Below are 61,715 nucleotides of genomic sequence, written 5' to 3' on the forward strand. Positions count from 1 at the left end.
TCACCATAGGAGCTGAGAGAGCTTTACTAATCGAAGAGAGTCGTAGATTGCACATAGATTTGTCTAGAGGTGATTTTAAGCTTAATGCGTATGCCAGGCTGCTATATGAGTATGTCGATGCAATGGATGCGAAAGACTGCTATGTGTGTATGCAGTTACCAGCTTCAGTAGACAAGGGTATTAGGTATCACCACCTTCCACTGACGTATGGGATTTCATGTAGTCTGTTGCTTAGTATATTTTATGAAAGAGGTCAGTTTGAGTACTTCTTTTCCAATTACGATGCAGTGCTTCCTGAGGTTCCAGCTTACAAGCATTTGAACAAGTACGATTACTACAAACCAGAGGATAGGCTTAGGAAGTATTTCATACCGTCTTTGGAACTGGATACAGCATATGCTCACAGGCACAACTTAACATGCTCATTGTCAGATGTAGAGAAAAGTTTGTGGATCAAGTAGAAGATAGATATAGAAACCTAACACAGACACGAGATACAGGAGACAGTCCAGTAGATTGGACCGAAGAGGAAAGATCTCACAGAGCGAAAGGGAGTTATGGTCCTATAGCATTGGACAAGGAGCAGAGGGGAAAGTTGTGTGTGAGATGGTATCAGACCTATTATGAAATGGTCCCAGTGGGACATAGTACGTGCGATCACGTTTTCATGATGCAAGAGTCTGCTAAGAAATTTTTGCAAGGCTCTGTGCAAGTGATACCAACTGTTTATTATGTGTGTGGTGAGAATGCCTATGTCAGGTTGCCTGCGAATTGGTATGGTACGTGTTATTTGGGGATTATTTTCCTAAAGATCTACCATGCGGAGGATCTGGAGCTTTTAGAAGGTGGACAGCATTAGAGAGTGAAAAGAGCTGAAAGTGCAGGAGCTGTGATTGGAGATGTTTTTGGAGTGATAATTCCAAGTTTGGGAGTAATTCTGAATGATGTGAAAATCAGACGATTGGCGACTGTGGTTGATGAGTTGTCAATGAATACACAAAGTCATTGTTACTTGTGTACGGTGAGATGTTGTCGTTAAGGACTATGGTTTTGCAGAACCGTCTTGCTTTAGATGTTTTATTGGCAAAAGAGGGCGGGGTCTGTAAATTATTGAAAGTTCAGGAGTGCTGTACTTATATTCCAGATAACAGCAAAGATCTGGAGAAATATATAAGTAACATCACTACAATCCATCATGAGAGAGGATTTGACTGAAGAGGCTGTTTGGGAAAAGGTTGGTAAAGGATATAGTCAGGTGGGAAGTTGGTTTGCAAATCTGGGGAAAGGTTTCCTTGGCTACATGTTGAGACCTCATCATCGTTGTGATTTGTGTGGTTTACCTGTGGGGGTTTGTCAGAGCCTATAAGTGGTATAAAAGAAACAGGGTTGAGAGAGCTCTTAGGGAGCACGATATGAGAATGGCCAGACTGCAGGACAGTCACTATCAGAATCTTAAGAATATGGAGAGACTTCGACGGGGGAGAATGGCAACAAGTTCTGTTTAGGTCGGTCCTTTCTCCAAAGAAGTTGTGAAATGGTGTGATGACACTAGTCATCAAAGGGGGGAACTGATAGAGGGCCATGTTATTCTGAATTTGTAGGGGTGCATCATAATCACCGGTAGTCCGCACCCATATATTTAGAGTGCAAAACATTAACATGTGGGTATAGAAATGTAGTACTAAATTAGCATAGAATAGTGCGAATAGAAATGTAATCATGTCATTTATGAAGCTCAATGTAGTGTTTAATCGAAAATGTATTTTAGATAATGCATAATGAATTAGTTCACGTATAATGTGATGCATTAGGTTTAAACGTGCACCATATTAAAGTTTGCATGTGTAGTTTTGCTTATTCATGTATGAAGTGCAATGAAATTATTTCTTATAATGTGATTCTAGAAATGTGTGTTTAAATGTGAAGGCCTGATCGCATATACGTTTAAGAGAGAGGCCTATTTGTTTCTTATGTTAGCTGAATATTGTAGGCCGAAAATTGTTTCCCTTGGAAAGGCTCTGGGTTTCAGGAAAGTTAGTACATCTCACAGAGTGGAAAGTTTCTCGTTCCCATGTTTCTGTTGCAGGTGCAAGGACACCTAGCTCGTTAGAAAGACTAACCCTTTGTTTTAGGAGTTAGGATGGTAGGAGAAGCCAACATGGGAGTATACTGGAATGCAGATATTATTTTTTCAGCGGAGAAGGTGCCTGGGACCCAAGGTCAGCCCGAACCGTCTTGGATTAAGTAAAAGTTTTGATGGAAAAGTACAGGAGGAAGACCTGGCTGAAGTGGTGTGACGGGGGCGTGTTCTATGATTTTGTGATTTTAAATTAGGGACAGTGCCCCGGGAGTTGAGCAGTCGAGGATTAGGTGAGGAGCTAGAAGGAGCATCTTAGAACGAGCTCTGTAGCTTTGGCTACTGACTTAAGCAAAGTGAGTGTACTTCTAAGGAAGTCTTCACTACCGACACCTTTATTCTCTTGTCTGGGAAAATGCTAAGTAGGGATGTCATCCTAGAGTTAGTGTAGGGCTAGATTTATTGTCTTCCATTTTAGGTTAATGACTTCTAACAGAGATTGGAGTAGTTATTGGTTGCCTAATGCTTCTGGAGCTAACTATTGTTCTTCTGAGTCGGATGAGACTCCCGCGTAGGATATTTTTTGTATTAGTGCCCATTTATTTTCTTAACCTTGTGATGAGGTGCTTGTATGTGCAGTTATTTTTGGCTTTGTAATAAACCCCTAACATTTTGAATTCGGAGTCAGTGGCCTTTTCAGATTTCTAGATGAGGATCATTTGATTAATTTTGAATAAATTGAATTTCCTACCCTTCACACTATTCAGCAGGTAAAAACATCCAGTTGGCCTGAGGATTCTTGGAGATGGTAAGATAAGATAAGAATCCAGCTTTATCAGGCTCAAGTCCACTGACAAGAACACCATAAACCACAATGGTTTGCTTGAAATAAACAAAATTTCTATTTAGAGCCTAGAGAAGATCTGAAAAGATCAATCGACTTGCTTGGGCTAGTACAATTGTGGTCTACATCACCCAGCTTCGAAATTTTCAGAAGAATTGTCAATAAAACATCAAAATGAACCTCAACCCAGCAAGATATGTCATCTCTCGAGAAATGTGCTCACATATGGATGGTGTTAAACAGTTACACCTCTCTAAAGCCGCAGCAATAAATGGGTGAGGGCAGAAGGAGGAGCTCCATGTAGGCTGGGTGATCAGTCAAAGGAGGATGTACTTCACACCATCTGCCTCTGCAGGCCCACTTCAAGCCTGCAGTGTTGCTGGCTACGGCCCTTGTGGAACCAGGCAAAAGTGCTTTCCTGCAGACAACTCATAATAGCCTGCCTTGGCTCCGGAGACCCTTTTGAAATCTTTCGAACAGTGAAGTATCTCCAGTGAGTAGACTGGGCCCTAAAGAATGCAACCAATCAGCCAGAGCAGATCCGCCAGCCTCGAACACTAGCTCCCGGTAGGGATGGGGGCCATGCACCCACCCAGTTACACCAACTATAGTACTGGACAAAGGCAACTACGGACGACTGCTGCGCTAAAATAGTTATTTGCACAAGTCCTTCTTGCACAAGCACTTTCCCAACTTGGGCCCGATCATGTAACAAAGTATTCGTATGTTTGCACTGACAAGGACCACAGCAAGGCAACTATTTTAACTGCTATCCCAAACAACCCTTGCACAAGTCCTTCTCTTGCACAAGCACTTTTTCCCCAGCCTAACTCACGGCCTCAGGTAGGACAGTGACAGTCCAACTTCCTATGCCTGCTAAGTAGCGTATGTGCACATTGCAAAAAGAAGGACTACAACATCCCAGCCGATAGACCAGGACACTGAACACCTACTCTTTCTCTATCCGGCAAGGAAGTTTTACTCTTGTCTATTTTAAAAACGTCTCTCATTGATACCACTTTGTGTTTGTGTATTTATTTCGCTTGATTCATATTTTAATTAATCGAGCAATAAAGTGTACTTACTTCAAAAAAATAAAAAAACAGCGGACACCATAGTTTGCCCCGACTGCACTCGTAGTGATTCCCCACGCGCCCCGCCTTCTCCCACCCTCTGATATCCCACTGCTCAAGGCCTCGGCCTTCATTTACCTGCTAAAATTGGGTGGCTGCTCAACACTCTCAATCAGTTTTTTCTCCCTCCGTTCAGTCACAACTCCAACTTCTGAGGTGGTATTTTGTTCTCTAACGTTTGGATATGTTGCCGTCCGGATTGTTCTTATGTTATGTTCTCCCTTATCTCACTCCCCTACCTGCAGCGAATTGACTAGGGCGGTCCTGTTCCTTACATTTGCAATGTGCTGCACGTTGGTGGGGCTATCTCGCTCGTCAGTAGACCCCAGCCAAAGTCCCCCTGGGAGACGATTCCCTCTTTCCTGCTATTGCTCCCCGGGCTCATTTCCGGCTCCAGAGACCCTAAATGTCAAGGGGATGCACTCGACAAGGAAACGCTATGCTGTTTATTCCCATGCCAAGCGTCAGAACGCCTAGATCATCTTCCTCCAGGAGACCCACATCACAGTGCTTGAATTACTGCAACAGATTAGGAGCTGGAGCGGTCTTATTGTAGCTACCACTTCTAACAGGTGTCCCCTTCCTTGCCTGGCTGGCCTGCCAGGACTTCCGTTCTGGGCCCATCCTCGAGGTTGCCTCACCCACTCCATCCTCCAATTTTCAATTACATTTAGCATTGCAGCGTGCACAGTGGAATTTGTTTTCTTTATTTATTTATGTACTTACCTCGGTTTGGCCGTATGCCAGAGTTTACTACCCCCACCCTGCCCCGCCCACACCCCTCGGCCCCTCAGCACTTCCTCCAGGAGCCGCTACTGCTGCGAACCTGCAGTTCGTGGGAACAGAAATTGCCTCCTTTCTTTCTGGGTGTTATCTCCCAAAACTCACTCTACTCTGTTGCGAGGAACTCAATGAGCCCTTAACCATCCAGGAGGTCAGACAGGCCGTTCGTACACTAGGCAGGAATAATACCCCCGGCCTCAACGGCCTTCCAGTCGAATATTATAGTCCCTTCTGCTCCCTCTTCACACCTCGCCTGGTTGAGGCCCTATGTAAGAGGAAACTGCCCTGTACCTGTGTAATCTGTCCTGACGTCACTTCCGAAGCCTGATCATGACCCAACCCTTCTCACGGCCCATCACCCAATTGCTCTTTGCGGCATAGATCATAAAATTCTGAGAAAGATACTCGCTGACTGTAATGCCCAATTTCTGCCCAATCTCGTCCACCCTGGTCAAAACGGCATCATCCCCCGATGGAGCACCTCTCTTAACAAATGGGGCTTATTCCACTTGTTGGACCAGGCCCCTGTCAATTCCCTTATGCTGTTTGTCTTATTCTTGATTTGGAGAAGGCATTCAACACACAGGAATGGGATTTCCTCTTCCACCTCCTGTCCACACTAGATGTGGGTGAGTGCCTTCAGTCCTTTACCAGATTACTTTACACTGCTCCCTGCTCTAGAATTTGCCTGGGCCGATTAGTTTCTCCAGAATTTTCTGCGGAGAGGGGCACCAGCAGACAGGGCTGTCCCCTCTCCCCACTTCTGTTCACAGTGGAACCTCTGGCTTCCAGACTCTGCTCGGTGGGAGGGACATGGGTCATTCCCTTCGGTGGTGTGACCCATGCAGTGTCTCTGTATGCGGACATTCTACTACTTTACGTTCAAGATGTCCGCATGGACCTCTCCTCTAGTTACACAGTGCTGTGCTCATTTGTGCGTTTCTGGATTGCAGGTAACTGGGTGAAATCATGTGGGTTACCTTGGGTGATTCACTGCCCCCTGTCAAAGTTCAGATGAGAGGGCACCGGCTGGAGTGGAAAGGTGATGTGGTTCGCTATTTAGTGGTCCACTTGTACCACTCTGCCATGGATCTTTTTGAAGGCAACCTTTGCAGGGCCTATACAGCCCTCAAATCTCAGGCCCAACCCTGGATATCGCTCCTGCTGGCCCCCATGGGCAAGATCGCCTTAACCAAAATGATCATGTTCCCCCGCCTTCTTTACCTCTTTACTAATCTTCCAGTATTTTCCCCCGCGGCTTCTTTCATGATTCACATACTTTACTGTGAGAGCTTATCTGGATTATTAGGTGTCACCGGATAGCCTTGCGGAAGTTGCAGCTTCCTGTGGTCTGGGTGCACCTTCATTTGAGGCGTACTATCTAGCTGTCCAGCTTCAATGGGCCTCCCAGTGGCTGGCACAGTGGAACCTGCCGGAACTCCTGTCAGACACAGGCTCCCTCACCCTTCCTGGAATCCAGAGGTTTTTGTTACCGAAAACTGCCCTCCTTGGTTGGCGTTTGCCGCACCTAGTGAACATTGCGCAGAAATGTGTTAGAAGGATGCTGGTCCTTACCCGACTCATAGTCCCCTGCGCTCTCGCCTCCCCCCTGCGTGGCCTTCCACTCTTTTCTGGCTCTTACTCGACCTGAGGTATTTTGCCCTGGTAGGATAGTTTTCTCACAACAGTGTGATGGCCAGCTTTTCCCCATTGACCTCCTAGTCGACAACTTCACCTTCGCCAGAGGTCAATTTTTACAGTATCATCGAATATGGCATGTCTTCTGTAGGCAGCGGTCAATATTGGACACCGAGTCTCCCAGACATACTGCGTTTCAGACACTGTTCACTATGGGGGCGGGATGCCTCCTTGCGTAGCTCTGCATAGCTATACAGGATCATACAGTAATCTTGCTTACTTCCCTCGGAGACAAATGGGATATGGATATTGGTTGGGCGCTTCATGACTCAGAATGAGCTACAGCTCTCAAATTCCCACAGTTTCCCGTAACGCCCGGTTTCAAAGCATACAGTTCGCTATATTCCACATGGCATACCGTACACCACTTCAACTGAAGTATTTTTCCCCCAGGCTCACCTGAGCTGCTTGTGCTGTCAGGAGTTCTAGGCTGATCTCCAACACATGCTCTGGTCCTGCTGCCGCACTTTCTCACAGTACTGGCAAGCTATTCACACTAAACTTCACGATGTAACTGAACCCCCAGACATCACAACTTGGGAAACTCGTGCCATAGGTATCTTTTAACATGGGAATGCGTAGTGGTCAGGGCACGTTTTGCGAGCCTTGCCTTGCTCCTGGCTAAGCATGGGTTTGTATGGCAGAGATGCCGAGGGTGAGACGCTATGGCTTGAGGAGGTTTGATGCATTCGTAGACACCCTATCTCCCCAGTGTGGGATACCCTTCTGGAACTTTTTCTCATCCTCACTAAGGACAATACACTGCCTCCATGAGTCATGCGCTGTGGCCTGCTCCCACGCTTGGCCTCCCTCCTCCTTGGCTTGGCTCCGGCGGTGCTCCTCCCTCCGTCGTGTCCATGGAATCCCCATCCCCATGCAAACGCTCCAGCCCCTTCGGCCCCCCTATATACCATAACAGTCGTTATCATCAACACCGCGCTGATCTCTGACCCTCCCTCATTCCCTATGTGCCTCCCTTTTCAGGTTATACGCAAGTCATGCATTGTGGACATTCTTTACCTTTTCACTGTACACCATGCTTAACCAAAATGTCCATTGCCATCTGTTAAACTCCAAAAAATACTTGTGAACATACTGGCAATGAAATTCAGTGCCCTGGTGATAGTCTGAGCCAATCACTTAATTTGAAGGGTATATATTTTGTTGACTATGCATATCTGGTAAAAACAAAATTTAAAACTAAGACAGCAATACCTTCAGGCCTAAACATTCACCTGAGTATGAAACACATTTTCTAATATCCCTCATTATCTCTCTTAAATGAAGAACAAGACTGTAGGTGTAGAACAGACGAGGAACCATCAAAGAAACCGCATGCACTAGAGCCTGGCATCATTCACCAGGACCCCATCACGATACATATGAGGAATTACTCACAAATAAAAGTCGTGAGATGCTTGACAGCTGCTGTCAGTTCCTCGATCCCAATCATTGAACATAACTAAGTTGAGTTTCAGTGTTGACCAATTTGTAGAATCCAATCTCCATCTGATGTCTTATTTTTAGTTTTCAAAATTGTTGATACTTGCTCTTTCGTTCTTTATAGCTGTGAGTGATGATCCAGCAAGAACCCAGTGGAATTGTTTAACATATGAAATGGGATCAAAGCTGGGTTTTTGGATTCTTTCTTATGTATTTTGATGTTTGTACAGCACCGGTTGTCTTGTTCTTAAGAGCCTTTTTAGGTGAAGCTATGCAAACTGATCTTTTCAAGCACATCGTTCCAGAACTAAAGACGCAAATGTTTTCAACTCCTATCACTCGGAAAACTTCTTTGCCTAACAATTGCTGCTATTAGCAGAGTGTTCTTAACGGCAATCAGTAGCTTCTATTATCACTTTTAGCTGAGGGCGGCATCCATTTTGCTTTTGGGTGATTAGTTGCAGGCACATTTTTAGTTTTTTCAATTGATCGAATTTCCCTGTTCTCTCGCTCAGCATCCTTATCTTTTCGAAGAGCCATGCTTTATTCTTTTTATGGCATGGGCTAGGCATAGACCTGGCCATCGTGGACCAACACCCGTGTTGTAGAGCAGCTGCTGACAGCAGGCTATTGCTAAAAAACCTGCACTACTTCCTGGAAACCTTCCTGAATCATGCTCGCACCTGCTGTGAAATTGAGTTTCACTTTCTCAGGAAGTATATGAAAATGCTTGTTCCAAAACTAAAGATTGCAAAGACAGAGTCCAAAACATCTACTGCCAAACTATCTTCCATCTTATTTATTTTCCCCAAAAGTTTAGACATAGAACTGGCGGGGCAGGGATTCTTTAATGCCGGTCTTCTGGTGTAATCATTAAATAACCCCCACCATTGGTAATATGGACCTTTATTCGTCAGCAAGAAGAATTGAGAAGGAACAATCATTTACCTCAAACAGCATGAACAGTGAAGTCCATTTGACATCTCACAAGATTTACTAAAGAGAGATAGTGTGAGTTGAAGGGTTTTATTAACAAATTAATACGTTTTACATTGTTTTATTCAATAAATATTCATCCTTTAATCATTATTACAAAGTGAAATAATCCATTAGTCGGATTTTCAAATACAATACCAAGTTAGTGAGTATTATAAACAAAATAGAGATAATACAACAAGAGTGTTCCATAAAGGAGTCCCCCAGTCTAAAATAAGCAAGAGAATGTCAGTTTCTTCAGTGATCAAGAAATGGTGTCAGTTGAGAAACCCAAATGAAGAGCTCTGGTGAGAGAATGGGAATATTGTTGCATGAAGCCTTAGCATTAAAAGCAATAGAGAAACTTGCAAGCTGGAATGTATTCTCAGTTATAAATCAACAGCCATCTCTGGAAAAGAGACGGCCAGAAAGGGGATCTCTCCTGAAGAGTGGTAATCCTAAGAATCCTAGCTGCTCTAGGAACACATGTCAATATCAATCTGCCAAAATAGAGGTTGCAACAATTGATGCATTCTCCATACTTGACATCCGATTGGATTTCAGCAAACCATGGGAGCAGATAAACTCCCTAGTTTTTCACGTCTTCACAATAGGCCACAGAACCATGTCCTTAAAAAGATACCTCAATCACATCTTGCGGTTCAGTCAGTTCTTTACACGAGTCACATTTCCTGCCATCTCCTCTCCTCCCAGTGAGAACCCAACTGTCAGTTGTCTCATACATAATACATGCCTATTCACTAACTAACAGAAGGCTTGTGGAATGGTACATCATCCGCAGTGGAAAAGAAAAGCATCTTGTGCAAAACAAACATTCAATGTGAAAACAGGCTTTTCAATCCTGATATATAAATTAATGTTACTATGGCATCAGTAGTTAGGCTAACTTATATAAACAAATGTAACTTTGCTACTCAGGAGGTAGGATACGCACATTAACTAGTAAAACTCTGTACGTCATTCCCTTGTATGTTCGAATGTCTTAATATGATTACTTCCTACAATTTGGCATTAATTATGCGTGAGGTAATTAGCATAAACGTTTGCACTTTCCATTTAAATGTGTTTTAGGTTCTGAAATGAGAACATTCGCTCCATCACACCTAAACACACTGACTCCCCCCCCCTAAATATGCTGCTACAGTTTTAGAATAGTAGGCAAACAAAGTCCCACTGTATGTGGTTAGTTAGTACGGCTGAATTTCGGCATTTAAAAGCAGGGTTGGACTGGGAGCCCAAAGCAGCCCTGGCAATATTCTCCTGGTCCCGGGAGGCTGGAAACGCTTGCTTGTTGCTTCTGTTACCGGGGCCCAAAATTGCAGCACAGCTTCAAAACCAGCCCCCAGTAACAAAACCAGCCCTTACCGCTGCAAATCTGGCCCCCACCCTTTCCAGCCTCCTGGAAAAAAACCTGATGCACAGTCCGGCCAGTCCAGCCCTGTTTAAAAGGGTAGATCAATTTGTATGCATATATTTATGTAGGGCAGGTGTTTTGGCATACGTCATTGAGTCTATTTTTGAAGACTGGTCTTTCAGGTTCTTTTTTCACATAATACTGTTTATTGTACCTGCATTCCTCCAAAATTCAAATTTGATTCATCCACTGCACTGCCATATGCCTTTATCACACATGTTGATATAATTTTGACACTTCCAATAAAGTTTCCAGTTATGAATGTTAGGGGAAGTGTTTCTATTTCACCATCAGCCCTGTCTCTTTATCCAGTCGCAAGGGCAGTTCTACAGACAGTTCCCAGCGTTGTGTGCACAAATCCATATTCAAAATTTCTTATCTTTACCTCTCTGTTGGTTTAGTAAAGTATTCCCTGTTTGTTCTTAAAGTGAATTACTCATTAGGCCACCATTCTTACTTTTCAGCAGCCCAAACTTTCTGGTCTGTAGAGCTGCTTTATAGAATCCCCTTCCCCCAAACTCAGAGAGGTATTTCAATCAATCAGGGGTTTATAGAGCACAAGCTACCACCCAGAAAGGTGGTCAAGGCGCTGATGGAAGGAGGGGTTGGGGGAGGGGGTGCCGCAGCTCCTAGACGTTCACTGAGTTCCATCGAAAAGCCAGGTCTTGAGGTCCTTTAGGAACTTAGGGAGCGATGCAATCTGTCGGAGGTGGAGAGGGAGCCTTATTCTGTTCTAGAAGTAGTTTAAAATCTGGCTTCTTAATCATTGAAAAGAACATTTATTTCGCTCTCAGACTAGAAAAGCTAATTTCACTTTGAAAAAATATTTATCAGAAGCTCTTGTCCAAACTTGTCTTGAAATTCACTGTATTGTGCCAACACTTCTCAACAAAAACATCCACATAAGAATAATTAGCTTCTAACTTCCCCAAAGACTCTCTCCAGACTGTCAAAGTGTGTATTACAGTTGGAGGGTTACCTTCAGCCAGAGATTCCAACTACAGAATGCAAGTAATTTAACGCAATATCACCAATAGCATTGTTTTCATTTGCTAGAAGTTGGGGATTATACTATATTGTTTCTAAACTAGTAGTGTGTGTCTCTAAATATTAACACCCTCAGATCAGAAAACCGAACCCACAGGACAGCATATGTTAACACAGAATAGATCTAGGTATCTTCAACCTCTTCCTCACTTCACAAATGTATAATATTTTATCTTATATATTTTTGTAACTCTTAATTCCATTACAGAACGAGGTAGTGTTTGAAGTATGTACACAATCCTAGGAATGCACGTTGTTATATATTTACTCTTTCTTCAAATACCAACATGTAGGGTTATATTGTGTTTTGCAGTTGGGATACTCCGTCACAAACATGTCCATGTTCTCTCTGCCATGGTGCAAGTTCCTTATAAAAGAACGGCAAAAGTATTCACTCTTATGTAAAAGAAACCTCACTCACCAGCCTAGTAGGTGACATGCTTCATCATTGGGTTCCAACCAGAGAGGCCGAGTGCCTCCCGGTGTGCTACGATGCCTGATTACAACATAGCAGGTTTTGTCTGATATAGTTGTGAATCAGTGAAAAAGTGATTTTAAAAAAGTACTTAGTTCAACCATAAACAACTTTATTCGCGATGAACCAGGCACTACTTAAAAACAGTTAATGGATGTTGCATTAACTGGCTAAATTGACCAGATACATCCACAGAGCAAAGAAGAAAAGGGTGTGGTCAACATGTTTCTGCCTTCAATCGCTGTTCGCGAGGCTTTCTTCAGGACCAAGACACTACAGCGGTATGCGCACGCTAAGGCGCACCCTAACCTGTGGTGTAAAAAAAAACGGTATAAGTTACGGTTTTGGTAGAGCCTTCAGCATTTCTGAAAGCCAAGTGTATCTGTAATGAAAATGATAATGTAATGAGGCGGGTCTTCCTCAGGGACTGTATCCTGACTGTACCTCACCCTAGGTTGCCTCCCCACCCCCCGTCCTGAGGAAGACCCGCCTGCAGAGGATATAAATTACCCTCATTGCACTTGGGTCAAAACGTCGATACTCTTCCCCCAGTGAGCATGTACCTGATATCATCCCAGCCCTGCCTTTTAACAGATGAATGTTCTCTGTGCATCATCATAAAATCATTAAATGAATATTTGTAAATCCATAAGGGACAGGCTTATCTGTAAAACTGGTGCCACTATGAACCACGACCAGTTTTACTAAGGATACCAGAATGTGTAATTGATTGGCTATTGAATTTGCCTTTTGGATTCCCCTCCTTTATATCTGTCCTACCTCACAAGCACTTTCCTTTTTCACACTCCCCTTGGAGCAACCTCTTTCTCTATTTGGAACATTGAATATGATGATCTGTTATAAAAGTAACTAAATAATAAACAGTCACTATTGGAGCAATATTTTGTGCCTTTGTGTCTTTTGAGGATATACTTGTTTGCATTGTAAAGAAAATGGTGGTACATTAATGATACAAATCGAATTCTACATGCACCGGATGCCCTTTGACTTATGAATGTTTTTCATAACTGAATTGTAGCTTTAAAGAAGTCTAGGACCATTGTTTCCTATACCAATGGTGAGCATCCATGACATATGACTGTAATACCTGGGAATTCAAAGTAGTCTGTCCATATAAGGCATTTGTACATGGGAGTACATGATGATAATGACAAGCTGATGTTTTGAGACTATGCATTTCTCAAAAACTGAAAACTGATATTTTAAAGGCAGATTTAGTTTTCAAAAATGGGGTTTCTTCTGAAAAATTGAGCTTGTTTGCCCACAGTGGAAAGTAGTATTAGATAGAAAAATGTGCATTTTCAGAAACTGGTGAATGATAATTCAAGCTGAGCTGGGGAGACATACTGCTGTGGTTTTGTCCTTTGTGCCACTGGGCATGTCAAGATGTGAATGTTACTTCATAAGTCAAGAGGAGGCATTTAATATTGAAGACATTTTTCCCAGCATTTCTGCTGTTAACCGCACTTGGTATACTTGGGTGGTAACTACTGAAAATCTTGCTTTGGGTGGTCATAGTGTAGTCATTATTTTACAGGTATAAAATTTGCTAGTTGCTCTGGAAGACTTGCCTTGAGCAGAAGTAGCTCACACTACAGAAAAGGTTGGAGACCCCTGTTTTAGCGTGTTTTATATAATCATGCGATACTCTCTTTTAGACATGTTTAGTATGTTTAGGATTTAGTAATGTCGTTCATACGAAACTGGAGTGGATGTTGTGTGTAGATTTAGATTCCGTATATAGGTTTCCCGATGTATGCCCTTATATAGGTACAATTCATATTGCCCTTATTTAGGCATAGAAAATCCAGTCCTTATTTAGGCATTGTCCATGCTAACCAAATACAGGTCATGGTCTCCTACATCCGTCCATCCACGTCACAACGAGTTCTTGGAAAACCAGACTCTTAAGCCTTTAGGAATTTCCCTTGCCTGGATATTGATTTCTCCAAGAACTCATTTAGTATGCATGAACATCTATTCCTTAGGTGTTCATTCATGGCGTTCCGATGCCTGACTTTTACGTCAATACAAGCATTCCTAAACACCGTCAAGGTATAAATATACCTGCACTTGCCCTGGCAAACCACGGTTCCGGTACGGTCCAGCTCGACTGACTACTTGCGGTTTGCCACGGCAAGTTCGGAAGGAGATCGAGTTCCAGCCTGATGCACTGACCAGACGCTGTCATCCTCCTCGCAGAGAATCCAGCTCCAGTGTTTCTGACTCCCCTTGCGGGGTGCTAGATATCGAGTCCCCGAAAGAGATTTCAACCTTGCACATTCTAAGGTATGGAGCAAGACTCGAACTTAGAGAAACTTTTGGCAACTCTTGGTAAAACTATAGCTATAGCTAGCTATACTTTAGACAACAGCACCTACTTCTTACCTCGTACTACACTTAGGTTAGGTACACTGGGGTAGAACAATTTAGAAGCATCAGATAAGTATCACATTTTAGCTTGTGTTATTTATGTATGTATTTTAATTAATATATGTCATAGCTACAAACCATGCTATTGCAGTAATATTTTATCTTACTGCTAACTCTGTACATATTGTACTTCGCAGCCTGTCTTACGAATGTGGCAGTTGATATCTCTTGCATGAGAAATAAGACTGTTCAATAAACCCTTTTTATTGAAACGCCCGTCTCTCTATTTCTATGCAACTCTTTAGAAACTAAGCATGCACGATTGATTGAGTGAAACTGTTATCTATTGTTTCCACGGTTCTGAGATTTTTCCGACTCTAAGGGAAACAAAGTTGTCATGTTTATGCGGTTTTCAGAAACTAATCCCTTCTTGTTTATTCGAGAAGTTTCTAGTGACCTCTGAGTTAACTGGCACACACAAGCAATTAAGTTTAATGTACTCAATAGAGATATACTGACCTCAGTCCTATGTCAAATCTTTAGTGTATATTATTCTAATGCGCAGAGCCTATCAGGGATATAGGAACTACACTACAGCTGTAGTTTTTTAACCCTAGCTCTGCCGGGACCTAGGGAAACCTAGCAAACCTATACATTTTTTAAAACTAGACACCCAGGAGAATCCAGGATGGGGTGACTTGACTGCCTCCCACCAGGTTCTGTTACCCAGAATCCCTTGCAAACCTAAAAAATTGTCAAAAAAAACAAATTTTCCCCACATTTCTTAGTTGGAAAGTTCTGGAATCTGTGTGGATCCACAAATTTCCACGCACCCCGCGTACCCCAAAGTATTGTGAGAAAAATGGTACCTCACTTGTGTGGGTCGGCCTAGTGCCCGCGACAGGAAACGGCGCAAACCGCAATGTGGCCACACCTCAATTTCGCAGTGAAAAATGACCCTTTTTTGGCAAAGTGCCTAGCTGTAGTTTTTGAACCATAGCTCTGCCGGCACCTAGGGAAACCAAGCAAACCTATACATTTTTTTAAACTAGACACGCAGGGGAATCCAGGATGGGGTGACTTGACTGCCTCCCATTAGGTTCTGTTACCCAGAATCCCTTGAAAACCTAAAAAATTGTCCAACAAAACAAATTTTTCCCACATTTCTGTGGTGGAAAGTTCTGGAATCTGCGTGGATCCACAAATTTCCACCCACCCCGTGTTCCCCAAAGTCTTCCAAGAAAAATGGTACCTCACTTGTGTGGGTCAACTTAGTGCCCGTGGCAGGAAACTGCGCAAATCGCAACATGGACACACCTCAATTTCGTAGTGAAAAAAGACCCTTTTTTGGCAAAGTGCCTAGCTGTAGTTTTTGAACCGCAGCTCTACCGGCACCTATGGAAAGCTAGCAAGCCTATACATTTTTGAAAACTAGACACCCTGGGGAATCCAGGATGGGGTGACTTGACTGCCTCCCACCAGGTTCTGTTACCCAGAATCCCTTACAAACCTAAAACAAAAATTGTCAAAAAAACTAATTTTCCCCACATTTCTGTGGTGGAAAGTTCTGGAATCTGCGTGGAGCCACAAATTTCCACCCACCCTGTGTTCCCCAAAGTCTTCTGAGAAAAATGGTACCTCACTTGCGTGGGGGGGTCAAGGACTCGCGACAGGCAAGGGCCAAAAAGCTATTGAGGCAACATCAAAATTACCTATCACAAACCAGCCTGGTTTTGCATGGGGGTCCCATGAGTTTTTGGCCCGGGGCTCAGCAGCCATCTAGGGAAACCTACCTAACCCACACAATTCTGGAAACTAGACACCCGGGGGAGTCCAGCGAGGTATGGCTTGCGTGGGTCCCCCATCATCCTCCTACCCAGAATCCCCTGCAAACCTCAAATTTCACCCAAAAAGTTACTTTTTCCTCACATTTCTGTGGTGGAAAGATCTGGAATCTGCATGGATCCACAAATTTCCTCCCACCCAGCGTTCCCCCAGGTCTCCCGATAAATTGGTACCTCACTTGCATGGGTGGGTCAAGGACTCGCGACAGGCAAGGGCCCAAAACCTATTGAAGCGACATCAAAATTACCTATCACAAACCAACCTGGTTTTGCATGTGGGGTTCCATGAGTTTTTGGCCCGGGGCTTGGCAGCCATCTAGGGAAACCTACCTAACCCACACATTTCTGGAAACTAGACACCCGGGGGAGTCCAGCGAGGTATGGCTTGCGTGGGTCCCCCATCATTCTCCTACCCAGAATCCCCTGCAAACCTCAAATTTTGCCCAAAAAGTTACTTTTTCCTCACATTTCTGTGGTGGAAAGTTCTGGAATTTGCATGGATCCACAAATTTCCTCCCACCCAGCGTTCCCCCAGGTCTCCCGATAAAATGGTACTTCACCTGCGTGGGTGGGTCAAGGACTCGCGACAGGCAAGGGCCCAAAACCTATTGAAGCGACATCAAAATTACCTATCACAAACCAACCTGGTTTTGCATGTGGGGTTCCATGAGTTTTTGGCCCGGGGCTTGGCAGCCATCTAGGGAAACCTACCTAACCCACACATTTCTGGAAACTAGACATCCGGGGGAGTCCAGCGAGGTGTGGCTTGCGTGGGTCCCCCGTCATTCTCCTACCCAGAATCCCCTGCAAACCTCAAATTTCGCCCAAAAATTCACTTTTTTCTCAAATTTCTGTGTGGGAATGTTCTGGAATCTACGTGGATCCACAAATTTCCTCCCACCCAGTATTCCCCCAGGTCTCCCGATAAAAATGGTACCTCACTTGTGTGGGTAGGCATTGTGGCTGCAACAGGAAATGGCCCAAATCGTACTGTGGAGACTTCAAAATTACCTATAGCAAAACTACCTGGTTTTGGGGGGGCACCTGAGATTTTGGCCTCGGGCTCGGCGGCCATCTTGGGAAAGTACCAAGTCCAAACATTTCTGAAAACTAGACAATGAGGTATGGCTTGCGTGGATCCCCCAACGTTTTCCTACCCAGAACGCCATGCAAACCTCAAATTTAGCTGAAAAAAACACATTTTCCACATTTCTGCCCCCCCGGGTCCAGAAATGGCCAAAAAACGTCCAATCTGTCCCCAGGGGAGGGGTGCAGAAAAGTCTTAATTTTATATGGCCCCCATAGGAAGCGACCCTTGCCCAAGGGGTTTCTTCCTTTTGCAAAAAAAGAACATCCCTGGTGTCTAGTGGGGCATTCCTGCTCCACGATCGCGACGCCGTGCGCGATCGTGAAGCAGGAATGCCCTGCATTGAGACATCAGGGGAGAGGAAATACTCTTTCCTCTCCCCCGATGCCTCAAGGCATCCTGATTTGGACCCCCCGCCCCACCGGAGACAAAAAACCTACCTCCTCCTCTGGACACGCTGGAAAGAAATGATTTCCAGCGTGTCCAGCGCTTCCTGATGACGTTGGTGCGGGCTGTGCATGCTGACGTCATGGGGAAGCGTGGGGGGTCAGGGGTGGCAGCGGAAACTCCTCCGCTGCCGTCCCCCTCTGTGGGGGCAAGATCGATGCCCCAGGAGGGGACCACCAGCGCTTCCCCCAGGGGCTGTGCTCATGACGGAACGGTTCCGTCATAAGCACAGCCCAACCGATGCTCATGACGGAACCGGTCCGTCATGAGCATCGAAGGGGTTAAAATAGGTAACAACGAACACAGCGACCATATGCCACAAGAAGTGAGACTCAAAGCAAGTTCAACTCTTTCGTCTGTAAAACCATCGTCTTTGAAGAAATTGTAAACCTCAAACAAATAAGATGCAATTCCAGAAACATGGAGGTATATCAACAACTGCTAAAGACCGTTTCAATCAAGGGAAGGACAATCTAGCCCAGCCATTGAAAACTTGGGTCAATTTCATCACGTCCCTCTGCAAAAAATTTGCAACTAAGACCGGACCAAAATTGAGGAAAACAGCAGTCGCCCCAATAAGGACCAACGAGTCCAAAGCAAAGAGTCCAGCCTAAAAAAAATTAAAGCATACCATAAATCAAACCCTGAGGCAACTCCGTAAATCAACGAAAGACACTAATAAAGCGTAGGAAATGGGAAAACAAAAGAACTAAGGACAACGAACTATGGGCGAAGCTCCTCTACGATGCAAACCAGAACAATAGTGCCAAGTTTTGGCATACAGTTAATATACTGCAGCGGCCTAACCATCCCGGTATAAATTCTAACATAACCAAAGCTGCCTGGGTTGATTATCTTTCCAACCACTTCAACGACACAGAGCAAAAAAAAGATGCCGCCTCTAAATATCTGGGGAACGAAAGCACCGGCAGCTCCGTAAGGGAAGCAACAACCTACAACCTTGTAACTATAGAGCAAAGTGGTTACCCCGGGTTAATACAACAGCAACAGAAGATGGAACCATTACTAGGCACAAACCGCCCATTAATTATAACAGAGGCGCGCAAAGGTCCATCAGCACTATAGATAAGGAAACAAATAGCTAGGGGCAGACCCACAGGTGCTCCTGGCCCCAATGGCATACCCTCAATGCAGTATAAACACAATGCGGAATTTTGGAGCAAGGTACTAGTACCAGTTTTTAGACATGTGCTTAGAACGTCCATGATCCCAGAGTCCTGGAAAGGTTCAATTATTAGCCCAATCCAGAAACAAGCTAAAAGGAGTGCTCCGAACAACTATCGATTGATCGCTCTATTGCCACCAAGGCTAAATACTACTTGGGGACTATTCTACACGAACTAGCCTCCTGGGCCTCTGAAAATCATATAAACCCAACAACACAAACAGGGTTCTGTCAAGGGCTAGGCACCATAACCAACATTATGGCTTTAACCTTGCTTATGGACGCTGCGAAGGAGGGAAAACACCCCCTATTCCTTTGTTTTGTAGACTATACAGCAGCTTTAGACCATGTAGATTGAATAAAGCTCTGGCAAAAACTGGATGGATGGGGGATACCCAAACCCCTCTTAGACCAACTTAGGCACGTGCACACTGACACTTGGATTAGGATAAAGCTAGGTGCTGGGACACACCTATCAAAAAGAATTCCTACTTCAAAGGGGTTAAAACAAGGGTGTGCCCCATTGCTCTATAACCTTTTCCTATAGGATCTTCCGGGGGAATTTGACAGATGCACATCCCATGCCCCGAAGCTAGGAAACACGATGCTGTCAAACCTGCTTTATGTAGATGATTTAGTCCTGATAAGCCGCACCCCAATTGGACTCCAACACCTCCTGGATGCAACTCATAGTTTTTTCACAACGGAATGCCTTAAAAAAAAAAAAAAAAAAATTATGGCTGTAAATTACCACAAGAACACAAGAAGAAGAACATTCATTGGTACTTGGAAGGGCAGCGTTTAGACCAGGCAATAAGTCACAAGTATCTTGGAATACTTTAAGATCATGATAAATCCTTTAAACCACAGATGGAATCCTTGCGGAGAAAGAGAGTTATGACTTATTTAGCTATAAAGCCTTTGAAGAAGAAGTTGCCGGACTTAACACTCGACCATCTCCTAAAGGTCCTACGAGCTAAACTACAGCATACAATAACCTACGGGAGTGAACCACTGAAAGGAAAAGACGCTATAGTCCTAGACAAAATAATAGCAAACTCCTATAAAGCGATTTTTCATCTCCCCAGATGCGTTTCCCCGGCCCAAATATAGCTGGAATTTGGACTACAAAAACAGTTGGTGGAAAGGAGGGGAGCTTACATAAAATGTTGGCATAAAATCAGAGGAGCCGAGGAAGGATCCTCGAATAATCATCTCTGGACCGAGCTGTTTCGCCTTGGAAAATTGCCAGCCAGAGAATATCTTCTGGAATCCATCAAGCTTTTGGGTCTGACAGATCTCTGGAATACTCCAACATTGCACTCCTCATTTAAAAAAATAGTTACAAAGGCAACTCGGCTGATATCCGCCATAGAGGACAAAAAACACTAGCTAAACGAGCGCATGGTTGGGTAGTGCTTAACAATTATGAAGTCCTTAAACCCAAAACCCTATTTTAAAACGAGAATAAAAACAGCTACTAAGGAAATATTCTTAAAACTCCATCTGAGTGTTGCTCTGATTAACCTGTTTCTACCACCTTTGGAAAGGAGAGGCCACAGCGCTGAGGACCTTATCCATGTCATTTGTATTTGTAACAATTTAAGGGACATAAGGAATACCTTATTAAAACCAATATTCAGTCAGCATGGTATCAGGTCCTGCAGGCAGGCAGTAAAGCTGTGCTTCAATCCAGCGGCATTGTAGCTAAACTGCCAGCTCACAAAATGCTTTGACACTATTGCAAAGAGACTGAAAAACTCTTCCCCACAGGAACTGGGCACTATCTGAGTCTATCCTGCAAAACCTTTTTAGAGCACTTTACGGCTGCACTAGCACTTTAAAATAGGCATTATTTGAAGTTTGTCACCCCAAGCTTAGAAAGAGCACTCCATTGTGGTCCAGGTACTTTACAACAAGCTCTGTGTTAAGTAAAAAGCATAGTGGAGGGACAATGGCAGGTTGGCAGTCCCAACTAACAACTCATTATTATTTGAACTTTCAACTGTTTAAGTCACCCACTGTGTAGAAGAATGTAATATTCATGAGTACACTTTTTAAATGGGCATTTTTAAATTGTCTTATTCACAGTATAAACATGGGCTATTTTAACATTGTTTTAATTCATTGTATTATGAATAAAGAGCCCCTATTTTTATATGTATTCAATGTATGCAATGGTTTTAATTAATCAAGCATAATATAAAATGTAACCATTTAACCACTCGCTCTCCTCCACCGTAGGCCTCGTGAGGTGAGCACCCTACTAGATTTACCCCGCCCCCCTCTAACCACTGCATGTTCCCGCAACTGCTTGTGGCAGCAGTGCTCTGCATCATGACTCATTCCTGGGGTAAACCACTGTATTGGGCCATTCAGCCCACTCTGCATCAGCTTTGGGGCATCTTTTGTGAGGCAAAAGCGAGCATGACAAAACAGCTCGCACCATGTTTTCAAATGCCCTGTGCGCCGGCCAATGCCGGCCCCTGCCTTTTTCTGCTTTGCACATTCACTTAAAAGATCTTCGCACCATGCCTCATGTAGAAGGCGTAGTGCCAATTCAACCTTCCCTACCTTCCCTTCAGACTTTGACAACCCTGTGTGTCCGAATCCACCTCAAAAACTGCCACCTCCTCCTGCTTGCTGGAAACCACATTGGGCCATATGTAGGTAAAAACAAAATTGCAAGTTCCTAATAGCGAATTTTACCGAATCGCTATTAAGAACTCGCAAAACCCACTGTAGATAAAAAATCGCTAAAAGTTAGCGATTCGGTAATAATCTCAAATAAAATACCGAATCCGTATTACCGAATCGGTATTAGCGAGATCGCAATTTAAAAAAATCGCATATTAGCAAATCCGCTAATCGGGTGCAGCCTGATGACCTCACAACCAGGAAGTGGCCTGACATGTTGTTTCACTGAGCCTGAAGCTCTGGGAGAGACAGGGAGCAGATACCCAGGAGCTGCACAGTAATCACCAAGCAGACACAAAAACAAGCATGGACACACAGGAGAAGGGAAAGGAGCAGGCAGAGAGGAAGAGGAAATACAAATTCTCCCAGGAGTTGGAGGTCCTAATTGAGGAGGTGGTAAAGGCCCACGACCAGTTGTTTGGCAAGAACTCATTGCATGTTCCGGAATCTCAAAAACGGAAGATATGGCTTGTTATACAGGCACAAATTAATGCCATTGGTGTCACCCAGCACTCCATTGACGAACTCAAGAAGCGCTGGTATGAACTCCGCAAACGTGCCAAGGAGAGGATGGCTGACAGGCTCAAGCAGGGCAATCAGACAGGTGGCGGAACATCCACTGTGCCAGTACCAACACCCCTGGAGGAAATGGTGGAGTCCACCCTCCAGCCGGAGAGCATTGTTGGCATCGGACACGCGGACAGCTCAGCCAGAGGAAACAACAGACAAGGTAAGAAGCATGCATAGCATGCTGTGCCCCCCCCCCTCCCCAATCCCCAATAAGCAAGTATGAATCCCACTCCAGTTCATGATTTGCTAACCACCAACAATGCATCTTGGGAGATGTAGTCCAAATTAACAGATAGCATACCAGTCATTCCAATGAACCCAAGTGCATGTGACTCACATCAGTAAATAAGCAAGCTGGGGACTGTCAGTTTAAATGCCAAACATGTAATTTAATGGATTACAAGTGCCGCCTGGCAAGTCAGTAAATTGACATTCTGTATCCACAGGTGAACCTGCGCCACAGACTGCTGAGAGGGAGACAGAAGAGGCACCTAGGGAACACAACACTCAGGATGATGAGGCCCTGACACCTGCTGATGTCACACCACCACCACCACCGGGGACGCAGGAGATATACAGTGGGTAGCCTTCAGGAGATGGAGGGTTCAGAGGAGGAGAGCAAGGGTACCCCACAGACCATGCAGGAAGAGGCAGGACAGACTCCAGGGACAGAGTCACCCATGGAGCATTGCCACACAATTGCCCGACGACGCAGACCAAGGGCACACAGTCCAGATGCACCGGCAGAAGATACCAGTGTATTTGCAGGTCTGGAGGGAAACATGCTGAAGGTGCAGTGGCTGCAAGGTACAACAATGCGGTCAATGCAACGCCAGATGGTGTACATGAACAGACATAAGAGGGACATGAAGGAGGGCATAAATGTTGTAAATACCACCTTTGCAGAGGGCATGCGGGACATGGCCGATGCTGTAAGGCTGTTGTGTGGCAAAATGGACGAAGGAACAGGTGGCAAGGCGCAGGGAGAAACAGCACCTGGAAGGGTATACAAAGGCAGTGAACCGGCTATGCAATGCCACCTCTGTCCTCAGCAGACGCTCTGTGGCCATGCAGGTGGAGATGGCCCATTGCAGCCGTGATGTGGCTACGGGGTTAGTTACTGTCACCGCTGCATTGGATGAGCTCAAGACAACACATATCTCTGCCACAGGGTCTGGGGATGGTGGTGAAAGTGAGGAGGTTACAAGCCACAGCAGCATCACTCCACCTATAGCAGAGTCAAGGAGGCGTCCAGCCGCAGGACAGTCCTCTGGTGAGGGCAGTGTGCAGGGTGAGCGGAGCAGTGCAGTGCGTGGGCACAAGAAATGAAGCCATGCTTTAGCTGACATTGGGAGATGGGTGAGGTAACCCATGTTACCAAATTCTAAGGGATGACAATGAGCATGCAGTGTATCAATGCCATGATGGGATTGCTGACGCACTGAGGGGCCAATATGGTGTTGCGGTTTGAATTTCTATTGCCTGACGTAAGGTCAATAAAACACTATTACACATTTGCAATTACTCACTTTGTCTCATTACTTACTCAGAAATAGTTGCATGTGATCTCAGCCCGTCTGTGTCTCCCATCTGGCGCTGCTGCAACACCTGCTGCGCGGTGCAGTGGCTGCGGACATTCCTCATCATCATCCTCTGATTCGGTGAGTTCCACGGGTGTTCCCTTCTGTGTGGCCAGATTATGTAGCATGGCACATGTTGCTATTATCTTGCAACAGATCAGAGGGCGGTACTGCCGTGTACCTCCAATTTTGTGGAGGCAGCGGAACCTGCTTTTCAGGAGTCCAAATGTACGCTCCACCACATTCCGCGTTGATTTATGCGCCACATTGAATCTCCTCTCACTTGGGGTAAATGGGTTGAGGTATGGAGTTAGGATAAATGACCGCACCGCATATGCGTTGTCACCTAATTGGTAAAGGAAGAAACATCATTCACAGTCAGCAACAGATACATTCAAGGTATACATCAGGGTGTGTCACATTGATTTACCTAGCAGGTATCCTTCTCCAAATTCACCCCCAGCAAGACGTGTATAGATCCCACTGTTCCTGAAGAAGTAGGAGTCATGCGTGCTCCCTGGAAATTTTGCGACAATATCGGTGATGATTTGAGACGCATCACAAATGACCTGTTCGTTGATTGAATGTGTTGATTTGCAGTTGCGATATATGTACTCAGTAGCAGAGGGGGGGCAGATTGGAATATGTGTCCCATCGATGCACCCTATGACATGTGGGAACTGGGCCTTCTGATAAAAATCCATCTTTGTCTTATGCAGTTCTGTCTGTGTGCTGGGGAACCGGATGTAGTGGTGCATTCTTTGCATCATGGCGTCCAGGAATGTGTTGAAGAAGCGTGACAGGCAACTCTGTGAGACACCACCAGCCACAGCTATGACCCCCAGGTAACTACCTGATGCTAGTAGGTGCAGGCAACAAAGTACCTGTACATGTGGTGGTACTGCATGCGCCTTTGGTATCTGGTGCTCCAGGATTGGGTGCAGGTCACGTATCGGGTCTAGAATGGTGGTGGGGTGAGGCCTGTACCTCTCATGGATTTCTGCCTCTGTGAGTTGGAATAGTGTAATGCGCACTCTGTATACGTGTTCCTGTTGTCTACAGATCCTCAGTGCTGCAGCTTGCATCCGTATCCGCCTTGCAGTGACATAGAGGGCCGCCATTGTGTTCACGCAGATGCATTCTGGGGCTGTTTATATGCAGTGCACCTGGTTACCACCTGCTTTGAGTTAGTGTTAATTTGCGACTCCAAAATAGCGATTTTTCATGAAAATTGTTATTTGCGATTTTATGTACATTGGTTTGCGACTTTATATTGCGATTCCTTATTTAGAGACTCGCAAAATAGTGAGTCGGTGGGGCATATTCGCTAAATAAAGAATCGCTAACTGTTTTCCTTTATTTTTAGCGATTCTTTATTTAGCTATTCGGTGTTTCTGCCTCTACATTTCACATGGGTTTTTTTCGATCGCAAACGTGGAAATTCTGCGAATTTCTGCATTTGCGATCACTATTTGTCTAACTACATCTGGCCCTGTGTCACTTCACCATAAAATGGTGGCTGGTAGCCCAATATGCCCGGATTTATAAGGTGATTACACTCTTGCCTACTGACATAGGCCAAATCATGTTACAATCAATTGGATTGTACAACCTGCCCAAGAATCCCGGGGGTCATATCTCCCCCTGGTTGCCTGGCCCCCAAGCCCCTATTTGGGAAGCGGCTGGCAACAGCTGCCCTGATCTTGGTTGTGGTTGCCCTGCTCCTGAGGAGGCCTGACAGAGAACTTTGAGACTGGCCAAACACAGGCTGGCACAATCTTCCACATGATGAGAGGTGATCTAACACCCTGATAAAAGTTTCCAGAGCCCCTCCAGCCTCCCACTGAGCTTGCACATAAAGTGAAAAAGTAAACTGGGGTACAAAGTGCTGGACCCACCACAGCCATTGGCGTTACAAGGATGCAATGGGCCATAAGGGCAGCAATGAAAGGGGGTTCTTCATGCCCCCTGGTCTGGTAGTGAAACAGAGCCACAATAGCGCGGAAGAGACCTCGTCGTAGCCTTGGACCTGGTGGCACTGCACCGCCTGCACTACTGTTAATTGTTATACCCTTGCACACTGCCTTAGTTGGAACAGAAATGAAAGAGCCAACAGTGAGCAGCCGAGGAGCGAAACCTATTGCTTGGGCGCGGTGGGTAAATGAAGCAATCCTCTGGGTGCTGTGGGCGGGGGAAAGGCGGGTGCTGGCGGGGAGGAACCATATATAAAAAGACATCCACCCTCATGCAACATCTAGTGCATAACGGCCCGCCGTGACCGGATGTACACCTCCCGTCCACAAGGTAAGTCGTGCCTCCTGCCGCAAGACACCCTCCTTCAGCACTCTTCCCTGCCGCCGCCGCCGCTTCTTCCCTCAGTGTCCTGCCTCGAGCCATGCTACGCCACACAGCGGTACTGCCTTCAAAGCGGATCTTTCTTCTGACGTTCACAGGAGCAATTTTGCTCGTCAGGAGGGATAAAATGAGTGAAAGGGGGTTAGCACCCTTCCAATGAGGACGGTTTGTGAGCTAGGCAGTCTTTAGTGCATGTGATCCTGTCAGACGCGTGGCAAAAAAGAAGAAACGATTCCATAACTATTTTGTTGGTCTTTCTTCTACAGGTAACTGCGTTATTATACAATATAAAGCAGACACCTTAAAGGGAAAATAAATGCACGTTAAACTAGGTGGAATGTATTGTTCTGGTGGGAAAGCTCTATTGGTTAATCATAGTTAAGGCTCCCTGTTTTCCGTTTTTACAGATAAATACAGACAGAAAATGTGTTTTCTGTCTGCATTTATTTTTAAAAGTGGCTAAATACAGACATTTGTGCTGCTTATAAGTGACACTCCTTGCTGTCTTTCATGAATTATAGCTCAACAGCTGAGCAGATGGACAGCAAGGGAAATTTAAAAAAACAGTATAAAATTTCTTTAAATAAAGGCATGTGTCAATATACATTTGTGGTATAACGCTAGTATTTCCCAGTATATATATTGTTATGTAATATTTGGCTGCTTAAATAGCTAAAACACGACAGACATCAACATATGAGTGCGCGTCTATGAGGTAAATAAATATAGAAATGTACAGTTTTACACCTTCATTTATACGCAAAACACAAAATAAATATGGGTAAATACAGATAAAATGGCCAAAAAATAAATATGGATAAATACAGACGAAAATGTAAAAAAAAAAATACCATTAAACTGGGAGCACTAATCGTAGTTTAAACACACAGAATACACACTGAATAAGAAACGTTAATCCAGTATAAAAAAGCTGCCATAAAATATGCAAAAAGATTATGTTTAAGTGTTTACATTGCTTTCAGAACTTATATATTTAGAAATAGACAGTAAGACTGTTCTTGCTGAAAACCTTATTTGTGGATTTCCATTAAAAAGACGCATTTGAGAACTGCTAACACCCCTACAGCAAATCTCAAAAAAATTGTTTTTGACGCCATGAATCTTCATATGATTCTGTCAATTATAGGTTATACTGGCTCCCACGCAAACTTTACGTTTGTTGATTAAAATTTAGCGGACCCCCTGAAGAGCAGGCTTGTTTCTTCTTCACTTGTCTGCCCCCCCCCCCCCACCTCCCCGACCACCGCGCACACATATCCTCACTTCTCAGTAGAGGCGACCCTCTCCTTGCCTTTGACCCTCAGGGAACTCAAGATCGCATTACCAGCCCCACTGAAATTATGAAATGTTTACTTCCACCTGGAAAGTCTGTGTGACAAAACAGGGAATTACCAGGGGAACTGGTCAAGGAATTGCCTATTCCTCTGGCAATCCCTCATTTAGTAGGTCCTCAACGTGAGTGCCCAATTACAAATCCCATTATTTTCCCACCCGAATATTCATTATGGGGAATCCTGGTAATTCCAGGGGTTGGAAATAACAGGGATTACACGTTTTGGGGGCATAACATGTGGACAACAGTTTTTCTGTGCCCATTTTTGTGTGTTTTCCAACTGAATTGCTGGAAACGTCATATGGAAACTGGGAACATGCATTCTGATGGGCTTGTAATCAAACAACCCGGATTTACCAGGAGAGTCTGAGTTTTTGAGTTCTTTCCCAATTACAATATTTAAAATGCAGTTCATGCTTCCCTATCCCTCTCTTCCCACACCAAACCATGGACACATATAGATTGTTTTAAACACTGCCTCACCACATTGATGCAGCATAGCAGATTTGAAAGACGGGATATACAGACTGAGGAGACCCTTAGCCAAGGCCCACGATCACCGGCATTTTTCTGGGCTTCAACATAGGATGGAAAATGCGAAATTTACTTAAACATAGTTTATCAGTATGTTTGTTTGAGGGCTGAGATGTGCACAATTCTAATAACCATACTAAGTATTAAGAAGGGTCCACGAATATTTATCTTTTTGTTTCGGTATGCATAGAATGCAAATATTCCGTTCCACCAACTGATTTGGTGGAATTTTGGTGACTCCATGTTACTCTTGTAACGCGTACTTCTGGCCAAGTTTCACTAATCGCCGTGTGGCGTAGTTTTTTTCTTGTGCGCATGGCAAAAACTGTAAATTGGCCGGTACGAAACAGATTTGGCGCCCCCTAGCGTGATTTTCAGTCGCTAAGAGGACTTCCGGCAAGATTTTTCCAACTTGGTGATCGTGACCGTTCGTGGTCAGAAGGCTGTTGCTCGACTAGAAAATCTACTCGAGCGGCAGCAAAATAAGCTAGAGTAGCTTCACCCTCTGATGCGCCGCATGGTGCTGTTCACCCTGAATCACAGCGCAAGTAGCACGATGTGCCTATTTCCGCCCATGGGCAGAACTCCGCAGAATCTCACTGAGTTTTTTTGTAACTCAGCGGAATTCTGCAGAGTCAAATTCCATAAGTTTTGCCCACCCCTAATGCAAATATTTCCCATCTACTACCTTCCTTCCCCTTTGCCACACAGACACACATTGAAATCCATCCAGTCCTTATTTTATTATTTGCTTTTTGGTGTTTGTAGTTTTGTTTTTACCATTATAAATACAGGACCACAAGTCCCAGAATGCAAAGAAAACCAGAGTGAATCAGCTACTGATGTGCAACATGGGGCAGACCGACAGCTCTCTCATCTCTTCTTTGGGCTAGTCCAAAGCTTTCTGAAATCCAACAAAGTGTACAACTTTTCCAGCACTGCTCTTTTTTTTGTCTTTCTTAAATGTAATCTGCTTTATAGGTCTGGTATTCGTCCCTTTGCAGTGCTCCTGTATCAATGGCCAGTGCCATCGTATAGCCTTACGTCTGCTGGATTTCAAAATCTGGTCACTGAGGAAAGAATTGTGTATGTAAAACCCCGAACCGCAAGAGGAGAGGCAGGTCAAATGTTTTAACCTGTGGGGTCAAAACAAAACTCTGGAATCAGGGTGAGATTACATTGTTCAAAATCTCTTTAACTTTTATGGAATTTTAAGCTACAGAAACTCGTTTAGCACCCAGATCTCTTGACACACAGCTCTCACAAAGACAACAAGAGTTGGCTTCTGGAACTGCTGCATGGAACGTATCATTGCACTGCCTTGAGGAAGTACTGAAGGGGACGGCTAGTATTCAGAGTATGGTTATAATCTGATGGGAAGAAACGTTTTGCCTAAAAACCAACTATACTATTTTTTAACCAGGAGTATGAGACTGCAGATTGGCTAAATTAGGCAGCTTTTGTTGCAGAGGGGCGAAACTCAGGATTTACTTCTTCATTGTAGAGGGGCAGCAGCGGGTGGCAGTCTGTAATTTTGCTGTTTGAGAGACGAGAATGAAGAGTTCTATGACACTATATCAAGGTCCATATTGTTAACTAAAAAAGTATTGCATCTACTACATCTCCTAGCGCTCTATAGGCAAGTTAAGTGCATATTTACTCTTCTTAACTCCGCATCTATTTATACTATATTTGCCTTGCGATGTAGTAGTTAGTCAATATCATGGTTGCAATATTTTTGTCATGTGACATATAGTATGTGATATAGTGGGAGAGTACTGAATGATCAGTTCTCCTTTGAGTGTCTGATTTCCCCCTTAAGTGCCCTAGTTACACTCGCTGCTCCTCCATCGCTCGCCTAGAGAGGAGCTGCTCCTAGTATATGAGAGAGCGAACGACCACAGGCTTTGTGCTTCCAAGGTGCCAGAAGCAGTCCCAAGTCCATTGTTCCTTCGGGAAAACGCTCCCTTGTTCCTTTATAGGGCTGTGTAAAGGACGTTGTGGTCAGACGGCAGATTGTAAGGCTCTGTTGGCTTCATCTGGAGAGAGATCCTGAGGGCTCTTCCTTTTTCTGAACAGGTGGTGGAGCGTGGCCAACACTCGCCACGTGGAACCAGTGGAAGACAATTGTGATGCTGCTTCTCATCTCTACCAGCTCCCTTGTGGGCGAGATCAATTTTACTGTGGTTAATACAGAACATCCCCTTTTCTCCTAGCATTTTTACTTGTGTGTTTCACCTATCCCATTTGTCATTCAGGTCTGAAGTAGAATAGATATTATGAAAATGGTTTGGTAGATATTTTGAAAACGATTTGATAGAGAAAAACAACATAACAATTTCAGATAACTAAACAGCAACGTGCAAATATTTTGCCTCAAAACATTCTTGAAGTGATTGCTATTTTAACTGTAGGCATTAATCATGTGGTGGAAAATGTTGTCGCTGTATCTATGCCACTCTCTGAGACCCTTAAGAACTCTGGGATCCTCCTTCACTTGTATGCTGATGATACCCAGACCTTCCTGAAAGTCTCAATCCCGGATGACATTGCGCTTTCACCAACACTCTGGCAAGAATTCAGACAGGAACGTGAACTCAGAACCTTAAACTTGACACTCCAAAAAATATAATTCTTTCTTATATCTCTGAAGAAATCCAACCTACCTGCACAAAAATTAATAGAATCCCTTTCCACCCAGGAGTGCCAACCCACCATTGTTCAGAATGCTATGTTGCTTGGCTTCATCCTCAACAATCGGCTCAACCTCCAGAGTCGAGTCACGTCCATGGGCGAGCGACCAGTTCCAAGTAAGGCTGTTCTAGGGGATCAGACAGCTCATGGAACAGAACTTCAATTCAGCTGTTGGTTTTCTCTAGAATAGACTGTGTGAACTCATTCCTTTCAGGTGTCCCTAAAGCACACTTAGCTTTCCTCAGAACAGTTCTACATGCTGCAGCCCGCTTTGTTCCTGATCACAAGAAAGTTGACCACATCACACCTAACCTGCTGTCCCACCAATGACTTCTATTGAGGCGAGAGCTCAGTTTAAAACTTCCTGCATAACTCATAAGGCTTTGAATTCCTCTTCGCCCATCTTCTTAGCAGCAACATTTTACATTTCAGGCGCAAAACAGGGTTCAAGAAACGCACAATACCTTCTCTTCGTGCTTCCCATCTTCAAACGAGAACGATATATGAACCAATCATTCTCCGGAAGCATCTGGAACTCCCTTCCTCTGGCCCCATGTATGACCACATGCTGCGCTACCTTTAAAAAGGAACTTAAGACTCGTTTTTGAAAGACACTTGGGCTAAATCTATGATCTCCCACACATTCTCAAATGCCTGTTTTTTCTCTTTTCCTGTGATGTATCTCGAATATATTCCTGTGATGATTGTTTGTAATTGTACTCTTGCATAGCTCTATGATGGCCCTGGGCCATGGCTGTGCTATATGTTTTTTTTTGTTGTTTTTTTGTTTAGTTTATTTATTATGCATGATTAATTAAAACCTTTGCATATACAGAGGTAAAATTCCACTCATTTCATACTAAAATCACTATGAACAATAAAAACCTTTTTTATCACAATCAATAAAATAATTAACACAATGTTGCGAAAGTTAGCTGTTGTTGTTATAGCAACTATAGCTGAAGGTGGTTTAGTCAGGATTTCATCTAAACTTGGTCCTTCAGCAATTCGAACCGGGTTTCTTTTAGTCTCTTTGCGGTAATGTCAAGAAATTTAATTAACCTACAATTTAGCTGAACCCAGGCGGGGTTAAAGCACAACTTTAGTGCTTGTCTGCATGTTCTGGCTCCATGTTGTCTAAAGACGGGTTTTAATAGGATGCTCCTGATGTCTTTTAACTTTTTACAAATGCATATAATGTGAATTGCGTCTTCTGTACCGCTGCTACATAGCTGGCATTGATCGTTTTAATCCTTTCTCTCCCAGGGAGGCAAGAATTGATTGAAAGGGCCTGCCCCCAGTCTTAGTCTGAGGAATTTTTCCTTTACATTAGTTTTCAAGCCCACTTTCAAGTATGATTGAGGTGTTAGGTTGTTGTAAGTATGTAAGACCATCCAGCCATGCGATCTTTTAGCTAGGGTATTTTTGTCCTCTAGTGCAGATAGGGTACGAGATGCCTTTGTGACTGTTTTTTTTAAAATGTGATGGTTGCTCTGGACTTCCCACAGTTCTGTTAACCCCAATTGTTTTATTGCTTCCTGAAGGTATGCTTTTGCCGGGGTTTTCCTTGGGAGGGAGAGTTCTGTCCAGAGTAGCTCGTTCAGGGTTCCCTTGACGTCATGTTTAATTTTATGCCAGCATTTCACGTAGGCTCCCATGCGTTCCAGGGTCTGTTTTTGGAGTCCGAATTCTAATCGAATTTGGGTGGGGGAGGCCGTTCTAGGGAGGTGGAAAATTGCGCGGTATGCCTTTGATATTATGTTTTCGAGGGTTGCGGCGTCTTTTCCCTTCAGCGTTTCACTCCCGTAGTAGATAGTTGGCTGGAGTTTTGCTTGCATGATTTTAAGCAGGGGGTCAAGTGACAGGTCCGGTAAGTGCTTCTTTAGGGGTTTGATTGTTAAGTATGTTGTTACCCCCTTTCTCCGCACAGCTTCTAGTTGTGGTTTTGCTGAGTTATTTTGGTCCAATATGACCCCTAAGTATTTGTAGTTAGCACCTTGATCCAGGCGATGTCCTTCTAGGAACCAACTGTGCTGTTTCCTCTTGTGGTAATTAACCGCCATGGTTTTTGTTTTGTTATAGTTTATTTTTAATGCGTTGTCCTGCGAGAATTTTAAAGTGGCGTTCAGTAGGTGTTGTAGGCCAACTGGAGTTCTGCTTATCAAAACCAGGTCGTCTGCATATAGCAGGCAAGGTAAGGGGACATTCCCAAGTTTTGGTGCGTGGCCTGCGCTGCTACTCAGTTTCTCTGGTAGATCTGCGAGAAATAAGTTGAATAGCATGGGCGCTAAAACACATCCTTGTTTAAGGCCTTTTGAGGTAGGAATTTTTCTCGATATTTTACCACCATTTGTAAGCTTTATCCTAACCCATGTGTTGGTATGCAGGTTCCTTAGTTGGGAAAGTAAGTTGGAAGGAATTCCCCAATTGTCAAGTTTTCGACATAGTTTGGTACGGTCGACGTGGTCAAAGGCGGCGGTAAAGTCTATAAAACATAGGAAAAGTGGATATTTTCCCTGTTTAGCAGCATCCATGAGCAGGGTCAGTGCCATTATATTGGTTATAGTTCCTTGTCCTTTTCGAAAGCCAGTTTGTGTCAGGGGAATTATCTTCTTATCTTCAGCCCAAGTAGATATTTCTTTTAAAAGGAGCCCGGCAAAATATTTAGCCTCTATGTCAATCAGGGTAATTAAACGGTAACGGTGCTATATAAAATCACAAAAACATTAATAAATGAACCTGCAGCTTTAGATGCTGAGGCTTGCTCTGGAATGTAAAGTTGCATATGGTCAGCTTAAGTTGAACACCCTGAACGTCAGACAAGATGGGAGACGAGCGTACCCTTAAATTTAGGAACAGAACCGCTAAGAGGTTCCTGGTGATAAATAGCAGATTAGTGATATACTTGTGTCTGTGTCATCTGTTCCCCAGCGGCCTTAGAACTCTGCAAAAAACTGTCCGTAGGGTCTGGAGATTATGCATCCCTGTCATAAGCAGGCCAGAAACATTACCTCCTCAGGAGACAAGACTGAAAACCAGATCTCAGTTAGCAGAAGCCAAGTGTAGGTCATATGTGAATCGAGAGGACTTTGCCATAAAACCGTTAACATCTTATGTTGAAGTTAGTGAGGAAGGTTCAAAGTGAATAATGTATAATGCCCTGAATGCGATAGAGCCTGTATTGTCGTTTTAGGAGCAAATTTCCATTTGCTTCTAAAACAGGATTACAGTAGGGGCACAACTCAGCAGTAGTTGGTTCCGCGATTTGCGTCAGATGAAAATTGGAGCAAACCGCAGAAGCACATAATGCACAGGCACTGATTTACCCTCATTGATATGATGAATAACATGCACTGTTGGCATGTTATTCCCCATTCCAATGTAGCCAACATGCAATTGGGCACACATTGTGCACTCACCTAGTTGCAAACTTTGGCTTTTGTCAAATTAGTAGGTGTGTGCAATTTCCCCCAGATTTTAGCAGGCCGGTTGGGATTAGACCCGGAGTGGACAGTAAAGGTAAAGGTGCAGTTTTCAGTCACGAGCAAGTATTTTTTTGTGTTTCATTTTTAGAATAGAAGAAGAAGGACGAAAGCAGTATGTATTGGGCTTCTCTTGCTTACATGGCAGTGGGTGCAGGTAAGGTATCACCCCTAATCTCTTTATGCAAGCATCCTGTCAAGGCGTTCTAGGCCAATACAGCAATTGAGGTACCAAGCGGCAACAGGTTGGTGGTTTATGTAGCATTTTAGTATTCTTATGGTCACCCACATATTGAGTGGCAAAGGCGCTCCTTTTACTCCCAGGATCCGGGCCATGTCAACGGGTGCAGATCCCAGGGAGTCAGTTAACCAGAGTACGAGACGAGTGGGTATAACTGTAAGTCCCTAAAGGGGATTCATTTGTAAGGAAGACTCAGCTACTGAAGGACTAGATGGTAAAACCTTCTGCAGTGGTTGAAATGAGACAACAAGGCTGAGGAGCAGCAGAGGACCAGGGAGCCTCGAAGTCCACAAAGCGCCATGTTCTCTTTTTCCAAGTAGTGATCCCGGTACCAGGGGATCACAGATGACAAGGAGAAACAATCAAATGGGAGAACTTCACGACAAAGAACACAGGGAGGGACAACCTCTATTTTGTGCCAAAGCTTCATCCTTAGAACAAAGCTAATGAACACTTAAAACAACGGAGAAAGAGGTGATGCATAATTGCTCCTTCTGTATTTAAACACAAATTCACTGTAACTTCCACCTTTGTAGCGCTGATTCTGCAGAGGAAGACTGAGATGCATTGACATCTCTAAGTAGGTTGGCATCATTGGTGGAATGAATGTCCAGAGGGGCTGTAGGTCAGAGGTGAGCTAAGTTGACAGGTAGATATGTGTTTAGGCTGGAATATTGGGGAATTTGGGCACTTTGGCATAGTTCATTGTAAAGGGGAGTGACGTTGATTGCTCGTGTAATACTGGCCTCTGTCTCTTCTTCTGCACAGGGATTACTAGTGTTGCTGTCCCTGCGGCATTGACTGCAGCTGGATTCACAGCAGCTGGTATAACAGCTGGGTCCGTGGGAGCTGCTCTGATGAAGGCGACAGCCATCGCCTACGGTGGTGGAGTGCCGGCTGGATCAGTGGTCGCCATCCTGCAGAGCTTGGGTAAGAGAAGTATGTTGTGGAGTGGTGGAATCTCTAATATGAGGCACCCTCAGTCAGATCTAAGAGCTTACAGAGGCTCTATGGTTACTCTCACATGCGTGTTTCATATTAGAAGTCTTGCTTTTCACTTCAGATACGCGACCCACATGCTGTGTTACTCCCATCTCATTTCTAAAGCACAGCAACAGGGATATTTTTGCTGGGCGATAGCTGAATAGTACACTTTGTCATATAACCTGTTGCAGGAAAGTACAAGCTTTGGCACTCACAGGCCTTTATATTCCTCTGGGAAAGGCCACAGCTGCACTCATTCAGATGGTGTCTACGGCAGAAGGTGTGCTTAACATCATACTTCTCCTTGACATTCATAAAACTGCTCCATTGGCTACTGCAGACTGCCAAATGTCTGAATTGTGTGCAAACTAGGGGTCTAATTTTGAGTTCGGCAGACAGGTTACTCTCTTACAAACGTGACAGATATCCCAACTGCCATATTACACGTGCCTTTGGTTATAATTATGGCTTCCGGTTTTATGGTATTTATGTTTTTAACATTTCCATCTGTATGTATTCATATTTATTTTTTTGGCCATTTTAGTGGTATTTTTTCATATTTTTTTCTGTTTTGTGAATAAATTAAGTCAGAACTTGTATATTTCCACATTTATTTAACTGATAAATATGCATTCATACTTTGATGCCCATTCGGTTTTAACACATTGAATCGCCAAATATAAAACCTACAGAACAGGGTAGTTACGGGGAGCTGATCGCGCCTCTTTCGTCATGTGCAAATTAAGTTATTGAAAATTTCATTTAACACTCCTCAGGGTGCTTTTTGGTACATTTGCATCCAACTACCCAAAATGCAATGCCCATTCGAGCGATGGCTCTCGTGTTACACAGACAAACTAGAGACCAACGCACACCTGCAAACAATCTAAAAGCAGTCAAATGTACAAATTTGTGATGAAGTCCTTATGCGCCGAAGAAATGTTCAACACAGTCCATGTGTTTGCCAAAAACGTGCGAAGTTCCAGTGGTAGACCTAGTAAGGTTCAAAAAGAAAGTAAGCGAGGGCATAGATATTCCCCTCTTGCGGTGGAGCAATGAATTAATTTCTACCCTTGAACAGTGTCCTCCTGCTGTCCACCCATGCACATAGTCCAAAAAAGGCCTTGATAAGCCCCCTCTGTTTTGTGATCCCCTTTACTCATTTGGACGCTTGGACGATGTTGGATCACGAAACAGAGGAGGCTTATCAAGGCACTGTTACTAGGTCTACCACTGGAACTTAGCAAGTTTTTGACAAACACATGGACTGTGTTTGAATATTACAACACTGCATCAGCTACTGTTTGCTTTGGAGATTTAACTTCCGGATCGCCTTTCAGACCAGCGACCGTTACTTTGACGATCTAGCCTTGTCACTGTCTGTGTCGGCTGTTGCTTTTACCATCTGAGAGAAAAACATATAATATATCATCTGAACAACCTTGGATTCTGTAGTTTGGAACATTTCTTCAGCGCATAAGGACTTCATCACGAATTTGTACATTTGACTGCTTTTAGATTGTTTGCAGGAGTGCTTTGATCTTTAGTTTTTCTGAATCGTCAAATATGATAAAACAATACACCTATATGAAAATATTATCATTATACAGTAAACATGTGTTGAGATATGCATTGATTTTATGGAAATCTCAACCAGTTTTTTGAACTCCCAATACTGTCAATCTGCTCAGTTGTTGGCCTGGAATTCATGAATGACGGCATGGAGAGTCGCTCCAAAGATGGCCAATGTCTTGTATTTTTCTGCTTCTAAAAATAAATACAAAAAGGAAACATATTGTTTAATGTCTTAAATTTTCTGTAAAAAGTTGTGAAAACGTAAAACTGGGATCCTTGTATATAATGCATTAATAGGGCGGATGGGATGTCTGTCACATTTGTGACAAAGTAACCCGTACTCCAGACTCCAAATCAGGCCCTACATTAGGCATTCCATTTTGACACTTCCTCTATTCTTCATAAAATTCTGTTCAGATTTTCCTGAGTGAAAAGTATTTGAAAAATAAACCACTGCATGTATAAAGACTGGAAACATTTATTTTAATGACCAGATTTGAGATACCATAAAAAATGTGTTTGTTTTTTCTCCAGTATTTAAGAAAGTATTTTTCTTTTAAATTTTTTAAAACAATACTTTACAGACAAACATTGGCAAAGCCAACATATCGCCTCTCCAGTTACAAAGGCGAAACATTTTGGCTTTGCCAATGCTTGTTCTAGTAGGGCACCTGGATTTGGCTGAACCTTATCAAAATATGTAGTTACTGTGACAAACAGCTCCTTTTTAAATCAGTGCTGTTCACCACCACCCCTTATTAGTTCAGCTTTCTATGACGTCAACTCTTGCACCAGCGCTCGTCACTTGCTCCAGTGCCCTTTTGTGCTTCTTTGATGGGAGAATCCATTTCGTTACAGGAGCAACAACTGGAGCGGCCTATGTCGGTGCTGCTGTTGGGGGCGCTGCTGGATTTCTGGGGAATGTTATGATGTGACACGCAAGTCTGACAAAACGGAGAAAAAGTAAGTTGCCTACATTAATCTTCCATGCTAGGGGCCTGTGTGGCTCTGGATCTTTTACTCTTGAATTCTAGTCAGGTATAATCAGAAGCCTTGAGATCTTTCTCAAGGGCAGATTCTGGAAAACGTTGTAATTTGCTCATCATTCGATCATACGTGGGCTGGGTTTATTGTAACACAACTATTTACATGTTTGTGTAATTATATTGTATTTCGTTAAACTAAAAAAACCTCATGCACTCATTTCCCACTAGTTACTCAACACCCAGGAGCCTGTGGCATCAGCTTTAAATCTGATGGTTTTAGATATTCGGGCCTAAAGAAGGACTATACACTTGGACATAAGTCTGAATTGCATATTCACAAGGACTTATCTCCGATTTATCTCCACCTTAATACAACAAAAGTGGAGATAGATTTAACACCCCATTCACAAGTAGGTGCAAACTGCAGACATCGTCAGTATTTCTGAGATAACTGCCCCAAAATCTAACACCACGGCGGACACCACCAACTAACTCTAATGAGATGCAAAGTAGGCGTTCCCGTACGAAAACACACGAAAAAACAACACCACTTTTACAATGAACTGACAGAACTGCGAAGCGAACCAAAAACAGGAGATAAGCCGCGGTGCCTGCAGGTATTTAACACCTGCCTCAAGCAGGTGTAAAGACGGAGGCCTACCTGCAGTAGGCAACGGAGCCCCGCACACAGCCATACTCAAAGAACAAACGAGGCCATGGAGCTACTCATCATGCAGCTCGGAGCCCCATCAAGGCCACAACACCCACCGCCACCACCCCCAGGACCGCCACCACCCCCAGGACCCAGACCCGCCTCCCCCGAGCACCACAGAGGCAACGTAGAGTAAGACAGCGGACCTACCGAAAACGCACCACTCTCACAGACCTAACGCCCGCGGAAGTCATTGCCCACAACAGGCTCAAAAGGACAACCATTCTCTGCATCATGACCCATATCGCCCACAGGCTGACTGTCACAACACAGCGGAGAACCAACATCCCACCTCAGACAAAGCTGCTGGCTGTGCTGCACCTGTTGGCCTCTGGGACATTCCAACCAACAACTGCCAGAGTCGGAGGAGTCTCACAGCCTGCCCTATCAAAGTTCATCACACTGGCCCTGTGCGACTCGAGTCATCCCCCTTGTAGTTCTGACATTGCATGTCGAGGGCCTGATGACTGTTGGAGTTGTTGCCAGCACCAGCTACTCCCTGAGGGCTGCCTTACACTCACCCCACACACAGCCAGCACATGCGTCACTTAATTGATGGGCCTGCCATCACATCCTGCAGAACCAAGTATTGACTCTTTTCTCCCTGCACTGTCACAGGTGATCAAGGATATGCACTCTGCCCTCAGCGCCTGAGAGACCCTTTCGGGGGTGTGCGGAGCGCTATATAAATGCACTACATTTGCACTACATTTACATTTTACATTTTGGAGGATGACACCCCTCCGGGACCCGAACACACCTGTAGAGGAAGTACAATGCGGCCCACATACGCACCAGGGGCATCGTTGAATGCACATTTGGCGTGTTGAAGTCACGTTTCAGGTGCCTGGACTGCACAGGTGGGAAGCTCCTGTACAGCCCGGACGTCGTGTGCAAGATGATCGTTGCATGTCGTGTGTTGCACAACATCTGTGTTCGCACCAGGGCCCCATGGATCCCAGTTCCAGAGGTACCGGACAATGATGATGGTGATGGGGCAGGTGGCCCACATCCCACTGCAGCTGCGGCAGGAATGGCCCGTAGGAACTACATCATTGACACCTACTTCTCATGAGCACGTCGCATTGTGTCCGTCCGTGGCAATCATGGGACAGTAGTAGATGTCCAATTTCACTGCATGTGTGAATAAGACATATTTGCAGGTTACAGGTTGGAATTGTGCATTGTCATGTTACATATCCCTGGGGTCACAGATGTGATTTGCCTGGTTGTGCACATTTGCCAATCCAGTTGTGTTCTGTGTTCAGTTGTAGAGGCGTTGCTGTTTGTACCGGGATGTTGCCAATGTTGAGGTGCACTTCTGCTTATGTGCGTATGCTGCACAGTGGGTGTGTCAGTCCTGCGGCACTGATTTGTCTGCCACTGGTCTCTTTCATGCGGTGTGCCTGTCGGTTCTATCCTTCCACTGTGCTTGGATGTTGTGGTGTGCAAGTTGTCCTCTGCAGTTGGCCAGGGTGCATCCATAGTACTCCGCTGTAGCTGTATTTTGTTCAGTGGCATTTTCCGTATGCTGTTCTTGTGCTTGTTCCTGCATTGTGAGTGAGTGTGCTGCCCTCGCGCTGCTTATCCCTGCTTTCCTCATCGCGGAAGAGCTCATCGCAGGTTTTCTGGTGTTGTGGTTTGTGTTTTTATCTCCATCGGGGTGGTTGTATAGCGGACATTGTCCGCGCTTTCGGCAGACTATCGCATGGTACCGCCGTGTTGTAAATTCCACATTGACACAGGGTTATTTTCCCGCGATGGGCTACGATATTGAAAGTTGCGTTATGCTACTCTTATGGTAGGTATCACACGTTCTTGTGAATATACCCGAGTCGGAGACGCCCAGTGGAGTTCTCTGTAGCTGTGATGGTGGAAGCTCAAACATTGTGGCTTACCAAAGGCTCACCACTAACCCCTCCATGGATACACGCCAGAGCTCTTCAAATTATGGGTCACAGCAAAGCCATGGGGAGAATCCGCTAAAGCTTCCTTGTGACCCTTATTGATGATTAGGTTAAAGACAACCTTCATTGAAAGCTATCCTAGTGGTAGCTATGGAGAGCAACCTTCAGGCTAAGTCTCGAAGGAGTGTAAAGGAGCTTGGTTTACCAGATTATAACCTCTTGAATGACCAAATGAAAGGAGAACCACACAAGATATATATATATAGAAAATATGTATTTATTACTAAACACTCTCTACTAACCTCTTTATGAGATTAGAGAGCAAGGTACAAAATATTAAAGCAATAGAACAACAGTAAATAGCACAATACACAGTGGGCTCCAGGGGGGAGACCAAACCATATATTGAGAAAGTGGTATAACAACCCGACTTGACTAGACACAGTGCCTAGAGCACGTAGAATCGCTGGGAACCCAAGGAACCACCCAAGGTAGTGACACAGGGGACCCACGGAGGACGGGTGCAGTGTGGTTGGAATTTTAAAGATTAAGGACACTTGGAAGAGGACTTTGAGCAAACCCTTTCAGACTTAGAAGGTTCTAAGGCCAACACCCATGTGAGCACCAGAGTACTCATGTTACCTCACCCAGGGAAGCCGGGTGCATAGTCAAATGGTGTCAGGAATCGTCGTCATTTTCAATTGCGATCTGCTTCAAAGTGCTGCTGCCGTGAAGAAGAAAAGTGTCAAGTGTGATCCAAGCCTGGATCGGGGATGTGAAGAATGTGAAAGCAGAGGGGACAGAGTCTAGGTCACTTGCCAGTGACCAGGGGCATGATAGACAAATGCCCACCGATGTCGGGTGCTTCAGGTGCAAAGAGGTGAAGCTTGCAGACACGGGGACCAGGAGACGTCGACAACAACCAGCATCTGGATGTGAGTTGTCCCACAAAGGATGTCGAGTGCTGGGGGGGTCAGTGTTCGAATGGAACACCAACAAACCTTGGCAACTGCAACCCACGCGGTCAGAGAAAAGATGCTTCGGTGTGTACCAGAAAGATCCTGGAGACTCCCCAAGTGATGGAGAGTCAGGGCACATCTGGAGCAACCGGGAAAACCCACAGAAAGTTAAAGATGCCTCACAGGTCAACGGACCAGGGATCGCGAAGGGACCTCGAGAGAAAACACAAAGGGCCAGCTCACGGAACACTCGTGGAGTGTAGGCTGGCAGTCTTTGGTGGAATTGCTGCTCGGGGTCAAGGCTACAAGTAAGCCAAAGCTCAGCCGCAGAGGTCGACTCAAAGCTAATGCTTCTAAAAAATGGTCGCGGTGTCCAGGGGTTCGTGTTGCATGGTCTCCACGAGGGATACAGGCCTCAGAGTTGCTGAGTGCACAGATCGACCTCAGAGACCATGGGAACCCACCTCCTGTGTTGCAATATTCTTCGGAGTCCTCAGGAGCTTCGGAGATGCAAACCGGACAGATGCATCTTTGGTGCCTGCCTTGCAGGGGAGTAACTCCTTTACTCCAAGGGAGATTCTTCAGTCATCTAGCGCAGTGTAGATCGTCGAAGTACTGGTTTCTGTAGCAGAGTCTCGTCCAGGTAAATCTAAAGTCCTGTAGTCAGGGGTTCCTACTTTATACCCAAGGAAGGGGTGGGACAAACTCTGGGGACCCACCTATGGGAGGATCAGGACAGAGGGGTGGCTACACCCATGTCCTTTGTTCAGTTTCGTGCCAGAGCAGGGGCTGGTAGCCCCTGCAACTGGTTTGAGCTGGACTATGCACAGGGATACCAAATATGCCCCCAGTGCAGACATCAAAGCACTCTCAGAGTGCACCCACCCAGCCCCAATACACTAAAGCCTGTCTGGGAGGTGGTCACATCTCCCTGTGACAGGAAACCTATTGTCCAGCCTCCCCTGCCGGAGTTTCGTCCAGCAGCAGGAGCGCAGACTCGTGTCTGTGGCTGGCAGCATCCATTTTGTGATGCCTGGGTTCTGTTAAGCTGGTACTGGGTGTACCGTTGGTGCCATGTTTCTCCCTCTAGTAGGGTGGAATCATACCTCCCCCGCCAGTTACTGGCAGGGAGGTATGATTCCAAGGTGTTTGACACCAAACAGGACATGGTTCTGTGCAGCCGTTTTAAAGTTAGTATTTACCGCGAGGTTATAATGCACTTAAGAGTATATGGTATGGCTGCATCACAAACAACCCGGAGAATAGGTTCCGAAGGCTGAAGAGGGGCTCTGCTCATGCATGGTCACCCTCTCACATAAAACCCAGCACCCTGCCTTCAGGATTGTTAAGGCCTGCCATAGGGGTGACTGAGAGGTTTATATGTGTAGTGATTAGGAGTGAAATAGGTAACCTATATCTCGGTAAGGGGTGCATACACCACCTTAGCCTGGCTGCAGTAGCAGACCTGTGGTGTCATTTTAGATGGCTTCCCAGGCATGGCACAACACATACTGCAGCCCTTGGTAGGCCTCCGGGGTACCTATGCCCTGGGTACATAGTATACCATATACTAGGGACTTATAAGGGTACACCAGAACCCAATCTGGAGTGCACCTAAAGTACATGGAATCAACTTAGAGAGGAAGCAGCTAGGCTGGGGTCCTGGTTAGCAGGATCCCAGGCAGACTAAGTCTAAAAACAGTGAAGCATCACCAAAAAGTGGGGGTGACTATAAGAAGCAGATCCTACTCTCCTACATTCCTGTCGAATGACATGTAGAGGTTGGTCAGGTGAATGCTGTGACTTGGTCACGGTGTGGCTTTAGGTATGAGAAAGGTTATTGACCTGTGCATGCTCCAGTTGTCTCCCTTAGGTGTCAGTGTTACACACTGCTTAGTAGGGGTGGGATAACTGGAGGTTTCCCGGGCTACCAGTGATTCGATGCTGGTGTCCAGTGAGGCATTTAGAAGCGAGGTGTCTGCTGGAAAGAAAGCTGACAGGCCGGCTTGTGCTTTAGCCTCCTCGCAGCAGTATTCATGAAAAGACCCTGCCGGCGAAGGGTCCTGGTAGGGAGGGGACAGGACAGTGACCTTAAGGTAGTCAACAAGCCAGGCTTAAACACCTCAGCTCCATCCTGAGACAATGGCTAGTGTTTTCCTTGGGGTGTTAACCCTTCACCCCTCAGTGGATGCTATCTGGTTTGGGGTGTCAAAGCAGAGTAAATCGGCAAACATGTTGAAACTCCACATAAAGGCCACAAACCAGGCAGATAGATCTGGACATGAGACAGTTCCTAACTTTATTCTGAGTGGATACTGACGTGAAGACGACATTAACCCTGGGAGTTATCTTATCAAAGTAGTCATGGCTGTCTATTTAAGTCCTGTACAAAACTACACAATGCATACATTCCTTAGTATGTACCCTAATGAGGTGATGATGTAGGAGGGATTCTGTTTAGAAAAGCGGCCTACAACGTGTGCAGTTAGGCTAACAAAGGGGAGAACCACAGTGGGCACTAAAGGGAACTCACTAGAGTGAGAGAAGAGAAGTTGTCTTCAAAGACATGGCATCGTCTAGCCAGTGATGTTGCTGTTACTCTGGTTGGATAAGGGCTATGAGGGAAGCCTCTAAGACTAGGACTAGGATAGCTTGTGTCACCGGCTGTGAGTAGAGCTCAAGTATCAGGGAATTAGGACCTATTTCCAATCTCCGTCACCTCGCAGGAGAAGAAGCTAGCAGGGCCTTGTTTACCTGCGAATCCTCAAATAAGCTCCTATATATATCCATAGAAGGTTGGTTCTAGAAGTTCTAGGTGCCCTCCATCTCTTTGAAAACATTTTTTGATTTGCCCTCTTCAAAGTGGCACTCATGCCCTTTATGTTTACCCACAATAAAGCAGCTTGCACACAGCATGTTGGTATGTGTTCATTTGTAAGCGACTGAAGCCCAATCCACACTGACCAAAAACCTAAGTGGAAACAAAGGCCTACATAGATTGGAGCTCATGGGACACTGCATGCACCACACATCACCCTTTCATCCTTAGCTCATAATATTATTTAGGCTTACTGGTCCTCATGTCCCTCAGATTGATAGGTAACAACACCCTACCCTGTGGACCTCAAAGACCCCAGGAGGAACATGTGGCCAGGAAGGTCCACAGGCTTTTAATGTTACATTACGTTTTTTAGAAGGAATGAGATATGCTTACATCTGACGCTGTGCGATTAATATTAGTCCCCTGGGACACCACTTGAGATCGCTGTTGCACTATATAAATCTTCATTTCATACATTCAAAGAATTGAGTATGGAATTTGTAAATTTTATGGCAAGACCGGAGGCTCCTATTATGCTTACTTTTCTTGCTTTATTCTAATAGCAGCAAGATAAAACCACAATTCCCAGAAGGCTTGGTGAAACAACTACCAACCAATGGGAAACAAAGAAACAATCATTATCCAATCAGAACATAGATAGTAGTATAAGGTCTATCGTAACTGCGAACAGTCCTCTTTTTTCTTGCTGCTCGCAGTCAAGATAAGTACCTTTCTATCTTTTATATTAATTTAATTGAGTGTTTAAATTTGACTTGCGAATAACGTTACTTCATTTATTGTTGGCTTATCGTTTCCGTGAAGCTTCGTTGCTTCTTTGTGCTTCGCGCTCCTGCGCGCGTATGTGGGCTTTCCCTTTCCCTCCCCCCCGTGATTCACACGCGTAGCCCTGTCCGCACACGCCTCTCTCACCGGCCTCCGAGTTCCCTCAGCTGGTGGCGCAGCGTTCTTTTAGCCCTCACGTCCCGGCATTAATCTCCTCGCTCAGACCTTTTAGTCTTCCACGCACCGTTTCCTCTTTGCTTCGTGTCTTCGGACAGACGCCTCCTGTATTTACACGCCCCTAGAAGGAGGAGTTTCCTCTTTTACACGCCCATTGGATTTTCTTCAGGTTTTAATCCTTTCTTTACTGGTTTCTTGCCAGTTTCCCTGCTTTCTGCAATTATGCCCAATTCTGAAGAGTATAATGACAATGAAGGGGAAGTTTTTAAGGAGGATTTAAATTCTTTCATAAATACCTCTGTTGAAAATGCTGTTGAAGCATCAATGAAACGTTTTTCTAAGAACGTGGAAAATTCTATTTTGAGTTTAATGACCAAAGCAATGGCCCACTCTGCGGGGGATAGCAGAAAACATGAAGTGGTACACTCCAAGGTTCCTTCTTTGGCGTCAAAAGTGGTTGGTGAGTCTTCCTCACACATGACAGAGGACGCGGTTCCTCCCAGGCCTCCTTCCAAGGAGGGGTTAAAATGTTCAGATGGCAAACATAAAGCCAAGGCCAATCACCTGGAGGTACCTCAGAAATTGGTCATTTCTACTATTTATGATACAGATGACGATATGGGTGACGCCACTGATCTTTCTGATCTCTTTGACATTGTGGACCCTTCGTCTCCTCCTTCCAAGAAAATGAAGTTGGATGCTTTTGCATCTGAGCCGGTGCTTGACCCCGAAGGTACTCCTCTCTTTGATCCTGCTTCTATCAGAAACCCAAATTCAACAGAATGGTTTCCCATTGCTCACGTGGGAGAGTATATCACTGCAAGACTTCGCCTTCCCCTGGATAAGTCTGTCAGAGCTAAGCTAAAGTCTGAGTGCCCGAAGCCCTCTCTCCCTTCACATATCACCTCTACTCCCGCTATAGATCAACCACTCATTACCTTTTTCTCCAAATTTGGCAAAGATCCACGTAAAGGGGTTGATAAGGCATGGTCTTCCTGCCAAGACAAGTTGATTGATTTAGTGGGTCCCCTTGCCCGTATTTTTGATTTGGCAGAGTCAGCATGCCTTGAGGGCGCTGACCTCAATCTGGAGGATGTATCTATGTGGGTCCAGCGAGCCTTTTGCCTTCTTGGCAACGCCAACGCTGCCATGACTCATGAGCGCCGCAAGGGCCTCTTAATTAAGTTGGACCCAAAACTGGCCAATCTTGCCCCTCTCGATCCTGGCGTCAAGGCTGACGGTCTTCTTTTTGGGGAATCGTTGGTTAGAGACTTGAGTAAGTTCGTCACCACTTTTGCCTCCTTGTATAAAGCGCAGCAATCCATTAAGAAAGTCTTCCCATCTCGGGTTTTTGGCAGGGCCGGAAGAGGCAGGAGCTGCTCTTCCAGCCATGGTTTCCAATCTCAAGGCTCCCGTGGCTCCTTCAACTCAAACCAACAGGACTTCAAGCCCCAGTTTTACCCCCAGAGAGGTCGGGGTTACAGAGGCAGGGGCCAACGTGGCTTCAACAAGGTAGGTGCAGCAGCTCCTGTGGGGGGTCGTTTATCCCTTTTCCTTCACAGATGGCAGTCCCTTACTGCAGATCCTTGGGTTCTCGACACCGTCCAAGGTTATCGTGTTGAGTTCTACGCTCCACCTTTTCAAAGGGTTCTTCCTCCTCCTCTAGTGTTCTCCACAGAAATGTCTCTTCTGGTGACCTCAGAAATACAGGCCCTTCTAGCCAAAAAAGCTATTCTCGCTTCTCCCTTCGACCCCTCAGGCTTTCTCAGTACCCTTTTTCTCGTTCAAAAGAAGAACAAAAAGATGAGACCAGTGATCAATCTCAGATTTTTCAATCAGTTTGTGGTTTATCGCCACTTCAAAATGGAGACAATTCTACATCTACGGGATACTTTGCGTCAACACAATTGGATGATTCGCATCGATCTCCAAGATGCTTATCTTTCTATCCCCATTCACGATTCGCACACGAAATTCCTTCAATTTCAATGGCAAAACGCCACCTATCGTTTTCGCTCTCTGCCTTTCGGACTTTCTTCAGCAACTTGGTGCTTCACAAAGGTGATGAGACCTGTCGTAGCTTATCTACGATCTCTGGGGATCAGACTCATCATTTATCTCGACGATATCCTCATCATGAATCTAGACAAACAGGCCTTATTGAACGATCTCAACACTACTCGCTCTCTGTTACTCGAATTGGGCTTCCTCCTCAATTTGGAAAAGTCCTCTCTCGTTCCGGCTCAGAATATGGAGTTTCTGGGTTTTCGCATAGATTCCCCCACGGCTTCACTTTTCCTACCTCAGTCCAAAATCTCCACTATTCATACGGAGATTTCCCAGGTTCTGCGCCGTCCCTTGATTTCTCTCAGATCCCTAGCAAGAATTGTCGGCCTTCTCTCGGCCTCTATTCAGGCAATCTTTCCAGGTCCTCTCCATTATCGGGCTCTTCAACGCCTAAAGATCAGGCATATTCGACAAGGTCTCGCGTATTCCGATCAAATAGAATTAGATCTCGAGTCCTGCCTAGAGCTTCAATGGTGGATGAACCATTTGGAAGCTTGGAATGGACGAACCATTTTCGCTTCCGCCCCAGATCTTGTATTAGAATCCGATGCAAGCCTGTTGGGTTGGGGCGCCCGTTGTGGACCAATATCAACTGGAGGTACATGGTTAAAAGAGGAGTCCAAATTGCACATCAATTGTTTAGAGATGCTGGCAGGCTTCTTTGCAATTCAGAGTCTGGCAAAGGACAAAGTAAGTTGTACCATCCTCCTTCGCATGGACAATGTTTCTGCGGTTCGCTATATAAACCATCTCGGTGGCACCAAGTCAAAGGTCCTAGCGGATCTGGCAACAAGTCTTTGGGGAATTTTGCCTCTCCAACAAACTCTCGCTCTCTGCGTAAAACCTCCCGGGGAATCTCAACGACGTCGCCGATTGGCATTCTCGCTATCTCCGGGATTCCAGCGATTGGAAGCTTCTTCCCTCCGTGTTTCTCTCCCTCTCTCGGTTGTGGGGTCCTTTCTCAGTAGACCTTTTTGCTTCCCGACTGAATTCTCAGTTACCCCTCTTCTTCAGTTGGCGTCCGGACCCCTTGGCTCTGGCGACCGATGCCTTCCTTCAAGATTGGTCCCTTCACCTCAACTATGCGTTTCCTCCTTTCCTGTTAATCAACAGAGTCTTGTCGCAGGTACGTCGCCAAATGACGTCTCTGGTGGTAGTAACTCCCTTCTGGCAGTCCCAGATTTGGTTTCCATCTCTCCTGGAATTGGCGGTGGACTTTCCCGTCCTTCTTCCCCCATTCCCCAATCTACTTTCGGACCCTCTGGGCAATCCTCACCCTTTAATTATCGACCAATCACTGGTGTTGTCCGCCTGGAAAATTTCCAGCCTTCCTCTTCTGATCTCGTCATTTCGCAGGAAGCTTCGGTCTTCATTAGTCGTGCTTGGGCCCCAGGCACCTCTAAGGCTTACAAATCCGCCTGGTCTCTTTGGTCAAGCTGGTGTCTGCAAAAATCTGTCGATCCCTTTTCAGCCTCTTTAAACTTTATTGTTAATTTTCTGGCTTCTGAGGCCAGCTCCGGCAAATCCTATCGTACCATCAACCTGTACAGATCAGCTATTTCTCTTAATCATGCCCATATCGATGGAAAACCTGCGGGAGCTCATCCCTTGATCTGCAGATTGCTGAGAGGAGTTCGTTTTTCAAAACCTCCGTTGGCTAAGTATTCTAATTTATGGGATGTTAATCTGGTTTTGCAATTGTTTTCTAATTGGCCTGATAACTCTGCTCTTTCTTTGAAAATGATTTCAGCTAACTCACTATGTTGTTATGTTTAATTTCTATTAAACGAGTATCTGATGTGAAGGCCATGGATGTCTCTTCTCGCCAGTTCACTCCTACTGGTGTGCTGTTTCATATTCACAAACGCACCAAGACCAATTTACATACTGTCTTCTATCCCTATTTTCCCTCCAATCCCAAGTTGTGTGTCGGTCAATGCCTAAAAGTTTATGAAAGTAAGACCTCTGATCTCAGGACTTCCTCCAGCTCCCAACTCCTTATTTCTTTCCGTAAACCTTTCCGCCCTGTTTCTTCTGCTACTCTGGCCCGCTGGGTTCGTTGGGTCATGTCCCTGGCCGGTATTGATGTCTCCGTTTTCGGAGCTCATTCCACTAGGGGAGCCATGGCTTCTAAAGCCTTTTGGGCTGGCTCCCGTCTGGAGGACATCCTGAAATCAGCTGATTGGTCTAACGATACAGTGTTTCGTACATTTTATTGCAAGCCTGTGGTTACTGCATCTTCTCTGGTGGTAGATATGTTTTAAACAAGCATAATAGGAGCCTCCGGTCTTGCCATAAAATGTAGATTTTCCTAATATATTATGACGGAAAGTCTTAATTTTATTAAAGACACGGAGGCAAGTATTATCCCGCCGCAACACTTCTAATTGGTGTTCTCCCTCCCTACAGGCACTCCAGCGCTTCCACCGACATCATCCTGAGGTTACCCCGGATTCTGCCACGATCGCTTCTTCTGCTCCATCACCTACTGTGCCTGGATCTGACCCTCTCTCCGAGTCTCCTCTGGTGGTCTTTGGGAAAGAAATTTTCACGTGGACTTTGACTTTATGCATTTTGTTATCTGTTACTCCTTTGTTTTTGCATTCTCTGTAATTGCTCGCACAAGAAAGAGGGCTGTTCGCAGTCACGATAGACCTTATACTACTATCTATGTTCTGATTGGATAATGATTGTTTCTTTGTTTCCCATTGGTTGGTAGTTGTTTCACCAAGCCGTCTGGGAGTTGTGGTTTTATCTTGCTGCTATTAGAATAAAGCAAGAAAAGTAAGCATAATACTCGCCTCCGTGTCTTTAATAAAATTAAGACTTTCCGTCATAATATATTAGGAAAATCTACATTTTACCTATCCTTTTTTTTAAGGAGAGGCTATTTAACCTTTCAACATGCATACACTCATTACTAATAACTTGTAAAAATATATCCAAGTTGTTTTATTTAAGCGGAATGAGTATTTTAGTAGTATTACCAAATATTTAGGTTCTGTTACACAAGAGAGCTGGTAATCACAGAGAGTTATTGACAGGAGCCGATTCACGAGGTCTGTGGCGAAAGTGCCCAAAGACATACTTCATCCTGCATGTGGGTTTTGAACCTGGTAATGTTAATACTGCTGTAATATACAATATCTTTATGCATGCGGAGTATGAATTGACTCATTTTTCTCTTAATCTAATATATACTGGATGATTGTCCTCACTGATTCCCATCTTTTCTAGGTTGGTTGTGCAATCACAAGAGAAACCCTAGAGTCCCAAAGTGAAAATCTGATGGAACAAACGTCACAGCAGGAAGCAGCTGGACGATCGATTATTGAAGCAAGGAACTCAGTAACTTCACAGCCTTGGAATGTCTTACCAGAGGGCCTACTTTGAAAGAATAATAATATAAAAACCTTTGCAATGTCTCCGTCATAGACCATTGTTACGGAAATTCTGCTTGCACGTTCTCCTCTGAAGTTTGCCCTTCCCCTAGAGATTGGAGGACTTATTACCACCAACTTTAAATCAGGTCTATAGACTTTAAGCTTAGGTTTGTCTTTACTTAATGTAATCATTTTATGGAATTGTCAATTACATCATTACAACCAACAATAAACTCCTTTTCTTCTTTTGCAAATTAAACACGAATATAAAAACAAACACTGAAGCATTCATCCACACGAAACATGAAAAGTCAGGTCAGCTGCCAATAGAGACCACCGTTATTGCAAAGGCTTTTCTGTATAGTACATCTTACAAGAGGCCTCAATTACGAGCTCCCTGCTATTTTAGGATCTCCACACATACTCCTGTTTGCGCAGGTATCTCAATTACACATGCAAAGTGTACCAAGCCCAATAATTGACAGGTGCAATAAAGTCCCCATCTCCCACATAAATGTTGGCGGGTCTAATCTGCCAGAATTTAACAGGTGGGAAAGGCCCGATAAATATCAGAACATGTGGATTTAGTGCTACAAAAATCATTTTAGGGCAAATCATGGCATAGGTGCCATTTATCGCACCCACTAAATTCCGAACCCTCGTGGTGTCAGATTTTACGGGGTGCTAGAAATACAGCAACTCTTGCTAAGCACTTGTTATCAAACCTCAATCTAATGCTAACTCCTTCCCTCATCCTCCTTCTCACATTATCAGTTGTGACAATCCTCTCCTGCTATGGAACACATACAGTCAATGAATCAACGACATTTCTCTCATCACTATCTTTTCAATTCTGATGAATATTTTTCACCACAGATTCCGTACCTTTAAAATATTCCCAGACTGGATCCAGAGAATTCTACAGCAATGCCCGAGTGCTCCGGTAAATGGCACTGTGTGGCTCATTGGTGACTCCGTGCTGCCCCAGAAATGACAAAAGTAGTGCCTTATATAAGCATCACTCCTGCCACAATAATGTCAGGTTATTTTTTCTGCGCCCTTTGACGTGAACCCACAGCGCTGCTCCCAATGTCTTCATTTTTTTTTAAACAATTCCAAAACTTTTTTCAGTGTGCTTGCGAACATTGTTCCAACCGAAAACGACAGTATTCAAATCATGTTGAGACTGAAGAAAGCAGATGTTGCACCGACCTGTAGGAGCAGTGTCTATGGTGCTTTGGCTCCGGGCACAACTGTTAGTCATGTGACAAGTGTGCCCGCAAGCATCTGTAAGTGATTTAAGACCAAGAGGTTAAACACCACGGCCATCATTACGATGTTGGACACCGTTGCTGGAAAGTAACCGCCCGACCACGGGTCGGCGTTTCTACATTCCAAATTAGGATGCGACTGCACATAGTGCGACCGGAAACTTCAATTTTTCAATGGGAGCTTCTGTGGCTGGCTTAAAACGGCCACAGCACAAGCTCCCATTGAAAAATTGAAGTTTGTAAACATCCCAGCACCGTGAGGCAGCACCTCATGGTGCCTGCCACATGGTGCAGGGATGTTGAGGGGGCACCATAGGTGCCCTCCGGGACCAAATGCGGAGGGCCAGGGGGGAAGGGGACCCTGCTAGGGGCCCCCAAAGTCAGTTTCTGACAGCCAATCCATGTGGAAAAGGTCGATATGGATTGGCTGTCGGAAACGGACATCATGATCCCGACGGTGGAAATGCCGTCCTTAAGGGATTATGGTGCATTTCCGACTGACCGACGGGTTCCTTGAGCCCGTCGGAACCGCGTTGGGTTCCCCCGCAATTTTAAACTCAGACAGCTGTCATCCTAATGCGGAGGCTGGACTTTAAACCTACCATGTCAGGGGGAAACACTCCGACCAGCAGTCGGAGGCTTTCCGCCCGACATCGTAATGAGAGCCTATGTTGCCTCTATGAGGCCTCTGATCATTGGCAGAGAGCTGGAGCCATATCAATCTTCTAGAGTTTCAGGCTATTCGTCTGGCCCTGAAAGGCTTTCTACCGTCCATCAAAGGGAGACTGACGCAGGTGCTCATGGACAACACGGCCGCCATGTGGTAGTTCAACAAGCACAGCAAGTTGGGGTCTTGGATGCTGTGGCAAGAGGCGCTGTGCTTCTGGAGTTTGCAGGACCCAAATAACATCTTCCTGATTGCCAAACACATGACAGGCTCTCTGGATGGCAGATCGGACAAGCTGAGCAGGTGCCATCCAGTGAACTACAAGTGGTGTTTCATCCTGAGGTGCCACAGGGAGAAGGAAGTGCCCTGGCTAGAACCATTCCCCACCATCAAGAATGTGCAATGCCAACAATTCTGTGCACTGGTGTTTCCTCAAAGGCACTCGTTAGAGGCTTCATTCTGGCTGGAATGGACAAAAGAGCGCCTGTAAACATTTCCACCGCTACCTTTACTACTATCTTGAGTTCTGAGTAAGATCAAGATAGACTGAGCCCTACTCATATTATCACCTGCCAGGCTGTACAGTGGGCACAGTCAAAGAGTATGCCAGCTCTTTTGGCTTTTCTGTGCTTATCTCACCAACCATCTTTAAGTCACTAGTTGTGATGCATTTTATAAAAGCTTTGACTCACGTCTCTACTCAAACTATTAATTATGCTTTAATGGCATCTGAACTTTGTCTTCATGTTTCTCATCTGCACGCCTTGGACCCTAAGCACACCAGTTCTTTAAAACTATTAACACAAAAGACCAATTTCTGCATTGCTATTATGTCAGTGCGCCACACCGGCACTTTTGATCCACCCCCCCATACACCGCCTTTTCCCCCAACAACCTGATACCGATATCTGTGGCGGCCTTCCTACCGAAGGTCATGACTCCCTCCTACGTTGGCCAATCGATTACTCTCCAAGTGTTTTTTGCACCACCTCACCCCTCAAAGGAGGAGAGACTTCATCAGTTTGAGTCTAGAAGGGCTCTGAGCGTTTACATTTATCGCAGAAAAGACCATCGTGTGGATGATCACCTCTTCATCAGTTTGTTGATGCAAAGAAATGAAATGCGGTGCAGCAGAGGATCATGTGAAGGTGCCTAGTCCTTTGTATTAAAATATGCTATACACTGACCAGGAAGCCATCCACCGATGGCCAGTGGACGCATTCCAGCAGGGCGAAGCCCCCTCAAGGGCTTTTGTGAGATAGATATCTCTTCTAGACGAATATGACTCATTACAACGTATAGTAATACAACGCGTGCCATTACAACGCGGGTATTACTACGCGTTGTCATTACAACGACATGCCATTACATCGCATACTTTTACCACGCATATTCCTTTACCACGCATGCCATTACAACACAAAGGCATGCATGGTAGAATACTCATAGTAAAGGTATGAAAGGTAAGTGACACTACACTGCCCTACTCTGACCCCCAGTCCTAACTTACCCTGCATGACCCCCTGACACTTCCCTAAACCCTAAAACACTACTCTGCACTACACAAACACCACAACACTACCCTAAACCCTAAAACACTACCCCCAGCACGTCCCTCCCCCGACCCCCAGTCCGGTCCCTACACTCAAACACTACCCTGCACGACCCCCCGACACTACCCTAAACCCTAAAACACTACCCTACACTACACAAACACCACAACACTACCCTAAACCCTAAAACACTACCCCCGGCACAACCCTCCCCCGCCCCCCAGTCCTAACAATGATGTGGATAGCCATTACATCACATGCGTTGTAAAAGCGCATGCAATGTGATGGTATGCGTAGTAATGGTTACGCGTTGTTACATCGCATGCGTTGTAACGCACGCGATGTAATGACTTGCGGTGAAACAGCCGCATTGTAATGGCTGTTTACTCTTCTAGACATCTGCTGGGCTGTGACATAGGCGCTGGTGCATAGGTTTACGAAGTACTACTGCCTTGAAAGTCAAGCCCAGTGTGAAGGTCACTTCGTCTGCTCGGTTCTGCAGGACATTTTATTCTGAGCCCACTCCCCAAGCCCTCCACCTTCTGGAGCTACTGCCATGCTATTTAATCTAATGGTGAGGAATCTGCGGCTAGAGGCACCATCAGAATAATAAGTTACTTACCTTCGGTGACACACTTCCTGGTGGATATTCTATCTAACCACAGATTTAGATCTACTTCATCTGTGGAGTAGCCTCTTTACCGTCTAAAAAGGTCTAAAATTAGGAATCAGAACACTCTCTCAGGCAATTTGTTCTACATTCCACGTCTGTGGGCTCGGATGGAAAAAGATTGAAGAAACTAACATCAGGGCTCACAGATGACGCTTATATACAGCTCCGCTCTGTCACTTATGGGGTGAAATGAAGTCACTGCAGATCCACACAGCGCCATCTACTGTCATGTGAGAGCAGTGCTGGAGAATTCTTCACATCCAGTCTGGCACCTGTGGATAATCTTCCATTTGAGTGAATGTTTTACATTTGATCGTAAGCGTGCTGTGGTACCACTAATGACTATAGAGGTGTACACTCTTGTGTGAGTATTTTGTAAACTCTTACAAAGCCATTTCACCATCCCACCACATCCCTCATATGGCGTGCCCTCCTATTGCAGATGAACGAAAGTTTCCCTCACCCAGACCTTGCATCCTCAACTCTGGTTTTGGGACATGGTGAGGGGAAACTTCATTTACCACGCATTAAAAACCATGAAGTGCCTTTACGAGGTGGGCACTGCAATGAATGCGACGTTACTACGCATTCCTTCAGCACATAAGTCATTACGATTTTAAGTCAAACACATTCCCTACACATACACAGATTGGAGTTGGAATAGTAAATTATACTATTCCAAAGTCCATTGCTTCCCTAAAGCAAGTCATTGTAACAACTTGCGTGCTAAAGGAACACATGGTAATGACGCAGTGTTTGTTTAGACTGCGATGTCAAAGCACGTGTGGTTTAGGCATGCGTGGTTGTGTCATACAACCCATGGTAATGTTGAAGCACTCCCATGACATACTTGGAAAATCATTCTCACACTAGGCCACGAAAGAAATATTACAGACAAGTCAGAGTAAGGTATATTTGCATCATCAAACAGAATTAGAAACAACCTTCATAACAGACATGATTTAAAATAGTGACCATATCAAGCAGGCTCAGTAAACATAAACTTATTCGGCTCAAGTGTCTATAACGATCATACCAGAAACCTTTTAATTAACCCTGCATTTGGTATATTTTGAAATAATTGTAAAAAATCTGAACATTAAGAACATTGATCATTTCAGTCAGGCAGGACTACACATAATTTGTATGTTGTGTATAATAAACACCTGCCACAGGCAATGCCGGTTATTAAATGCCTTGAAATTTCACACCTGATCTGCAAGCAAGGGCCAACTCCGGTCTAGCTCAACACAACCCACCCCTCTCAGGGGTCCCCCAACACGTGAGTGACCATATCCCAGGTATAAAGTCCGTTTACAGTTTCTAGCAAGCAACTGATTCTGCGACGACTCTACTGGCCCTTCAGAGATTCTGGCGTCAGAGTGACTTTCATCATCCACACCCTTCCAACCTTTTACAGGAGTATCTGACGTGAATGATCCTAGCTCATCTTCTGTAAAATTCAGTCCCCTTCAGGTGCCATTAATGAGCACTAGAAAGAAAGTAGCCCCCCAGCGTGTCAGACACTTCCGTTCTGTTTTTAGAACCGGGTGGCCGTGGGGTGGAGCCCTGGAGCCTCCCCCCTTTTTCACTCCAATAGGGTCGTTGGATTGTAGGCCGACTGTCCCTCCTGCAGTGCAGAATGACAATTTATAACACTCTAGGACACCTGTGTATAATATAGACAGTAGCAGCTGGCATGACTCTCAGGTGGCGGGCGGACACGGGAGTGAAGGAGAGGCGAGGGGGTGAGCAATGGAAAAAAAAGATATACACTTACCTTGCTGCCAGTTCCCGTGTCTCTGCTCCTCGTGGGACAGGAAGCTAGGATGAACAGCTAGGCTCCCCTGACCAATCACAACGCTGCAATGCAGCATTGTGATTGGTTTTGAGTGTCCTTGTTCGACGCTAAACCAGGAAATGGGGGCCTGGGCATGTTCTCCATGCAAGCTGTAATGCAGCTAGAATGGAGAACGGGAAAGTGCACATGACTGTTTTGGGCAGCCCGAGAGGTCCGACCAAACAGTAATTGCGCACTTAGGAGTGGGCAAACCACTCCTCCCCTGCCCTGCTCCGAGAGCAAAGCAGCACCGCCCACCCAACCGGCCGCAAATGAAACAGAAAATAATATAACTCAAAGTTATTATCATTTTATATCCTTTACATTGCACTGCTCAAAAGAGGAGGAGCCGCCACTGAATATAGAAAGTTAATTACCACATCTATTGCCCGGGTTAATTACCGGTAATCTTCATTGCTCCGAGTCCTTGTCTTCCTCGCCACAGTATTCACTAATGAGCCTTCGGCTCCCACAGAAACTCCAAATGCAATTTTACATTCTAGTCTCCCTCTCCCTCCAATATGGCCCCCAGCTACGACAGCCAATTCCATAAAGATACAGAAAGCTCCAAAACGACCTGAGAAACCAAGCCGCAGACATGAAGCCAAGAAGAGGGCTGGGAGGGAAAGGGAAACTATACTGTGGCGAGGAAGACAAGGACTTGGAGTAATGAAGATTACCGGTAAGTAACCGGGGCATTACCCCCTCGTCCGTCTTCCTCGCCACAGTATTCACTAATGAGCCGATACCAAAGCATATCAGCTTCATGAAAGAACAGAGTCCACCAGTAAAGTCAGCAGGTAAGCAAAACTTTAATACAACAACAGGAAAGAGACACAGAGACCCTCCAACCTATAGGACCCCAGAACCCAGCACAGAAGAGGCAAAGGCAACCGAAGCACCACCACCAATCTGAAGACGGTAGTGCGACATGAAGGTATGAGGGGAAGACCAAGTGGCAGCACAGCAAATATCCTCCATGGACACCCCCTTGAAAGCGGCCCAGGAGACAGCAACCGAACTAGTGGAACGCCCTTGAATAGGAAGAGATGGAACCAAGGAAGAAGAACCGTAAGCCAACAGAATAACGTCCTTAATCCAATGACTGATAGTGGATAGGGAAGGATGCAAACCCCTACGGGACAAACCAAAATTCACAAACAAATTGTCCACCTTGCAAAAAGAAGAAGTCCGATCCAGGTAAATCAACAAGGCGCGCCGAACATCCAGAAGATGCAGCAACGACTCATCCCCAGAGGAAGGATCAGGACAAAGAACCGTAAGAATCACCTCAGCAGAACGATGAAAAAAAGAATTCACCTTCGGAAAAAAGTGGGGTGAGGGCGCAGCACAACACGATCATCCAGAATACACAAAAAAGGAGCCGACCGCAGGAAAGCCCCCAACTCCCCAATCCTCCTGGCAGAAGCAATAGCCACAAGAATGACGACCTTAAGAGTCAACAATTTCAGATCAACCGACTCCAAAGGCTCAAAAGGAACCAACTGCAGCGCACGCCGAACAGCGGAAGATCCCAAGAAGGAGAAGACAGAACAGGACGGGGATGCTGAAAAGCCAGAGACTTCAAAAGCCTGGACACCAACGGCGCCACAGAAACCAAAGGAAGAGCATGAAAGGCCCGAATGGCAGCCCACTGTGCACGAAGAGTAGAGATGGCCAAACCCAAATCAAAACCCTCATGCAAAAAATCAAGAACAGGATCCAAGTCAGACAGAGACAAACCGTGCCAAACGCACCAAGCAGCAAAGTTGTCCCAGTGTTTCGCATAGGAACGCAAAGTAGATGGACGCCTGGACCGCTGAATAACATCAGCAACCACCACCGAACACCCACCCCGAATCAGGGAGTCCCTCTCAAGAGCCAGGCCCGCAGACCCAAGGACTGGAACACCGGAAGAGGAAGCGGAGGCCCCATCAGAGGAAAAGGATCGAAGGGCAACAACCACCCTGTGCCCACCGCCAACTCCAACAAGAGAGGAAATCACAGGCGGCGACGCCAACCTGGCACAATCAGAAGAACAAGGGCCCCCTCCCTCTTAATCTTCTGCAACACAACGGGGATCAGGGGAACAGGAGGGAACGCATACAACAGGCCCTTCGGTCACAGGAAGGACAGAGCATCTATCCGCCACGCTTCCGGACACGGCATAATCGTGCAAAAGCAACGGATTTTCACATTGGACCGGGAAGCAAACAGGTCCGCAATCGGAGACCCAAACCTCCTCCGCAAAGCCTGGAACATCCGGCACGTCAGAGACAAGGAACCCATGGACGGAAAGACCCTGCTCAGGTAGTCCGCAACCACGTTCTCCCGACCTGGAAGGTAAACAGCCGACAGCGACTCTAGGTGCAACTCTCCCCAAGAACAAATCTGGTAACTGAGGGTAACTGAGGGAAGGAACCCGGCAGTCCCCCTGATGATTGAGATACACCATGACCACCTGATTGTCCGTCCTGACCTGAACATGATGACCCAAGAGAAGGTCCGAGAAGGCCATTAGACCCAACTGGACAGCCTTCAGTTCTCTGTAATTCGACGAACAAGACCTCACAGTCGGATCCCAAAGACCCTGAGTCGAAGAGTCCCCCAGAGTAGTACCCCAGCCCAAGAGGCTGGCATCGGTAGTGAGGACCCGAGAAGGAATTACCAGAAAAGGACAACCCCAGGAGAGATGAACTACGTCCAACCACCACTCCAGGGCCACCCGAACCCCCACTGACACAGGAATCAAGAGATCGAGATCTTGAGAACAGGGGTCCCAATGCAGCAAAATGTGGGACACCATGGGATACATGTGTAGGCGAGCCCAAGGAACCACGGACAGGGAAGCGGACATGATACCCTGAACCCTCAACCAAAGTCTCGCAGGCTGGGAAGGACCCAACAGCAGGGATCGAACAGCATACAGTAGGGATTCCCTCCGAGCAGGTGGCAGGAACACCGACCCCAACAGAGTCCTGAAACGAGCCCCTATGAAAGTCAGATCCTGCGAAGGAACCAGGGAGGACTTCCCCACATTCACCAGGAAGCCGTGCTGTTCCAGGACCTGGCACACCCTCTGGACATGGATCACCGCCTTAGAAAGAGAAGAAGCAGAAATCAATAAATCGTCCAGGTAGGGAAACACCTGAATGCCCTCCCCATGTAAATGACCAATGACAGGTGCCAGAACCTTCGTAAACACCCTGGGTGCAGAGCAGAGACCAAAATTCAATACCTGCAATTGGAAGTGCCGACCCAGGACACAGAACCGCAGAAAACGCTGACTAGCGGGGTGCACAGGCACATGGAGATAGGCGTCCTGTAGATCGATTGACGCTAGAAAGTCTCCCCGAGAAATCAGAGGGAGGATCAACTTCAGAGACACCATCTTGAAAGTCTGAGGAGGAACGAACCCATTCAGCCACTTCAGGTCCAGGAAAGGCCTGAGATCCCCCGTGCACTTGGACACAAGGAACAGGATGGAGTATACCCCCAACCCCCGCTGAGTCTCCGGAACCGGAATCACAGCACCTTTTGCCAGAAGAGAGTCTATACCGGCCAAAAGCGCCGCTTTCTTGAGAGCCAACCTGGGGCAAGGAGTGGACCTGAAATAGTCTGGAGGATCCTGGCTGAACCCAAGGCGAAAACCCTCGGAAACCACCCGAAGGACCCACTGATCTGACACAGTCATTCTCCAGGATGCCAGGAAGAATCGTAGCCGACCCCCAACCGGAACCTTCCCCGGGGAAACAGAGTCATGACTTGGAGGGAGCAGAAGCGGAGGATTGAACATTGGAGAACCGGGACTTATCAGCGGAAGGGGCACCCCGACCACGCCCCCTACCATGAAAGGGCTGGTGAACACGGCCCCTACGAGAAGGCCCAAAGGCACGGGTAGCACCAAAAGAACGGAAACGACCAGCCCGATCCGGAGCCAGCAGTTTTCTATCCTCCGCCGTCTTCTTCACCATATCCTCCAAAGGAGGACCAAAAAGCTTAACTCCAGTAAAAGGAATATTCATAAGCAAAGACTTCTGGGCAGCATCAGCCTTCCACGAGCGCAGCCACAACTGGTGCCTAGCCACCACTGAAGAACCAGCCGCAGAAGCAGCCGCACCCAAGGCATCAAAAGAGACGTCCGAAAGAAGACGAACCTGTTGTTCCATCATGGCCAACGTAGAGGAGATATCCTCGCCCTGTTCCAACAGTTCAGCCAAGGACTGAAAATCCTTCAGCAAGGATTGAATGGTATAAGAAGAATAAGTGGCAGCCCGGATGGAAAAATTGGCAGCAGAAAAAGTGCGCTTCACCGCCCCATCCACCTTCCGATCCACAGGATCCGCTGGAGAGGAATCCTCAGAAACCACAGACCCCTGAGACGACATCGCTGCCATCAAGGAATCAACCTTCACCAAGGAAGGATACTTGGAAGAAAAATCCTGTAAAGGGTAACGTTTAGCCAAGTAGCGAGGGAAAGCTCCCCTGTCAACATCCTTCCATTCAGTCTCCAACACCTTCACCACAGAAGAATGCAGAGGAAGATTATCAGGATCCGGAGCTGATACTGCGCAAAAAAATCATCCTCCATCGGAACAACCGAATCAGGAAACAGCAAGTTGGTGCGAATGTGCCCCAGCACGTCTTTAAGATCAGCACCCTGCACAATGCGACCTCGAACCTCCACATCTTCCTCAGCGTCAGAATCAACCTGGGAGGCAGGATCCGACCTGAGCTTCTTAGAAGGAGGCGCAGTCAACTTGCCACGCAAAGCAGCAGCCACAGCTGAATCAATCCTCTGTTGAATCACTGACAAGGAAGGCAAATCATCCTGAGACCCAGAAGCGACATCCCCAAGGGCAGGAGCTACAGCATCATCAGTAACCTCCATCATAACAGCAAACGCAAAGGCAGCTAAGGAAGAACCATCCAGCAGCAATCAACAAGAAACAGCCTTTATAATGGCCACCAGGTGCAAGTAT

At 45.5% G+C, this 61,715-nt stretch overlaps 1 protein-coding gene across 2 annotated transcripts; it reads left to right on the top strand.

Moving 5' to 3' along the window:
- The first annotated feature begins 25,915 nt into the window (after positions 1-25,915).
- On the top strand, positions 25,916-50,957 carry LOC146857204 (interferon alpha-inducible protein 27, mitochondrial-like). Of its 2 annotated transcripts, none has more exons than XM_085646809.1 (5): positions 25,916-26,019; positions 34,226-34,291; positions 35,144-35,305; positions 37,793-37,897; positions 50,584-50,957. In XM_085646809.1, exons 2-4 carry the CDS (start codon positions 34,252-34,254, stop codon positions 37,867-37,869), a joined length of 279 nt encoding a protein of 92 aa, XP_085502935.1. In that variant the 5' UTR covers positions 25,916-26,019; positions 34,226-34,251; the 3' UTR covers positions 37,870-37,897; positions 50,584-50,957. The 2 variants fall into 2 exon arrangements, with proteins under 2 accessions (XP_085502935.1, XP_085502936.1); XM_085646810.1 differs by lacking the exon at positions 50,584-50,957 and adding an exon at positions 49,756-50,139 and having other exon boundaries at positions 25,957-26,019.
- Positions 50,958-61,715: the final 10,758 nt, after the last annotated feature.

The sequence above is a fragment of the Triturus cristatus genome, chromosome 3_2 (assembly GCF_964204655.1).
Source record: "Triturus cristatus chromosome 3_2, aTriCri1.1, whole genome shotgun sequence".
In the NCBI taxonomy this organism is placed as follows: domain Eukaryota; kingdom Metazoa; phylum Chordata; class Amphibia; order Caudata; family Salamandridae; genus Triturus; species Triturus cristatus.

Coding starts and splice junctions, on each gene's coding strand:
- LOC146857204 (XM_085646809.1), top strand. CDS start 34,252: ATGTATTGGGCTTCTCTTGCTTACATGGCAGTGGGTGCAG. Junction 34,292..35,143: donor TTACATGGCAGTGGGTGCAG/GTAAGGTATCAC, acceptor TCTTCTGCACAG/GGATTACTAGTGTTGCTGTC. Junction 35,306..37,792: donor CGCCATCCTGCAGAGCTTGG/GTAAGAGAAGTA, acceptor ATTTCGTTACAG/GAGCAACAACTGGAGCGGCC.